General features: G+C 42.5%; 3 protein-coding genes across 7 annotated transcripts in view; 2 read left to right on the top strand and 1 right to left on the bottom strand.

Moving 5' to 3' along the window:
* MITF (melanocyte inducing transcription factor) overlaps positions 1-3776 on the top strand; it is an 85032-nt gene extending 81256 nt beyond the window's left edge. For all 5 annotated transcript variants that reach the window (XM_042823434.1, XM_042823433.1, XM_042823432.1 and 2 more), the window contains 3 exons: positions 228-303; positions 1497-1644; positions 3250-3776. In XM_042823434.1, the coding sequence (XP_042679368.1) occupies positions 228-303; positions 1497-1644; positions 3250-3651 (626 nt within the window). In that variant the 3' untranslated portion in view covers positions 3652-3776. The remainder of the gene's footprint in view (positions 1-227; positions 304-1496; positions 1645-3249) is intronic.
* A 6853-nt stretch (positions 3777-10629) lies between these two features.
* Positions 10630-15541, bottom strand: LOC122162968 (2-epi-5-epi-valiolone synthase-like). The gene is made up of 5 exons (XM_042823777.1): positions 15402-15541; positions 13553-14186; positions 12376-12609; positions 11451-11703; positions 10630-10730 (listed from the first exon to the last, which is right to left on the bottom strand). The coding sequence occupies exons 1-5, from the start codon at positions 15539-15541 to the stop codon at positions 10630-10632; spliced, it is 1362 nt and encodes a 453-aa protein (XP_042679711.1).
* Positions 15542-20178: 4637 nt separating this feature from the next.
* LOC122162967 lies at positions 20179-47460 on the top strand. Its single transcript, XM_042823776.1, has 11 exons — positions 20179-20227; positions 20681-20840; positions 21534-21610; positions 23600-23832; positions 29359-29595; positions 30731-30812; positions 32006-32215; positions 36461-36669; positions 37205-37277; positions 41402-41519; positions 47265-47460. The coding sequence occupies exons 1-11, from the start codon at positions 20179-20181 to the stop codon at positions 47458-47460; spliced, it is 1644 nt and encodes a 547-aa protein (XP_042679710.1).
* The last annotated feature ends 23614 nt before the right edge of the window (positions 47461-71074 follow it).

Here is a 71074-nt window from a genome sequence, read left to right as displayed (position 1 = left end):
GTCTCCTTTTAGATTTGCCACTTCAAAAGCCCCACACTTTTAAAGTACTGATAGAACTTCTGCTTCAGTGTGTCCATGCATAGGAGAGCAAAATAAATTACAACGCTACTGGATTTTAAGCTTCAGGCAACAGTTCCAAAGGAGTTTAAAGAACTCTTTAATGAAAAGCTTTCTACTTTGTATTTAAGTGAATATTGCTTGTAACATTTGTGCTGTTTTTCCTAAAGTTGAACGAAGAAGAAGATTTAACATTAATGATCGTATAAAAGAATTGGGCACCTTGATACCCAAGTCAAATGACCCGTAAGTATAATGTGCCCCAGGGGTCTGTGGGAGGGAGGTGTCGAAAGAAAAAAGAAATCTTAGGGGAGAGAGGAAGAAGTTTTAAAGCATGAGCATGAGAACCCAAATAAGTGTTTGCGGTAAGTTCCCAGACAGGCAGGTTGTAGTTCCTTTAGGTGATTTCAGTGTTACTGACTTGTCTTAACTTTTAGCTAATGCTGGTTCAAAAGCAAGGAGCCCTTCTCACTCCAGAGCTTGAAAATGCAGCACTTGAATCTGAATCACTGAGGCTTGGGGGGAGAACTTCCATTATTTTATAACTCATAGCTACTTCCTTAGAGGCTCTTTAGCTTCCTCTAAGGCAAGACAGTATTATGTATAATCAGCCTACAGAACAAAGATCCTACAAGTGGATCTTTGGTCTGATAATCAATACTAAACTTTATTTTAAAAAGTCAGTGTGGGGAAAAAAGGTGATGCAGTGATGCAGGCAACCTCTGTGTGAGGTGGGAATCTGTGGGAGAGGCAATATGGGAGCCATGTGCCCCTCACTGGAGGAGCTTCATACCTAGGTTGCAACCTGACATTTGTGTTTTTAGTTAAGTTTAAAACTCTCAAATTCTCTGCTGTGCTGGACTTCTTTCTTCCTGCTATAACACAGCTGTGATACAGTGCCACCAGAAGGATTGCTGCAAGCTCGAGGACCTCGTGCCTCTTTCTACAGGAGCACCAGCTCATAAATGGTTCTTTATGAATGCCAGAACCCTTGCAGTCTTTTAATTACCCAGCTGAAATCAGGCAATCACCCATAGAGCAAGCAGTATGATTTTCTTGAGTAGTATTATGGGTTTTTTTTGTTTGTTTGTTTTTGTTTTTTGGCTGTGATTGTGCAGAGAAAAGGGGAAGGAGCTCAGGACTTCATCCCCCTGTGCAGTGCTGTTCCCAGAGCACAGGGCATGGGCTGTGGGAAGCCCAAACCTCCTGCAGTGCTTGGGCTCTGCGTCCTTCACTTGGGACTGTGCTCCCTGCGATTTGCCTTGCAAGAGCTGTGCTCTGGCCCCCTCTAGCGCATTTCAAAAGCCTTCTGCATTCATCAGCTTGACAGGAATATTACATAAGGAGGGATGTAATCCTAGCTGCTATTGTGAAGGTACTGACTTCCACATGAAGTCTCCCTGAGTGTCTTAGCTTTTCCTTTTGTGTTGATTTCAAAGGGATATGCGATGGAATAAGGGAACTATTCTAAAAGCATCGGTGGACTACATCCGTAAGCTGCAGAGAGAACAGCAACGCACAAAGGAACTTGAGAACAGACAGAAGAAGTTGGAACATGCCAACAGGCACCTGCTGCTCAGAATACAGGTTTGCTGATAAATAATGTGCGAATTCTCTTGGTGTTGAAGTGTGTGGCTGCAAATAGTTGTGACTGAAGCTTGTTAATGGGAATTTGGGCTGGGGGAGCCATAATTCTAATTAATGGTAGCCAGTGCTGAGATGGTTGCAGGATTTTTATGCAGTAAAGCAGGATCCATTAGTTTTCAAAAGTAAAAAAATACAAATCATGCGCACAAAAACCAAACACCCAACAAAAGCTGAAGCCCTCTGCAGGCAGACTGCTGTATGCCAGGCTGGCTACAGGAGAGCCCTGAGCCACAGCTAATCCACAAAGCAGATAACGAAGCTAGAAATACCTGAGGGTCAAGTGTGGCAGCAAACAGCTTTAAAATAGAACAGCCTGGCATGAGCTTCAACACAGCTTTCGTACTTCACTGAGCAGTCTGTTTGCTCGAGTGAGAAGATAAAGAAACATGGCCCTTCTGCAGGGCAACATCAAGCAGTGGTATTTCAAAGCTAAGTCAGATCACTTTTTAAGCATCTTTCATCTTCTTTTCCTTTACCCATGTGCTCTGGTTCCCTCCTCAATCAAAATAACGTTTAAAACAACGACAACAACAACAACAACAACAAAGACAACTAACCCTTGAAAAATGGGAAATATATCTTCCAGCAAATAACCTGAAGTCTGTATTTTCCCTTTCTGTGTTGATTTTGATGGAGTGTGGAATAGGGAGCTCCTGTGTACTCTGATTTTGGCACATTATCCGGTGGAATTGCTGCTGCTTTTACCTTCTCTGTTCCTACAGCATGCCATTATGAGCTCGTTGTCTTAGTGTGGAAATGGAAAGGGCTGTTAATCAGCCTCGGTGATAAGAACAGGGCAATCACAACAGTGACTGTGACTGCTTAACGTAACGCATAAATAGAAGCAAAGCATCTCTCTTACTGCCATATTTGAAAAAGGGCACTTATTTCATTATCTGCCTTCAGTCAAATGCATTTGTGATGAAATGGGAGCCTATAAAGCTTTAAGCCTTATACAGCCGGGATTCTTTGAAACTTTGTGTGAACTCCAAAGCCTTTCTATGACTTTCCTGTATATTTTTAGTGCAGGAGTAATATTGCTCAGTTCTGGCTGACCTCTTCACTTTCCCCTTTATGAGAGCTTCAGCTTGAGAAGCGTACATTGCAGCGTTGCAGCAGGAAGTAGCCACCTCATATGGACAAACTCTGCTTTCCTATACAACTTTTAAAAAGCACGTAGCCTCTGTTTCTGCTATTTCAGGTTTTTTTTTTTTCAGCTCTTCCAGTGTCAAGCTTCTAAAGCATGACGCTGGTTTTAGAAGGGGCCTGAGGGGGGATGCATCTGTTCTGAAGGGCGTTGAGGTAGGTTCTGAGAACTGTGAAGGACCTGTATTTGGTAATATTCATCCACCTCTTCAGGAGAATATTATTTGGATGAAAATCTGCAGGGTAGGAGTACGCAATGTGCAAATGTTTGCTACTATCAGAAAAGGAGGCAGCAGTTTGTGTCCAACAAAAGAGAACTGCAGGTCACGTTACACAAGATCATCAGATGACAGATTTTGCTTTCAGATTGTTAACTTCTCCTTTTATCCTCTTTCCCAGGAACTTGAGATGCAAGCTCGGGCACATGGACTGTCCCTTGTTCCATCCACAGGCCTTTGCTCCCCTGATATGGTCAACAGGGTGATCAAACAAGAACCTGTGCTGGACAACTGCAACCAAGACCTCATGCCGCACCACACAGACCTGTCTTGCACTACCACCCTTGATCTCACTGATGGTACCATCACCTTCAGTGACAACCTCGGAAATGTGACTGAACCAACTGGCACTTACAGTGTTCCTCCAAAAATGGGATCCAAACTGGAAGATATCTTGATGGACGATACCCTCTCCCCTGTAGGAGTAACTGACCCACTGCTTTCTTCTGTGTCTCCTGGTGCATCAAAAACGAGTAGCAGGCGGAGCAGCGTGAGCATGGAGGACACTGATCATGCTTGTTAGCAAAAGCTTGGCACACCTTTCATAAACTGCTTTGGTTCTTGATCAGTAGATTAAATATTTTGCCTTTTGTAGAATTTTTTTGATTTTTTTTTTTCTTGTGCTTCATCAGTAGCCCAGTGTGTGCGTGTGTGTATATATTATATATATAGGATTTTTTTTAGAATTTTTGTGAAGAAACTTGTATATTCTATTTTAAAACTACCAATGCCTCCGATCATATTGTACAGCATATGTACAGTATCTGTGAACTGGATTCGACAAGAACTTTTGAACTGGTCAAATCTGCTTAAAGCAATAGAATTACAAATGATGAGTCTGCTTCTATTCGGGGGGGAAGGAGGAGTCATAGAATTGTAAATGCAACCTATTTACGTGGAGACAAAATGTAAAGTTACAGAATGTAAAGATACCAAAAAAGTCCACTTTGTAATTGTATCGATTTAATAGTGCTGCCTTAAAGATACAGTGTCTCTCAAACTTTGATCCTTATAGACAAGTGTTCAGAGAAGAAAAACAGCAAACCACTCCGTTCCATTCGGAATACAAGAAATAACAAAAGTGTTAAGAAATCCTCGTTGTGTCAATAGTGATATAAAAAGCTCTTGCTGAAAATGAAATAGAAATTGCAGGGAGATGTGAGACTCTTCCTCAGAGTGCTCCGAACTGATTTGGGTTTTCCTTTTGATCACGGTACGACTTTCTTTTAGATTTTAGTTCTGTTTTGTAACAGGCATTGATGACTTGCCACCAGTAAACCAAGGAAGGAGCACTATGGGTTGGTATGCACTCTTTGGACGATAATAATTGATAGGTTTTAACAGCTGGGCACATTACGTTGTACATATCTAATTGGCTTTATTTTTTTTAAATTGCGTTGTACAGTTTATTCTGATTTGCATGGGTTCCTCAGTTACCTTCAGCCTTTCGTTTTAAATATGTTTGTATTTCCTTTGTAAGAATTTGCCTCTTAATATTGCAACATTTCTTTTTTTGACATTTTAAAAACTCATTGGAAGTTTTCTGCGTTCTTTGTAAACACTTGAAAGGAAGCTTTTATGCAGGGTTCTGTGTTTTAAGAGAGATTTTGAGAATATTTTGTATATTACAGTCTCACTTTGAAAATGTTTTTAAACACGTTTAAGGTAGAGTTCAAATGTAGATTAGGTAATAAACAAAACTTGTAGAGAAACTGAACTTACGTATTTATTTTTAGTGATACAGAAGAAGTAGTAACATGCTTGGAAACATAACTATGTAGTAGATATACCCGTCATAGCAATTTGTGTTTTATTTCAGCACTGGCGCTGACAAAAAAGAAAAAAAAGAAAAAAAAAGAGTAAATTACTGTATCTGCAAATAACTGTTACTTGATAACAATGTTATTAATTTTTAACATGCAACAATGTTGTAAAAGTAGTTTGGTGCATTATCTACTCAAGTGTAGTCCTATGCAATAACAGTAGTTATACTTGTATTATATCAAGCCTAGATGTTTTACAGAGATGACATATGGTGTTAGGAGCTAGACTGGTTGAACGGATTTCTCAATAGCAGCCTACAAATGACTTGCAAGTGGCAGGCAAGCATATCTCATTCAGAATGAAGTGCCTTAAACTCTAGTTGTAGTCTTCCCCGACTAGCACTGACTGAAGTGTGACAGAGGAGAGAGCAAAGGGTGTTGTTTGTAGGAGGTTGAAGTACGGCGTGGTGCCTACGTGTAGAAAACAAGAGCTTCCCATTCTCCTTTGTGCTACACTGGAAATGGTAGAGAATAAAAAACAAAAAAAAACTAAAATAACATAGCAGAACAGTTAATGACTTGAGCGCCAGTTTGGCAGGCTCTGTAAGGAAACCATGGTCACAACGTGGTTGCGGTGTTCAGAACTTCAATGTGAATTGACAGGGATGGGGCAGCACTGTAGCTGGGGAGTTCTGTAGCTGTGCTGGGGCTCGCTGAGCTCTCAGGTGAGCATTTTTCCTACGAAGGCATCCTTGGAGTGCCGGGCCCCATGACCCCTGGTGCTGGCAGCAGTGGTTGCGGGGCTCGGCAGGGTTGCAGCTTTCTGTGGTAGTGCTTTGGGGGTTGCTCTGTCCCTGCGTTAGCCTGGATGCAGCTGCTGGGTTGTAGCTTTTTTGAAGGAGGATCTGGAGTTATGTGATAACGATGCCTCACCCCAGATAGATTTTTGGAACTGTGTCTTTCCTTTGGTGGGTGAAGCTCTGACCCCTGGAGGATGTGCTACATTCATCTGGGTACTCAGGGCAGGAGGTGCTCTGTTTTTGCTGCTCCAGGCTGAGTGTACAGGTATGAGCTTCTGGTGTTGCTGTTTTCTAATGGTGGCAGGTGAAGATCAGGGCTGTGACATGACACGATTGTGGCTGTAACACAGGGCTGCTTTGCCTTTCCTGATGGTAAACGGTACCTTAAAATGGAGCAGTTCTGTAGCGTTATGCAGTGAAATCAGGGTGTGCTCCCATGGGGGTAGAAACTGAAAACCACTGAGTATATTAAGGCTTTTGGTTTGATGTCTATGCTGGTCATTCAGAAACTGAAGTCTAAACTGTGATATATAAATACCCTTCATGCTTACATGAAGCCACTGGTACTCAGTGGCAGCCCTGACTTCTGAATTTTCGGCTCTGTGCTGTGTGGAGGTGAGTTAGGACTCCACGCTGTTGTATCGAGAGCTGTGTTTCTTGCTAAAAGTGAGTGACAGCAGCAGTGGGACCATGTGTTCTGTGTGCTGTGTTGCTCTGGGGTAACACACAACTCAGCTGTGACAGTTTGTTGTTCCCCCACCCGTTCCTGTAGGCCACAGCCCTCTGAGTTTTCTCATTTTTGAGTGGAGACGACGTTCCTTGTGCAGTGGGGACATCTCCAGGAGATGCAGACCTCTCGGGTACTTGGTGATGTTATTCCCCTTTTGTGCATTGTGGGATGTGTGTGACTGTGATATTTTACAGGGGATCCCGAACAGAGGGCAGAGACAGCAATTAGAGGCAGAGATGGAGCAAGATGGACAGTTGTTGCCCCTCTGCCTCTCTGATGCCATTGTTGTGTGTGACACTGGGCCCCAGGGGCTGGGGTGCTGACCAGTTCTCACTTTGCCAAAGCTATGCTACCACCAGGAATGTGCAGAGCACCGTGGAGTTCTTCCTTTCTGCTTTTGGCCTAGAAAGCAATATTTAACTCTTACGACCTGTAAAAGCAAAAAAGGTACGCAAGGAAAGCACAAAGCACAAAATAATGCACTTACGTTTATATTTGTTTGACATAAAATGCACTGGGGGGGAAGCTGATGTTGATAATAGTATAAATACCTATATTTCTTGAAGAAGTGACATTAATTACTGCCTCTTGCTATAATGCTTGGTACTGTAATGTTGATATTCATCTGCTGTTGACTGCAGCAATAATTTGTGTATGGTCCATAGCACTGTAAATTATGGATCAATATTAATGTATCCAATGAAATAATTTGAACTGTTGTTCTTGATAGATGGATTAAAGCATTTGGTTTTTCACATACGTGTGTGTAAGCCACTCGTTTTCTGTGTAAGTGAACCTTGTTGATTTCTTCGTGCGTCCCAGCCGTGCTCCTGTGTCCATGGCCTGGCAGTGAGAGTCTCCATGTGCCTGGTGTCACCCTGCAGATCTGGGTGCACCAGGGCTGTCCAGTTGTGTGTGTATTGCTGTAGCACCAGGGGCTGGAGCCATGGAAAAGATCCTGCTTGGGAAATACATGCTAAAAGCAATGTTTAACTCTAAAACCTGTCTACCAGGTTGACCCAAAATTGTGGCCCAGTGTAAAGAACAAAATGTGGACGTGTGTCATTTTGTCTGTCCCCTTCACTGGGCTCATTGGCCTCCTACCCCAAGGGGCCATCTGCCCAGACCACCACCAGCTCCCACATGCCAGGCATGGGGCTTGGCAATGCCTTGGGACACCCACATCTGTCCCACTGTCACTGCTGCTGGGCCACATCCCCTGCTCAGCCTGCCTGCTGCTCACCCTCAAAACCTCCTGGGTCACGCCTGGAGCTACAGCCAGCGCTGATGAGGAGACAATATTTGTTTTGTCTTCCACCCTCGTGGCTTTCCTGTCGCAGATGTTGCTCTCATCCATCCCAGTCCTGTTCCTCCACAGGCTGTGCTCACACCGTGCAGTCCTCGCCTTCTCTGTGGACGTTGCTGTAGCAGCAGGTGTAGTTAATGTGTCTTCTCAGGGCTTTCGAGCCTGAAATAATTACAACAGAATGAACAGAACTTTTGAAATTGGCCCCCTGAAAATCTGTTGTCTATTGAGGTATGCAAAATGCTTGTTAATTCAAGTTAATTTAATCTGCAAACAAATCGATCCACCTGACTTTGCTAGGAAGAAGCAGAAAAGTGCTGCACACTCTTTGCAGAGGACATTTGAGTTAGATGATGCGAGTGCTTCCAACAGGCTTTGTAGGGCTGCCCCTTTAGAAGTTCAGTTCGCTGTTAGGATGTGGTGGTGTAGTTCTGCAGTGGTCAGTTTGGGTGTCAAACACAGGATGGCTTTTTTTGAGTTAAGTTGGAGTGGTTTGGTGTATTTTGGCTTGCATGGAATCAACTCCGTCAGTATTTTGGGAGTTCATTTCTTGCTGGTGGTGGTGGGACCAGCTCTGCTATCTTCATGCATTGTGGCTGGATTGCAGAACCGCGAGAGGAATAGGAAGAAAACTTGGCTGGGTTAATAGCTGTAAGAAGTTGGTCAGTTTATTCCAGTGGAAGATGGCATCAGTGCTCCTTAGGAGCCTTTTATTTCCTTTGGACAAGCCTGAAAAATTCTGTACAGGAGATGACGATGGATGAAGTTGCCAGCACAGGTAGGTTCTGGCTAGCAAGGAAGCCCAACTGTGTGGGCATTGGGATTCTGAACTGCAGGGCTGGACCATGCAGTGCTGCATCCCCATGTCATGCTTTCCTCCCAAGGGACTGCCTGGTGTCCCCCTGTCCTATTTGGGTGGAACGTTGGACATTGATTAAAGCAGAGGGAACAGTGGGTGTGCAGTTTCAGTAGGGGCAGCTTCCTTCAGTGGGCTCAGAGCTCAGTAACGATGCTGGCTGCACCTCAGTGCCTGCAGACCCACAGCTGCTGTGCTCGGAGATGTTTGCTCAGCCAATTTAAATACTTTTAGCCAGATTCTTTCTGCATCTGTTCCAGATCCCCGGCCTGAACCCTGTTCTACATAAGGTACGTGGAATACTGCTATTGATAGTTACAATAACTGTTGTACAGTTGGTCATTAACATGTACCAGAGCCCGGAGAACAGCTGAGAAGCAGTTTGCAGAGCAAACAGAAGGGGCAGAAGTGGCTTCAGAACATGCAGGTAGTAAAGGATCCCCAAAGGCTCTCTCACCACCGATGCAATGTTGTGCAAACAGCTCTATGAAGAACTTGCGTTGGGCAGAGTGCAGCTGGGTCCCGCATGACTTTCTGTATCTTGGAGCAATGCACCATGGAAGGTAATGGGAAAATAAGACGTTTCTAGGCATAATGATGATAGTTCAAATTGAAAAGCAGGAATTAAAGCTGAATAAATGAAAATAAATAAATTCATACTAGACGTGCGCGCACACAAATGCATTCCATGCAATGAGGTGTATTTTAAAAAGCTCCTGCTTTATTAATAGTATTTTCTGCCTCCTTCCCCTGATCTTTCAGTGACAAGCCTGGCAGAGGCACTCTTTATCAGATGCTGAAGCAATTTAGTTGCTGTCACATGCCTTTCTTGATATACACATATTAGTCACACAGCCTTTTTATGTTTCTTAGCATATTTTAGTATGTAATTAAAAACATGGCTGTCTGCTGCTAAGCAACCAAGCGTGTCAGAGGTTGATTGTATTCTGTCACCTGCAGGAGGAGGATGATAAAATAATAATTGGTGTTGTTTTTTTCAGTCTTAATTGAGCTCTGGCTCCTGTGATGTGTTGTTACAGCTGTGTACGGGGACAGCTGGCAGTGACCCACAGCTGTGTCCCCATCACCAGCATCAAATGGCTCTTAGATGTTGGCCTTCTGGTAGTTATGTAAGTTGTGGCTCTTTGGATTCCTTCCTGTTGGGCTGTGCAGAGTTGGCCTCCCATGGGGCCGAAGTGCCTTCAGGTCTCTAAGTGTTCACAATGAGTGATGAAGTGGATGTTCATCAATCTGTCTCTTGAGCATGTGCACATATACAACAAGTGTTGCATGCAGCAATGGAATCATTATTCTAAAAGTTGTCCAGTATTAATAGCTTTTATTGCTTCAGCAAAACAGAATCCAGTACATCAGCACAAACTGATAAGATAGAAAGAAAGAAACAAACAATAATGCTGTAAATAATTTAGAGGCTGTTTGTAGATTGTGATTCTTTTGATTCAACCTCCAGAGAGAAGGATGACATTGCCTTTACATTTTCCACAATCAGCATGTGATACATTGCTTGCCCAGTGCCTGCCAGGACCCTTGATGTGGTACTGAGGCTGTGACAAAGACGGAAGTGACAAACTTACTGGGTGTCCCCTGACTTCTCTTGGCTGCCCCAGGTGATCCTTCCCACCTGCAGTGGGAAAAGCCCACTGCTACACCTATTGACTGTAGGGCCCTAACGGGCAGCAGTGTGACAGCACTGGACAAGGCCATGGATCAACCAATGGAGGGACCAAGTTCCACTTCCTACCAAAGGAGACACAAAGCTACTAAGAACTACAGAATGGGCATTGTTTTGACTGTGAGAGATCCCTTTGGGAGCACAACACAACTCTAACAAGTTCCTTTCCAACTACAGCAATCACAGTAGGCAATCTAGGCTGATACTTGCTTCAGAGAGCTCAGAGACTTTCATAATTCTGCACAAATTCATGCTGCTGTATTCATTCTGCCTTAAATTCAGCCCTGCCCACCCACCCGTGAAGCTGAGCAGCTCCAGGAGCAGGCAGGATGCTGGGCAAAACTGTGCAGCACTCACAGGGTGGCTGTCTCCTCCTCCAGCACCGTCCTGCAGTCCTTAACCCACAGCTTGTAGGCACCTTTCAGTGTCTCCTCGCTGGTGTCATTGAATATCTCTGTAAAACAAAGCTTGGAGTTAGCTGGGTAACCAGGGAAGATTCTCCTGCTTGTTCATGATTGTTTGCTAGGAGGAGGGCAGCTCCTCTGAGCAGTTTATAAAAGCCTGGGTTCTTGTGAGTGCACAGATTGGTGGAAATATTCTGGGTACGGGTGTAAGGCTGCAGCCTGGTCCTATGCATTGCTTCTGCATTAAGATTTTTTAATGTCTTATAGGCAAGAATATCTCACCTGAGATGCTGAACAGATGTTTTTCTTTCCAGAATTAGTTATAGACATTAAATTCCTTTCAGCAAGGACAACTTAACAACTATTTTCAAATGTAATGAAGGGTCTTTTTCCTTGTATGACTGATGGTTTGTCTGTCCTAGCACTGTGTTTAGGCTGTTGGTTTGCAAAGCAAAACCGGTCAGTATGCATCCAATTCCTGGTTCCATACTCAAACCCTAGGGCTGAGAGAGATGTCCCAGCACTCCCAGAGCTCCAGCAGCTTGGGGCCATGCCCACCTTTCCATAACACCCAACTAGAGAGAGCAGAGATCAGTGCCTGCCTTTATGAGGCTGCTGCGATGCCTCCCCTCAGATGTGACCCACTGGGTCTTGGTCCATTCTTAGGACTCAAGCAGGAGGGCTCAGCCTCCCAGCAGGATTGCTGGGATGCCAAGGAAGCATCACAGACGCCTCCATCGCGCTCTTCAGCACATCCCCATGCTTCGTACCTGCCACGCCGAGGCCGGTGGGCAGAGGCATGCGGGGCTGCCCCCCTCCATGCCGCAGGCGCTCCCTCAGCGCCGTCTGGATGAGGGCCCAGCTGCAGGCGCCGTGCCACACAGGCAGCTCCAGGCCCTTCATGCACTGGATGATCTGCTCCTTCTCATCCGCCGTGATCAGCCCCCGCACGTGGGCCACGTACGTCATGAAGGCCATATCAATGGTCACGGCTTCTCCGTGCATCAGCGATGGCAAAACCCTCTGGAAATGGAGCAAAGGGGAGGTGGGAGAAAAGGGTTGGGTTGCCAAGTATCTGAATAACTACTTATTTCCTAAAGAACCCATGAAAATTAACGTTCAGCTCCGAGCTGCAGTAGCACGTGTACGCTGAGGGTCAGTACTTTGTGATTTATGGTTTGCAAAGGATGGTCTCTTTTACATGTGATTAATGGCATGTTATATCTCCCACAGGGATCCAATTCTCCTCCTGTTCAAATTACTGATGAAGTGCACAGTAGGATGGAGGGAAGAGCTCTGAATTTTGCATAAGCTCTGGATCTCCCCACTCATTTCTCAGTGGCAATCTCCCCCCCAGCAATATGGGCTGTGGTCTCTGTGCCTTTGCACTCCTATAGTTAGTAGGTGGTTTCTAATGGATCCTCTGAAACCTGGTCACCTCTGTGCCTTGGTAAATGCTTGGCAAGAAAGCAATAGCAACTTCCTGAATAGAAAACACAGCTGGGCTGTGGGGGAAATGGGGCAGCAAAATGCATTCACTGAGCCAGCAGGACCAGGCTGGTTGCATTGGGTGCTCTTCCATTGTTTGTTCAGTTATTGTGTTTGGCTGAGCTACATTTACACCAAGTTTTCATGTTGCTGTTTGGATATGACTTTTTTTTAATGAAGTAATGCAGCATGAAGCCTGTCACTCACCATTTCCAGCTCTGGGCTTATAAGGTGACCAAAATCCACCAGTCTGTCCAGGTCATCTTCCCAAAGGTTGGGAGCCAGCTCCTCCAGCATGGTTTCAATGGCAATCCTGGTGGTCTGCAGTGCAGCGTCCCCACGGTTGGCAGAGCCACTGTAAGACTGGAACTTGGTGTCCAGCAGGTATTTGCCATGGCTCTTGAGCAGGTCAAACAGCCCTTTGTGCTTCATGAGTGCCATCTAGATTAAAGAACAGAAGAGGTAATCATAAAAAACTACGTGATCCTTGTATGTGTTGCTGACAACAGAGTGTTTCAATAGAGTGAAGTACAGTTGTATGTAACTACATGTTAGCAAAGAAATACCTGTACATTTGGTACAAGGGCAAATTCTACTCTTTAGGGAAGAAAAGTCGGGAAAGTACTGCAATGTACAGAATGTGGGGGGTTCAGAAAGGATTTTTTTCCTCCCTTTCTGACTCTGCCATTACAGCTCTCCCGCATTGGAAACTGGGTTTCCCAGTGCCTGCCAAAAGTTTCCAGACATGCTCAGGGAGTTCCCACGGTGCAAACAGAGAAAAATGCTACTGATGAGCTTTTATTCTAATACACTTGAACAGCTTGAACTCTGCTTTATCAAAAGTTTTCCAAGCTCTTCAGGCATAAAGTCATTTACAGTGCACTTCCCAGGTAATTTTAGAAGTAGAATTTGTCTCGTAGGAGATTGATTGACCCCAATCATCATACCCCTCGAGGTAGGTGTGAATGATCTTGCAGATTATTAATCCCCAGAATAATGAGCCTCAAATAATTTGCGAGCAGTTCATTTAAATGTGCTACTTAAATGTGCTAAATCAGTCTCCTTACCTGGTTGTGCCTTTTGTCTGTCGGGTTTTGAGTTTGGGAGTTTGTTTACATTGTGTATAAAGGAAAAACTTAGCAAATTTAGTGGCTGTAACTGTGTAGGCACATATAGCTATGTAGATATATGGCTATATAGATATATGGCTATATGTATATATAAATATACTATATGGATATATATAGAGAGAGAGTTACAAGCACCATTGCAGACTTGGTGGCCCACCTTGGAGTCCACGAGGCTGCCTAAACAATGCTGTAGATGCTGACAAATATCTTACCATTATTTCAGGTTTAAAAGCTGCAGTTGCAGGAGTTCATACCTTTAAGATTTCCCCAAGACCATTGGAGATGTGTCGCCGGGGAATGCTCTGAATGAAGGATCTATCCAGAAAGCTAGCTACTGGGGGGGTATAGCCCCCAAGCTTGTTCTTGCACTGGAGGAAGTTCACTCCATTCTTTGCTCCCACGCTGGCATCAACGTAGGAGAGGAGGGTGGTTGGGACGCGGATGTAAGGGGTCCGTCTTCTATAGAGGGAAGCAGCTAACCCCACAATGTCCAGGCAAACACCTCCTCCGATGGCAATGATGGGCTCTGTTCGCCTGTCAATGCTGAAGTTCTGAACTTCTTGCAGGATGTTCAAGACCAGGTCCATGGATTTCGTCTCTTCTGTGGTAGGCAGGGCGAGGATTTTGTGCTGCACGTTGTTCTCTTCAAAGTAACGCCGGACTTTGGTGCCATAAAGTTCATCCACGACTTCATCTATGACGATAAAGCGCCTCAGCCTCCTTTTGCCACCAGTGGTTAGCTCGAGTTGCTGGGTGTCAGTGGTGTGACCCCAGAGAAGAGTAGTGTTAGAGGGATCCAGAATGTTGTTTGTTTCTACCACTTTGTAGCAGAAATAGATGGGAGCTTCAACTGTCCAGGAAATCCCACCTTCAGAGACACATTCACCTCTAGCAAGGATGAGAAAACATAGCTTGCAATCATTATATTTATCTTTTATACCCTGCATGTCTGAACTGGTTTAAGGAGGTAACCAAAGGTGGGGAACGCGTGGCATCTCTGCCTGTGCACTGCAGAATTGTGGGGCCGCAAGATGGATAAACCTCATCACATCTAAGTGAAAAGTCAGATGGATGAAATTCCATGTGACAATGACAGAAAGGAACCATAAGGGTTGAAGAAATAAGAAATTTCCCTTCCAGTTCTCGTCTGTCAGCAAAACAGCAGAAAACCCCAGACCAATAATTTCAGCTTCCCAAAAGGGAAAGGAGAAGTAATTTTCAACATTTTTCAAAGATTTTATCAAGGAAACCTTGTCTTCCTGGTAGATTTTGATGGTAAGAATTGACTTACTCCCATCTACCTTCACGCACCCACACACAAACCTCCACAGAAAGCTCTCTACCAAATATTGGTAAGAGTGAATTGATGCTTCTCAAAACAAACATGATAGAAAAAGGAAGCGCTGCTAGACAGGGAAAGAAAGCAGGGAAGATTTGAGAGTTACTTAATAATAGCAAGAAAGGACAAAATGAAACTGTGAAGTGTATTTTATGAGACTCTTCGTCTGCAGATGGAGAAAAATTGAAAGTTTCTGTGAAACTTCAGTTTGTTTTCTGAATGGATGGCTCATTGGATAATCAGGTTTCTCCACATGCCTGATTTCTTTCCACATGCCTGAGCATCCTCTTGGATGGTGTCTTGGGGGCACTTTGCTTTCTTTGATACCAAACTCCCTCTGAATCTGACTCTAACTCTTTCAAGTGTTAAAGAAAAGCAGTGTGGATTTATACCTTCCAAAAAATTCTTCTGACCTTTTAAAACACAATATTACTGAAAGTATTATTGTGCACATTTTAAGGCACAAACTTATGCCTTCAGTTTGTAATTTTGCTGCACCTGCATTCATCTCCAGCATGTGACCCTTAAGAGACATGGCAATTTTGGATGTTACTTGGTGGAATTGGCTTTGGATGGCACAACCAACACCAATCACAGCCCCTCAGCTGTATGAAAACAGCAGAGAATTTGCAGCTGACCATTCCCTTGTTGAAAGAGAGCTCAGCTGAGGTGCATCCCACTGGGGACACAGCACACTTTGCACAGCCAGAGCTGTCCAGCCCTATCGCCAACGTACTGGGAGCAACGTGAGCTCCTATACTTACATTTTTGCTTCGGAAAGAATGATCTTGTCCTCGAGATCAGAAAGGGTTTCTCCTTTCTTGACCCGGCACCACGTGCTCTTGACTCGCACCAGTTGGAAGTCTGTCTGCTGGGGCTCCTCGGGCGCTGCAGCCGCTGCCATCGGCGCAAAACCCTCTTCTGACACTGGCATGTTTCTAGGAAAGTCAAACCTCTGCTAGGAGATCTCACGTAGCTTGGTGACTTTGAGGTGCTTTTTAAAGTCTCCAGGTGACCAGATGTTGGAAGGGGAGGTGGCACGGAGAGCAATTACAAAACGAAGATTATCTAATCTGAGACGTGGGTTAGGAGTGTGAGGAGCATCTGAAGACACGTGCAGGCTCTGGGATGGGGTTGTATAATCAGCTAGTTTTATAATGCCGGAGGAGTACAATGGGAGACCGTAGATTAACACCTAACATGATGCCCTACAGCAAATTTGATCTTATGAAAGCAAATTCTGTGATCTTCAGTGCTGTTAAGGAACTTCCTTCTTTTTGCATGGAGACTCTGGGGCTCTGACCTGCTCTTATGAGAGGGAGATGGGAGCGGGAGCGCAGGGATTGGTTTGACACTGGCTGCTTTGAGCTCCCATTCCCAGCTTTTAATTAAGCACTGAAAAGAGTTTTTTCATTGTTTCAGATATAACTATAGGTTCCAAAAAGCAATCAGAGGCTGTTTGATTCCTGAAGGGCTGTTTGGGGGATGAGCAGAGTTTTGATTCATTAGCCCAGCTTCCCTGGGACTCTAATGCACTGAACTTTCCCTACAAAGGGTTAAATTAGGTCTGAGTTACAGAACCTTCTCCTGATCTGCTGGGCTCATGCTGCAGTTTTGACTCAGCTGTGTTAAGAGAATGCCAGATCTCCTACACTGATGGGCAGAGCATACTGCCCCAACCCAAAGGCACAGGGGTGCTGTGGGGAGGGCTCCAGAAAATGGGTCCCTGGCGTGGTTTCAACAGCAAGGCCTGGAGGTACAGACTCAACTTTGCCTTCTCCTCAGCGATTTCTTAGAAATCTGTCCTCCAAAAGCAGGAAGAAAACCCAGGAAAATTGATAACAGGTGTAAAAGCAGAGGCTGGGAAATTGTTCTTCAAGAGCCTGCTGAGCAAGAGCTAGGTCTTGTTGCTTTGAAGGCTTAATGGCAGCCAAACTCATCAAGGAACTTAGATTTATATCAAATTTCAGTTTGGGAAAGAGATACAAGAACAAACTCCCCTGAAGTCGTGCACTGCTGCTCCATGGAGGGAGTACCACCTAACACAGAGCTTCTGCTGGCTTCATCTGCAGATGGCAAAGCACTTCACAGAAGGGATAAGATGTTATCCCCATTTTATGGAATAGGAGAACAGAGTCCACCAGAAGAGAAGCACCATGCTCAAAGTCACCTCCAAAGCTAGAGGAGGGAGGAATAGGTGGCATGTTAAAGCTCTTAGCCTGTTTATCAAATACTCATCTGAAATTTTAACTCCCAATACAAACACAATTTGCATCTCTTTCTACAGGGGCTGCAGGTTTAATGCAGTTTGTTGTTTACTGAATTATAAACTGGAATAATCTTAGGCATGCAAGGAGATCTGCCCTCTACATCTTGTTTATTTGTTTTGATTAATAGCAATCTACTGAGTGTTGGGACTTCTTTTATTTGCCTTTCTTCTACTCTTTTGTCCTGAGCATTCACATATTTTCCGTTTATATTTTTTTAATCTATTTAGGCGGCATCTAAATGACTTGTATTTCATTTCAGAAGGTGACAAACATATTTTCCAACGTTCATCTGTTTGTTGTGGCCAAAGGCCACCACCTCCTTGTGCCACCCCAGCTGTAGCAGCTGTGGCCCATAGGAAAAATTGGATGTGAGTTGTGTTTCTCCCAGGCAGGAGATGCACAGGTTGCTGTGTGGGGTAACCTCCTCTACAGGCCACTTGTAAATAAACAGGGGTTCAAAGTCCTGGGGCATTTGCAGCTCCACACCTGATGGCTTAGCTGGGACATGTCTATGCTATATTATGAAATTGCTGATTATCTCCTTGAGAACCAGCAGCTTCTCCAGGTCCGGATGTGAACAGTGCTGTTACATAAAGCACAGGCACTGGAAGTTGCCTTTTTTTCCCCTCTTCTCCAGCGTCAGACGTCGTTTGATCTCACAGCTGTCCGGGAGCAGCCCAACGTGGTGCAGTGCAGCATTGCAACAAGAAGCTCAAGAGCTCACCTGGTGAACCTCAACACTGCCACATCGAGGGACAAGAAGCAACATGCAGTGTCCTGCAGGTAACCTTCCTGCTTGGGGCTTGCAGCCTTCTATGCATGCTTTAGCCCTTAGCAGCTTGTGTTTGCAAACCGGTGACTAAGATGGTCCATGGGTGCTTTCTGATTTCTCCGGCAGAGAGCAGGGAGAGATTTTTACCTAACAAGCAAAACTGGCATGAGTGCCATAAGACAGCCAGGGTGACAGTTGGAGTGGGTGTACAAAAAGGTTTTGGTGCCTTGAGTGAGAAGAAGGGCTCAGGAGACTGGGTGGGTTCCTCCAAGAGAGGAGGTGTGCCAGGAGGGGACACCATGGGATGTGTCAGACCTGGCTCCTGGACTGCCTCTCAGGCTCTGTGGCTTGGCAGAAAGGAAGAGAGAAAGGTATGTGTGGGGAGAAGTGTTTGGAGCTGAACAGTGGAGGAAGGTCTGCGTGGATCTGAAGTGGGAGGAAAAGGTCTGAACTGGGAAAAAGGAATGAGGAAATAGGAGAATGGTGAATTGGAGATTCAATTACCTGAAGATCTGGCTGTAATTTTGGATGGATTGAGATGCTTGTTTTATACCAGTATGTTTTCTGCCACCTTAGCCTCTGTGCTAGCTCTGGTAACTGAGTACGCTGGGCATACTCCCAATTGCTTGGGAAGATAATATGAGGCTTCCATGTCCAAGGTTTTATCAGATTTGCAGGTGTTTGGTGCCAGGCAGCTCCTACCAAAGGCACCTGGGGTGCTTCAGTGCTCTGCATGGCCAGGAGCACTCTTCCCAATGGACACTGGGGCTGCGCAATCAATGTGAAGACTGGAAGGATGGCCCCAGATGGGAAATACTCAGTCTCATATCTCTGAATGCAGCATCTTTGCTTGGCTTTTATCAAATTCAGACTCGTTTTTTTGCATGTTTGTCACCACTCCATGCTTTTTACTGGGCAACTCCCTGCAAACACTATAACATCCTCCTCTTTCCTGGTTGAGCTCCCCCCATCCAAGTAAACACCATCTAAACCCATCCTGGAAAGGTTTGGTTTCACCTGTAGAGTAGATTTTATTCCCTATATTCATGAAGAAGATGATGCACAATTAGGTTGGGAAGATGTCTGTGCATAGATAGAACCACGCGTAAGAAACCAGGCGATACAATTTAGTGCTTATGATGGTCCAGCTGCAGAGCTGTGCACTAAAACAGAAGGACTTTCCCTGGAGTTACGCAGGAAAAAAGCAGTTGCAAAAATTTTCCTTCACCTTATTGCTCAGAACCCTGAGAGCAGTCAGCCCCAGGCTCTGCTTCAGCTTGTCAGGCCCTTGTATAAACGAAGGCAATTCTGACCTCTGCTGTTGGCCCTAAGCATCATCAGGGCTGTAAAAAAAAAAATATAAATAAATAAAATAAAAAAAGGCAGCACTTCTTGAAAAGATTGTATAATCCTTGGCGTGGAGGTGTGGAGTTGATTTTGGCATGTACTGCATGTTGCTGCTGTCTGGGAGCACTTCGTGATGCTTGCCGTTGGTGTTATAACACAGGTTACAAAACAGCTGGAGGTAAATCTTTTACCCCTCCCTGAGTGACAGTGCACCCTTGTCAGTTACTCATCCAGGAGTGAAACATGATGATTGCTGAAATCCGACATGGATTATAAACACGTGTTTTTTCCGCTAAATTAGCAGGAAGCCTCGGAGTGCTTGGCAGGGCTGATGGAGAAGGCAGCTCCTGACACCCAGCATCTTGCAGACACGTGGCAGGAGCCTGGAGGTGGTGAAAATGTAGCAGAAAGACACTGCGTTGTCACACAGCACATAGCTGGGCTGCGGGGGGTTTGCTGAAGTCAACAAGCTAGCAAGGTCTGGGAAAGCAGCCGTTACTTCTGTACTGACCATTAATTTAGATATTGCTGAAAGAGGAGCGAGCTGCCCCTGATGGTGAGACACCAACATGAGCTGTAAGTCAGGGGCTGCTCTATCTACTCAAAATCTGCTTTTCTTCTGTGTAAGGCTGGGCTGCTGCCAGGAGTATGGTGCTGTATAGGTGACCTGCAAGTCTTCTCCATTAGGGTAATTCCCGTGTAAAATGAACATGTGTTATTTATTTTCCTGGTCTGCATTCCTATTGTTTGTAACTTGGGTAATGAAAATAAGTTGAAGGTGTCCCAAAAGATGGTGTTGTTCTCTTAATATCTGCAGAAAGCTGAGATGCCTTGCTCTGAGAAGCAGCCCTTTGGGGAGGTTTAGACCTTTCCCCATTTCCAAAGATGTGAAGTAGGAGACGCTCAATGTTGTTCCATCCTTAATGAGAAGACCTGACTATCCCCATATCTCTGGTTGAGAACGTGGAGTTGCTCCTGTATCCACCTCAGATTTTTCCCCTGAACCCCTCAGACAGAGAAGATATTAAAAAAATAAAATGATATTCCTCTGTCCTGCTCCCATTTGGCTAGAAGTTAACACCAGATCGTCAGCAAGGCAATGACAGCAGGTAGGACACCAGTGAGACCCAATGTTTGATGAGTACATCCAGGATGGCATTTTGGATAGACAGAAAAGAAATGGAGAAGAGGGAAATCAGAGGTATGCGTCGTGGATGGCCCCACAGCTGCTGGGCTGGTTTGGGCCAGTCCTCCTGAGGAAACATGTCCTTGATGGTGGCTCTGGCCTGCATCACTTTGTTTTCAGCAGCTTTTCTGCCACAGAGAATAAAATCCTGCCAGGGGCAATTTCTCCACCCTGGGTGTGCATACAGCTTGTTTGCCATGTGCCTCAGAGCTGCTCTCACCGGTGCTTTCATAACCCCACACGTGCTCTGACACTTGAGGAATGGGGAATTTTTCAGATCTCACTCTGTGTTGTCACAGCTCACTGGGAGCCAAAGAGAAGTGAATTAGAAGTGTGTATTCTTTTCAGGTTGAGAAACTTTCCATGGCTGTTTCCATATTCGTTCAAAAACCTGTACTGTGTATGACTTCTGGTTTAAATGTCTGCTGATTTGAACTGTTATCATTGTTCTTTCTTTTTCCATTTCAGAAACCCCAATGGGAAGCATTGCAGAGAACCTTCTTAAAGCCCAAGAAATAGCCCTCAATGATCCTCGTGCACCTGAACAACTCAAGAATTACTTACAGAAAGCTCTTCTTGTTGCCCTTGGACTGGACCCTTATTTGGTTGCAATGGCAACTTCAAAGAGGTATGGATCCCCTTTTATAACTTTGTGCTTTTCTTCTCAGATTGTATGAATATGTTTCTAGATTCTCTGTTCAAAATGTGCCATAAATGTGGAGAGCAGAGGAGAGAAGGAGAGTGAGAGTTGACTGTGTCCAAATATATCATGACACTTGCACTGACACGTGTGTCTGAGTGCACCCATGGCCTTGAGGAGAGGAGGTGAGAACAAGAAGTCTAGCTGTAAGTTGTGTGAGCTGTTTTACCTGATTGCTGCTAACTATGGCAAAGTATTGCACCATATTCTTGGAAAAATAAGCAAGCCAGCTTCCAGAAAGGGCTGGCTGAAAAACCCAAGGAAACCCTGGATTGAACCGGTGCTGGGATAAATAAAATATGACAAAAAACTGCATCACAATCTCTGACTGCCCCTATAATAACAGCCTTTAAATGCAGCTTTTATCTCCAGCGCTCAACAAACACTAATTAATCTGCTAACTAAATAACTCTGCTAACTAAACTAATTAATTAAACTAATTTAAGGTATCGTTAATTCAGAAGTCCAACTGAAACCCTCATTATTCTTTTTTCTCCTTTTTTTTCAGTATATTACCCAGCCATGTGAGGTCTGCTGAACAATTCCCATTTATCAGTGTACATTCTGATATGTGGAAAAAGCCAGTTCTGTCTTAAATTGACAATGTGTAAACTGTTCCAGGCTGTGGATTATGGGAACACTGAGTGTTCGTTCTGTTGCTGAAATAATAGCTGATAGTTGTTTGACTTACGCTTGCTGTATGATAATAGCTATACATTATCTTATTAAAGTTGTTAAAGCATTTGTGAGGGGCAGAAAAGAGGTTATATGAAATGTTCTACTCTTTAAGACTTGGATTATCTGAGTGTGGCTGACACGGGTTATGAATTCTTTCTCATTTTACTGGTGAGTGGTGGGAGGAGAAGAGGGAGGGATAAAAAAGCTCAAACGACTCTAAATTCTGGCCTGCAGAAGTATCACCAGCCATTTCTGGTGGTTGCTTTCTTCAGATACGGTAATCTAATCTGTCTTCAGGCTATGGACTTTTTCCAGTCATCTTTTCATTTCCCACTGCAATAGGCAGTATCTCACTTTATCCAGACTTCTCTCAGACTTGGGTTCTGTGAAATAGTGTCTGGAGGTGCCCTGTTCTCTTTGCAGTTTGGGAAGAAAACATTCTTCTTTTCCCTTGCAGAAAATTTAAGGTTCTACTTCTCTTGCCCCATTCTGAGAAGAAATCTTTTTTTCAGCTGGAAAACAAACACACCACCAAACAAAAACTGGCCTTGGAAACTGGAGCAGTTTACTCTGAAACAGACAGTAGGCATTTGCTTGGTACCAATGGGAAAGATTTGGATTTGAATGCAGTGCTCCTCTTGGAGTATGTTCTTCCTTGGACACACAGCCCCTTCTTCCCAACCCAACACAGAAAGGCCAGGAGTCATGGCCAATCTGCTCTTGCTTATTACAGAGCCAGGCTCCCCTAGAAGTTTAATTCAGTGATATTTGTGATGTCTCTGTGCTGTTTTTGCATGCTTCTAAGCAGAGGTACTTTTTCTCCAGGAGTTCCCTTTTTTGTTTCTTTTATTCTCTGTGAGATATTCAGATTTTGGTTGCCACCATAACGCTGAAATTTCTTTTTCCAGAAAAGTGTCACCTGCCCATGGCTCAAGGGATGCTGGAGGAACCAAAGCCAGAGTTAAGCCACTCCAAGAGGACACTTCAGGCTGTTTGAATGGCAAGCTGATCAAACAAAATGATAAAATGACTCCCAATCAGTGTCAAAAAAGTTCCTCATATTCTAGTCCGTTTTGAGTGGGGATAGGATGAATGCCATGGAAAAGTTCAGAAAATGTGAAAAAATTCTTAAAAAGAGAAAGGGGATCTTCCTGCCGGTGCCAACCTTCCTGTTGTATGCATTTTGTCCCTCCCCCACCCCATACTTTTGTGGTCATTCATATATGCTCACACATGCGCTCATGAGTGCTTTCTGTCTTCTCTACTTCATCATGCTTCATGCTGCCCATCCCTTACAGAGCAGCAAGGAGATGGTTGTCCTCACTGCAGGGAGGGGGAAAGCCTTGGTTTTGTTTTGGTGGTGCCTGCTAGGGTGTTATGTGCTTTAGTGTTGAAGGTGGTTTGTGGCCAAGCACTTTTTCAAATAGCAATACTCAGGCTTGGATTCTCATATAAAGCTTATTACACTAAATCTATTCCTAGATTCATTCTTCCCAGATGTTCCCATCCTTTGAGTAATACATCATCACAGTGAAGTACTCTTATAATGTATTACACTAATACATTGTTCGAAGGACACCACTGATGATAAATTTCTTAAATGATGGTGCTGTCTAGGGATAATGACTCTAAGAGCAAACGCAAGGTAATGTAGTGATTTTTTTTAACCGGGTTCCAGAAAGAATATGGAGACATCTTAAAGCCATTTTCATATGGGGGGAATGTTAAAATATGCAATATTTCAAGCACTATTTAACAAGCGCTTGAACAATAGCAGCATTGATGATAAAGGCTCTACATTTCAAACTAGTCCCTCTATTCTGTTGTCTTCTTGCTGCATTTTAGATAAAATTTGGAACGATTCTGTTGTTAAACCCTTATCTGAAAGTGTTTTAAGATGTGATTTTATTTTAATAATGACTTAAAAGGTACATCTAATTTTCATCGTGAACAAAGAACTGTCTTTCTTAGAGCTTTATTTTTATATTTTCACTTTTGTCTTTCCGCAGGCCACATTTTTAGGATGTTTATTCATCTGATCAGAGCCAGGAAGATTTTATTAATTGGCAAGCTTAAAGGTTACAGTATCCTTGCTATCGCAGAAGAATTGCCAGATGATGGCAAAATCTTTGCATGTGCAGAAGTGCCGTATCTCGGAGTGAACAGCCAAGAAGCATTTGATTATTCTTCAGATGGTAAAAAGATAAGCATGCGAGTGGGACCGATAGCAGACACGTTGGAGGTAAAGTCTGTTGGAAGGGGAATTTGGGAGCTCTTGTTCAGAGCAGATTAAGGAGGTTTGGGCAGGGTCAGCTTGTCCTATTTCCTGCCCACAGGTTTCTGAGTGGTGACCCTATTTCACTCGCTAATATGTGAACACAACCTTGCACTGGAGTTATTTCTTATTCATGATAATGCATGGTGAGGCTCTGTCACACGAAATAGCTTGTTTTCTTTCTTAACCAAAATACTACAGATTTTTGACCACAGGAATCCTTTAAATTTAGGTATGTAGGCTTTGGTGGCAGAGTTTTATTTGACTTGGCTGCTCATTGGATTGGCGTCTCTAATTCCAAACATAACTGTGCACTGCTGGAGGTGCCCCAGTGCTCCCAACAATGGGAAAGTCCTGAAGAAGTCTGTAAATCACCCACAGCCCATCATTGTTTTCCTCCCAGTGATAACACCACGAGGAGTTGGACCCTGGGTTTTTCACTTCCAGAGCAATGTGATAAGCTTAAGATGTACAGACACATTAGATAAATGTGTTTCATTCTGAGTAGTGACTTTGTCCCAAGAACAAGAGAATCTTGTGGATCAAGCTGGAGGAGTTTCACATTTAATTCTATTTTATGGATCTCCATGGCATTGCTGCAGGTCCAGAGTACCAACATGAGAAGCCAATACCAGGTTCATTAAATACAAGGCATTTCTATCATCATTGCAAACCAATTTGAGATGATTCCATCTTCAATCTGGATGTGTCATTGTGAGCCTGATTGTAACTTTATTTCCATTAACAAGTATCTTAACTTTTTTTTTCTTCCAAAATGAGGTGGCCAGGAGCTCCCTAGCCTCTGGCTTTCATGACCTCCAAGTTTGATAAGAAAGAAACAAAGAGCTTTGCCAAGTATGTGAATAAATGAAATGTTACAGATCACCTGCAATGTGCAGCATTTAAAATCCCAGCTCCCTGCAGTGAGTGTGAAATTAATTGAATTGCTGTTGCTCTCTAGTGCCCATTCTGTGCAACTGACTTACTGTGACTGAATTGAAATATCTAGAGGCAGGCAGAGTACATGCTGTGTAGAGATTAAAAAAGGGAGCAAAGACATGAAAATTAAATCCTTAACACACGATGTTGCAATTGATTTTATAGCCTCTGATTGCAAAGCGCAGGCACGTCCTGACCCCAGTTCTACAGGTTCTTGGGGCTTCCAACATCTCTTTGAGATGCTCATGTTTGGCTGGTGAGATCTCTGCACTGGGATGTTTCTCTCTGAAAGGATTTCCACGTTGGACTCTGAACTTGCGTTGCTTAATCTGACAGATATTTTATTATTGGCACTACGATAATCAGAATTGCTTTACTTGGCCTCTAGGGCTCTGGTCACAATGACTGCAAATGATGAAGGGACACATTTGGTGGCCTCTCTGGGGCCTTTGTGTGCTGGGGTCATTGGGGTCTGTCTGGTGCAGGGCCGCCATTGTGGCAACACATGGAAGAGGCTCAGACTGTGAGTAGTGCTCTGCTTTCCCCCTAGAGAAGACCAGCTTAGATGGGAGAGAAAGTAGAAATAAAGCAGAAAAGGGTAATGCTGCCAAAAGTCATGGAGAGATTAAAGAGATTTGATCCCAACTGCAGGTAGTGGGGCCAGCATGTGCTGAACCAGAGTGTTTAAAATCTTTTCCCAACAAGCTGCTTAAATCTGAAGTGCTGTGCCTGAGCAACATGCCTTGCTTTGCATCAGCTGTTAGCAAAGGGTCTGATCCCTCCCAAACAGCTCCCTTTAATTCCCAGTAGATGTTTGGTGGAACAGTGAAAGCAGGATTAAGCCCGTGGGGAATGCAAACTACCAGCAAATTATTCCCATCCATGATTTCAATCCTTCCACTTTAAAATCGAAGCCACAACACAGAAAATAGCACTGTGTTTGCAGCAGATTCTGCTGATTGCAAGGCATTGTGTAAGCATGCCGGGGGTTTCTTTTTTCCTTTCTTCCCTCCTTTTACCAGACAGAATAGGTGAAGAGGTTGAGCTGCAGATCTCATTTCTCCTGTTTTGCTGCTTGTGAAGTCTGCCAACAGAATCCACCTTGACAAAGTCAAGGACTCTGCGTTTAATGTTGAACTGAGTGAATAAATTATGCATGAAATTGTGTCGGAGTCTCTAGTGTGCAGAATTGCTCCTTTTGATATGAAAGGTTAATTCAGAAAGGAGTCCAAAATAGCTGGAAATTGTGGGGATAAGTGGATAGTATTCACTGTTGTGAGCTGTTATTACTAGAAATTGCATTCCCTCTCTGGCTTCCCCAGAGATTTAGCTTTGCCGGTGAATATAAACTGTACTCAATAGAATAGCATTTAGGAGTAACAAGAGTGTATGTCCACATACAGTAAAATATTCTAATGGTGTTTTAAAAGGAAGCTGTACTTCTTCATGTATTCTGTGTACTCTAAGGATGGATTGCTATTGCATTTAGGTCAAGAACACAGCGTAGGGAAGGTAATAAGTTTTGAGTACGTCTTTATTACAAATATGCTGACTGTGATCCATTTCAAAGGAACTGGACAGTCGTTTGTGTCTGATTGAGTTTGTATGTGCCTTATGAGAGCACGTTGTCTCTGATCTGAGCTGCAATCAGGTTTTCTTTCAGTCTGCCAGAAGATTCATTCATGTTTTTATTCAGGATGTCCTCTCCCTGATCTTTTGCTGTATCTGTCAACAGTGTTGCTGTGCCCTTCTCGTGCTGGCTTTTGGTGTGTCTCTTCTGTGCAATGCAGTGCTACAAGTTCTTTTTTTTTTCCCTTCTTTTCCAATCCAAGAGGAAGTTAATGATTCACTGTAAGTAAAAGCATTAATTTTAGCCAACTTTGCTCTGAATTAAGACATTTCTTGTTGCCATCTGTTACCATCTATGATGCCTCTGTAGCAAGGAGCAAGGATTGCACTGTAAACATTCAGGAAATTAGTTTCAGCAGGATATTTTGCAGGCAGATTATTTCCTTCTGGATCTCAGTTTTCCTCACAGTTGGAGATGTTTGGGCTCTGCCTCTCCCTTAGCAAAGGACAAAGGGACCTCTGAAGTGCTGTGAGGTCCCAGGCAGGAGCAGGCACGATCTGCTCAGTCCCACAGAGAAGAAAAAGATGGTCAATCCCATTTTGAGAGGAGTAGCAGTGAGCTCTCCTGCTCTCTCCATCACTGCATTGCTGCTTCAAGCTTGAAGCTCTGCACTTGGACCTGCTGGGAGGTCCCAGTGTGAACTCGAAGGGAGTGTTTCAGGCATTCATATGTAAGTGTCTAGTTCTGCTTCAGCTGCCTTAGACATCTGACTTTTCCATACATGTTTGGGGTATATGAAACAGGATACTTGGGGCTGCACGTGGAAGCTGTGTGGTATAACTTAGGCTAAACAAAATGGACCTATTTGCCTAAATCTTGGCATCTAAAATCCACCCCCAAGTTGTCACAACACATTCTAGTGTCTTGCAAAGCTCTGCAACACACAAAGAATGTAATTAGAGTAGGAGACTGCAGAGGGCTTGATTTGGAGGAAATGGAAGGTGACAAGTGAAATTTGAGGCTGTTTTTTCAGGACTCAAAGCGGCTGAAGTGAAACACCTTCCAGCAGTGCAAGGATAACACAGGCTTGTGCTAGATGCACACTGAGCACAGGGGTCCTCCTGGGCTGAGAAATGTGATGCTGAAGGATGGTTTGGCTGCATGAGAAGGTAGATAAGAAAGGGATAAGCTGTCAGCAGGTAGACAGTGCAGAAAGAGGGTTGAAACAAGATGTCCAACAAATATCCTAGGAGCTACACAACTCCATATGGACCTAATGAAGCCATTGCATAAAAGTGAGATTCTTTTTCATTAGGGAGCCATAGCACAAAGCAGTAGTAGCATATGATTAGAGATTGCCACATCTGCTTCTGAAAACCTGCCCCCCACCTCCTCCACCCAGGAAGGTTACAAGTCAGAAAGTAGTGATAAGTCATGGTAATTGCTTGAATTGGCTTTGGCTCTTCTCTCTGGAGAATGAGACCTCTAATCTTTCTTTCCTCCTCCCAGCTTCCATCCTCTGACCCCTCCTGAAGCAGTGACATAGAGCAGACTGGCTGAGCTGTGGTTTGATATAAGATGTTCTTCCCCATATCAAAAGTGTCTCTGCTGCTTTCCACCAGTATCGCCCAAGAGGGAAAGGAGCTTCATTTCTTACCCACTAACAAGCTCATAATGATACCAGTTTGCAAAATAGAATAATTCAGAGCTTCGGTGATCCACTCCCTGCTATTTTCTCATCAGAACAGTGTGCACTCTGTTTCTGAAAGGTTCCTGAAATCTCTGTTTGGAACTATCAATCTCACTCCTGAAAACAAATTAGTTTTTCAAATATTCCATAGCCATTTGTTCTTGATGCTTTCTCTCGTACACCTCAGGGGATCGCTCATCACTCATTGTACACAATGTCTCCAAACACAAAAGGGAAATCTGGACTCAAGAACTGCTGTTAAAAGTTGTGGTAGAAACAGTGAGTTCTGGAAAACATAATTGTTTCTCTTTTCACTTGAAATGCCAAGACTTGAAAGCATTTATGCTTGCCTGAGATAGGTGGATGAGCCGTTGTTTCATTGCAACGCACACAGATGCAGTTAAATAGTCCCAGATGGAATCTGAAATATTCCATAGCAGCCTCTTGGGCAGCGAGTGCATTAACTGCCACAGGAGAAGGCTGTAAAGGCTCCCATCTGATCATCCATCAACACTTTTATACATTATCATCAGCAGCCTGCTTGGAGAGAAGGTGTGCCACATTTCTGAAAATCCAATTAGATGATAGAAGCCAGTTCTCTTTTATCCTCTGTTGCTGAGCCACCCAAAGCATTTTTTTAGATTAAAGAAACATCATTTTCCTTCACAGGAGCTATGCTGCTTTATCTCTGCCATGACCTGTTCTTTTATGTGCTTTGTAATTCTATTATTAATTGGGATTTCAACCATTTGCCTGTTACTGAAGTGGGACTCACTAGTTTGCAATTCCCAGGATCAGCCTGATGTCTTTTTCCCAAAGACTGTTACAATTGCCACTCTTTGGTTTGTGGATAGTTACTCTTTGGAGAAGAGAGAGCTTATTGCAGCAGCTCAGCTGCCACATGGTTTGATGTGAGTCTTCTCCCTTACCCTGATGGCTCAGTCCCCTTTGACTCAACGTGCAGGTGTTTCTGCTGTGATTCTCCACAAGACAAGCTGGGATGAGCAATCATCTGTTATATCCTGATTGTCTGTGAGAGGTTCAGAGATCTGGGCACCGGGGCTGCTGAAGAATTCTTTGTGAAGCATGGGAAACTCCCAAGATCTCCAGAAATAATTTCAACAAAAAAAAAAAAAAAAAAAAAAAAAAAAAGTATATATATAAAAAATAAAGACGTCCAGAGTTCTTCATATTTGAGTTTTTTATATAAAGGACTTTTAAATGGTAAGTTGAAACTGGTATTCAGACAGCAGGTAAATAATTAGTGTTTTCTCCATCCTCATTTTTTTTCCAGGCATTACATGCTGAGGATGAGCACTTTGATATAGTCTTTATTGATGCTGATCAAAGGAACGCTGTTAACTACTACAGCTTTGTCATGGATAACCACTTGCTGAGAATGGATGGAGTGATCTGTGTAGAGAATACACTCATGAAAGGACAAGTCTACCTGGAGAACATATCTGAGGAAAATGTACTAGCTGTCAGAAAATTAAATACAGTGATTAATTCAGATCCTCGTGTTGAGCAGGTTGGTGCAATGCAATTGGTTAGGCTGCCTGTGGTACTGTATCCATGGATTTTGCAAAGTACTCGTCAGAATCTTTCTTTCGTCGGTGTCATTTTTCAAGGAACCTAAAATGGACCCAAGTTTTATTATAGTTTACCTTTCCTGAGTTTCTATATACAGCAAAAGTCCCTATTCTCTGTCTACATCATCTCCAGTGTTAAAGGCAAGTTAAATTTGAGCACTTGGATATGAATAATCAGCTCTAAACATAACCAAGGAACCACCACTTGCTTAAGGCCTCTGGAGGCTACAAGGCATTTCCAGCACAACAGAAGTCAGTGAGGCTTTCAATGCACTTGTTACCAATGCTACCCCAACACAGTGGCACCAGCATACAAGGCTCACACTCATGTACCCACTCTTCTAAGAGCCTCCTTTTGGTTGCCATAATACAGGATTTGGGCTTTGTGCCTCATAAGCTCATCTTTGTCTATCTGCAGGACAGAGAGCCTCTAGAGGTGCCTCCTGTCATACCCCATTATTCTGTCATCAACTCAACCGTGAAACACCAAGAGCAATGACTTTTCTTTGTAGAAAAGGGAAAGACTCACAGTGGATTTCCATGCCCTGTATATTACCATTAGCCATTTAATGAGTGTAAACAGCATGTTGTTTCTGTATTTAATTTTGTAATAGTTTGATCCTGGCGTTGAACCTCCAGCACTGAGAGCCTCTTTCACTGAAGTGTTATAACAGTATCAGAGGCAGTTGTCAAAACCCACTGAAATTTACCTATGGGTTCCTGTGAATAGTGATGAACACTGAAGTGTTCATTGAAGTGAAGCTATTATGGTTTGCTAAGTTCTGAGAATGATTCTGGAATGTCTTCATAACGGCATTAGCCAAGCAGTGGAAACCCAGAGATCTCAGCAGCTGACACTCATTTAGGAAATGGAGAGGCAAAATTGCTTTTTTTTTTTTTTTTTTCCTGGCATTTGTGGAAGTTGGGAGTTTGGGAGAAGAATGTGAGCAAATATAGATGCCTGACATATTTGGGTTGGAAGGAATTTTAGCTAAAGAATAACAGTAGGAGAAAAACTGCTCTGGCCTAATGAAGGAAGGACTTTCCTTAACTGTTTATGCATTATGTCTGCAGATAATTTTACCTGTGCAAAGCGGGCTGAGCGTCATTCGAAGGAGCCCTGTACCACCAGATGCAGTGATTGAATCAAAGGTGTGTATTTTCTCTTCTGTGAACATTTCTGGGAAAGTTTTGACTTTGCTGAGAACAGTGATAAGAGCAGGGATTTGCTGTTGAGGGCCCAGACTTATGCTCTGCTGTGCTGTTAGTGCCATACAGATTTAGCTTGTCCTATGGAAAAGATGGTGGGTTTTTTGGGTATTTTTTTTTGGTAGGAACTCCATTTTATGTAATGGGTATCATCCAGCTATAATGAAATTCCCATCTGGAATTGTAATCGCCCAATTCTGTAAATCCAGACCCAAATGTCTTGATTATTTGGGGGTTTCTGACTGCTCCCAAAGCTATATCCACTAGTAATTCCTGGCATTTCAAAACCAATATTTTAAACATCTTGTATTTTCCATTGTGATTCCAGCCAGGGGAAAATGATGTATGGCAGCTGATCAGATGACAGCTTGGTTAAAGTTATTGGCTGATATCTTTATTTGCGCACCAGCCCTGTGAAGATATTTTGACTGCACAGCATTTGAGCCAAATCCTGCTTTTGGAAACAGGTTCTCAGCCTCCTTCTTCCTGGAGGCAGCTGAACTGGAGGGCAGGACTTGGTCCAGGGAGTGAAATAGATGGAAGACTTAATCAGTTCTTTTCTGAGAGGTCATACCTGCTCATGTCCTTGTTCTTCACAGCAGAGGTAGTGAGGTGCTGGAACAGGCTGCCCAGAGAAAGCTGTGGTTGCTCCACCCCTGAAGGTGTTCTAGACCAGGTTGGATGGGGTCCTGGGCATCCTGGTCCAGTACCAGGCCTTGAGGTTGGTGGCCTTGCCTGTGGCAGGAGAGTTGGAAGTGGATGATCCTTAAGGTTTCTTCCAAACCAAGCTGTTCTATGATTCTATAATCTCCCATGGGAAGCTGGGAAGGACTGCACCCTACTCTCATGTATTTGGAGTGCTCAGTGCATCTTCCCAAACATAGCCCTTCTGCTACATCACCTTGCACCTTGGTGTTCCCGTTGAGAATAATATCAGTAGGGGTAAGGATTTTTTGTTTTTTGTTTTTTTTTTTTTGCTTTAATTAATCACATCTTTGCATTAACTAATGGGTCAAGAAGACACGGATCCCTGTACACGTTCTCACTTCATCCTCACAGGCAGAGCCCATCGCAGCAGTTCTGGTACTGAGCTTTGCCCCGGATTGTGTTATATGTATCTGTCTTCATTTTAGAAAGAAGTGATAAAGGATGATGTTTTCTGGGGTTATAACAAGAACCGCATCCTTGACCGGCTGCGTTTGGATGACAAGGTGGCCTACGTCACCGGCGGTGGGCAGGGAATCGGGAGGGCCTTTGCTCACGCGCTGGGAGAAGCTGGTGCTAAAGTGGCTGTGGTGGACCTGGTCCTCGCAAAGGCAGAAGCAGTGGCGTGTGAGCTCAACCTCAAAGGTAAGCATGACACTGCCCTCAAACTGGGGCAGTCATTGTTGAAAACTTCCGCCTATAGTTCTTTCAAACATGAATATGAGGTCAGACAAGGAACAGAATATTAGTAGACATAATAACTGAAGTCCAAAATAAGAGGTAAAATCCTCTACAAGGCACTTCTATTTTAGCAGTAAAAACACAAAATGTAACATAAAATTGAATTTCCCCCTAGAGTCATGCTAACCTGCAAAGGGGAAAAAGAAAACTGGAAATATAATTTTAATGAGAAAAGAAAGGAAGTGTTACTCATTTTATAATTCCATTTGTGGGATTACAACCAAGCTTTCTTCAAAGTTCACTACTTCATCGCCTCTGAAGATGGAACGTTGCCGAGGAAATTTTCACAGTCCCAGTTGGACACAGACAACAGAATTTGTGTCCACTCTGGTTTCAGAAAGGGTTTGATTACCAGTGGATGATCTGCGCATTAAAATCTGGAGTCTCCACTCTGTCTTAAGAACTGTAAAGCTTTTTTTGCCAAATGGAAAATATTCATGAAAACTGTGTTTGTGCAACTGGAAACTGTATTATCCAGCAAAACAAGCCCTTGCAGATACATTTCTATTACTCATCATTCTGCATCTATCAGCTTTTTCCTAGGGAAGGGGCAAGGGATGGTTCGTTTCTGGTTTTGACACCGTCCTGAGCCTCTGCAGAGAATGCTTGAAACAACAGATCCCAGACTGTATGATGCCAGCTTTAGTAAGGATAGGACACTTCACAATGAGGATTGGTGCAATGGTTAAAGCTTTGATTGCTGGTCTGATCCCTAACAATGACACAGACTAGAGTGTCTCCAGTTCCTATTACAAATTCTTAAATTTAAAAAATCATCTAGTCCCTCTTTCCCTGAAGCTTTTCATTTTCTTATGCTCTGAAGCCATATGGTCTTGGCACACAATAGCTGTGCCCTACAAGTTAACTTGCCTTTTGGATATTTTTTTTACAGTGAGATCCTGCATATCAAACAGAGCTGTTCAGAAATAAATGAGATAGTTGATAGAGCTGTGAGACTTGGGATGCCAGTGGTCCATTTGAAAATGAACTTAACTTTTCTCCAGGGCACTTTCAGTAGGAGTTTGATCATCGGTCCTTCAATGGCTGTCCTATCTCTGCTCTTTTGCTGGTGGGTTGCAAGCCCAAAGAAGGTGGATGTGGTGGAGGGGTTATGCAATGCAGTTGGAGGGGTCATGAGGCACTGCAAATATTATTGCAGCCTAAAAGAAAGAAAGTCTCACTTTTCAGTCTTCACATATCTTTATCTTTCAAGGTCAAATACTCTCTGTCAACTTGACCAGTGCAGCTGGTCAGGGCACATCTATTCCATCTCACGCGGGTTTTTAAGGTTTCAAATTTATTGTCATTCCTTGTTGGAACAAAACCCAAACTTTGTAATGCTTTTGTGAAAGAGAATTATATCCAAATGCCCATTCTTGGAAAGGATCTGGAAAGGTCAGATTTTCAATCTCTTTCTCCCCAGACGTAACTAGAGTGCCTAGCCTGGACCTCAGAAGCTTTTCCTTGAAAACTTTTGTTGAAATCAATATGTTTCCATGAAACACTTTGGCTTCAAAGAAGCAACGTATTCTGTTGGAAATAAATTTTGACAAAAAGGTTCAGCTAGCTTTACTCTCACAATATTCACATGTGTAAATTAAAGCAATACTTGTAGTACTAATACATATTTTTCCTGCTATAATAGACACAAAGGAGCTGTGATTTTTTCCCCCCCACACTCTTTGTGGATCTCTTTCTCAAAGTTGGAAACAGCGCACCCCAAGTCATCCCCGTACTGAATACTTATTCAAAACATTTTACTTAGCTTTCTTAAATCCACTTTGCTTCTTATACCAAGGAGCCCTTTGCTGTCTTCCAGGATGGTGCCATCATTTCATGATGGATTTTAAACATCAGAAACTCTGTGATCTCAGTTTTAGCTTTGGTAGACATCTCGGGTGTATCTCCCTTGGCTACAGGGGTCTTTGTTTTTACATCCTGAGTGAATACCTTTTTCAACTGTTGCTAATGGATCCTGACAGAAGAACCAAAAATGATGAAACAGAACCAAAAACTCCTAAGGGTTACCTTCCTATACATACTCCTCTGTCTTCAGGGGGAACCCTTTCTTCTACCTTAAGGGAAGAATTAATCTGATGGGATTTTTAAAATGTGCATTTTCACTGTAAACTATGCAAATGCCTTCCCCACAATGTCACCTCTGATCTTCTTGTCTGTATGCAAGGTATTACTTCCATTTATGCTGAGAGCCAAGAGATGGAGCCCCGTGGCAAAGGGGCTCCCCTTCAGAAGGGCAGATTGGGCACGCTGGGGCTCCTCTTCTGCTCCTTTCATCACAAAACTGCCCCCACCAGCTTCACAGAGACAAACTGAAGACTAAAGAGGTGCTTTTGTACTATCATGCGTGTAGCTGCAGGGCCGTGTGTTTCTTGCTTCTGGTTGATACTACAGATTTAAGCTATTGTTCCACTGTTTGTTTTGTTTACTTATTTAATCAGAAGGTTTGGGGTAACAGTGGAGAGAAAGAAGCTGTTTATTTTCTTCTGACAGAGTGCAGAGATATCAGCTGATTAAGGTCAAGCGTGGGATTGTTTGAAATGAGCATGCCTTCACTAATTCTTCTCTAGACACTCAATGCACCTTTTGTCTTGTTTTTGTGAACTATCATGTAGGATGAAGCTGTAAATGGGGTGAGAGTTGGAGGACAGGTGAAGAGCCTCGTTCTGTTGCCCTTAGTTACACCCATTTTGCCTGTTGAATAAGAATGACCACGATGGTTTCCTCTAAGTCTCAATAACAATTAGGAGGAGCGAAGTGGGCTGTCCAGATATTCTTATTCTTCCAACATGTTTATCATATAAATTGTGATTAACTAAGAGGGCTTGTTCATTTTCTGTAGGTGGCTCCCTGCATGGGGAGATTATCACAGGGCTGTTATTGCTTTGCCTCCATCTTAAGACTTTGTCTGGGGGAGCCTTCTCTTCTGCTCAGAAATATTTTTTTTGAGGAGAGATCTGAACTCCATACATGTTCAAGAGGGGACAGTACAGCAGTGCCCATAGCCCTTTGGAGACTGGTTTCTGAGCATTCTCGTGAGGTCTGAAGCATCATCTGGGAGTTTAGATACATCTTGAATGCTGAAGAATGCATATGGTATTGATCAAATGGTCTCAAATGTCCATGAAAAATGGGTAAGGTACCAGTCAAATGGTCTCAAACATAGACAATCAGCACTGCAAGTAATGAGCCAGCCCTTCCTGTCTGCAGTAGGAATCACCTTTTCCTCTTGCTTCCTAGGAGAACTGCTTATAACACACAATCTTTCCCCAGTCCAGTGGTTTGCAATAACCTTGTTACAGTGGCTTAATAATAAGGATATTTAAAACAGAATTTGGTATTAAATTAAATGAAGCTAATTGCAAATCAGCACTGGAGCAATAGTCAACATCTGGATTGTTTTTCTAGGAAAGGAAAGCACAATTTTTACATAATTTCATATCCAGCAAATCTTTTCCCTTAAGAATGTTTGTGCTGCTTACACTGACAGTGTGATTTGTAGCAAGTAAGGCTTGGCACCACGACCACCACACCTGTGAGCCTGCAGGTATTTCCAGTTAGCTCTCACCTAAAACTGGGTTAGTTTTCTCTGAAGCTCCAGGCTGACCTCGCACTGCAGTTCAACAAGAAAACACTTTTTTGGACAAATTGGTTGAATTTCTGTAGCATCTGGAGCTCTGTTGTATAATATATGTGTATGTATTTGCATTTGAGCAAATGAAGGAACCCATTGCTTTGCCTTGTTCCGGAATTGCACTTTCTGGTCCCCAGCACCCAGGAAGTGCTGGAGTTGCTCCCCTGCTGGGAAGCTGCAGTTGAGTGTTTGGACAGAAGATGGTGCAGTGTTCACAGCTTCGTCCTGCTGGAACGCCGAGCTCTGCTTTCAATCTCAGTTTTATGTTGTCTACCAGCAGGCAAACCAACTCCAGTTAGCAACTTAAATTTCATTGCAGTAACAAATGCACAACTGGCTATGGTTTGTTAGCAGCAAATTAAAGTGGCAAATATATATGTAATACATACATACATAGAAAATACAGATATATAGTGCATGCAGATAAATTAATAAACAATCATAAGACCAATTTCTTTTTTCTCTCTGAATTCCCATTCACCTCTGTTTCAATTCAGGGATTAAAAGCATTGCCCTTGCAGCAGATGTGAGCAAACCTGAGGATGTACAAAGGATTGTTGATACCATTGTAGCTCGATGGGGTACGATTGACATTGCATGCAACAATGCTGGAATCAATATGAATTCTGCAAGTGAAGATACTTCACTAGAAGAATGGGACAAAACTTTCAATGTCAATTTACGAGGACTATTTTTGTGCTGCCAAGTGAGTGTGAAATGCTGTACAGGTTTGATATGCGAATGGGCAGCAATGTTCTTAGTTTTATTTACCAAGATTTTATTGGTTTTTGGTATTATTTATTAAACACCATTTTATTGTTAATGTCATCATAATGGGGTTGACTTCATGGGATTAATCAACTTACAGATTTTGGTCAACATTTTCAGAACAGCTGGTCATTACTGGCTGTCCCAGCTCAGGTGCTTAAGAATGGCCTGATTCTGGGAGGGTGATTATCTGACACTTCCTGAAGAGCAGAGAGCTTTGGGGAGCCATTGCCAGCATCAGTGATTTAAAAAAAAAAAAAAGAAAAAAAAATTGCCAAAAGCAAAGTTGGTCCAAAATGGCAATGGAATTTTTCCTGCATCAGCCATTTTTATACCAAGTTTTTATATTGAGTGCTTAAAAAAATGTGTGAGAGCATACACTCTTCTGAAAAGTGAAGACTAATTTATTATCATGTCATTATTAGCACAATCACAAAAAGGGTCACTGGTCTTTCCTTTAATTTCTGTCACAGGCTGCAGGCCGCATTATGCTGAATCAAGGATATGGGAAGATAATTAACACAGCATCTATGGCAAGTTTAATAGGTGAGTGATGAGAGCTAACAGTTGTGCTTCAGAATCCATATTTTAATTACTACCGATGCTATTTGAATCAATTAAACCTGTATTGGGAAGGAGTAAATCACTGACATTTTGTATTAGAGGAAATGTACTACAAAATTTTTATTGATATCATTTTTCAACATTCATCTGTCCTCTATGTTTTAGAGCACTTACTGCTTTTTATAGAAGAGGCGGAGTCACCTCTGTGCCTGATGCAGGGATGGCATGGGAGAAGTGCTGGTGCATTCCCCACTAATTTCAGGAAAATGTGTTTCAGTGCAGGAAGTGGTGCCCTGCTGATGTTTACAAGACACCCAAAAGCCATTGTGCCACTCCTTGCCACGGTACCATGGTTATATTTCATTGCCGTTGCCAACAGGTGTCTCCACCGACGCTGCTGATTCAGCAGCGTCGTCAAATGCACCAATAAACCATTGTAACATATGGAACGAAATCCCTACTGCTGAGCTAATCTGGAAGGCAGTTACATGCTGGTGAACTGAGGCCCATGTAACAAAAATTGATCAATTACACAAATTAAGCATAGCCCTTTAGGAATTTATTTTATTGGTCTGGACATCTGTTGCAGTATTGTCCAAATCCAAAAATCAAATGGTGCCTTGGGTTGCCAAGTTAGGCAAGAAAATCTAGTAGCTATAAAAGTACAACTGAAAACCCCTGTATTAATATCATGTCCATCTGCTGAACGTTACATAAATATGCAGTCTTTTTATTTTCCTTGGGAATAACATTTATTTTTACAGTGCCCAGTTTGACTTTCTGTGACATTCTGTTCAGTTTATTGCGTAGTAACTTTAAATGTTTCTTCAAAAGTGCATTCATAATATTGTTGTTAATTGTTGTCAAGTGTCTTTACCAGCTGTTTCACTTATGCTCAAGCGCAGGCACCATACTCCTGCCCCAGCTTTGTGTAACAAAATCTCCTGAAACAAAAGTAGATTTGAAAAGACTGCAAAGCTGTCGACTTCAGGTGCCCTCATGAAGTGCAGCTCTGAGTGCGGCCCAAAAGGAGCATTGTGCATCCTGTTTAAATGGCACTGAAAGTTAATGCATGTGGGCATGGGTAGGCCAGAAGTTAGGAGACAAAGGGATGTGTTTACCTTCTGAACCTGTTTGGATCTTGGCATGAGAAAAATCTAGTAGTTATAAAACTACAACTGAAAACCACGATGTTCATATCATGTCCATCTGCTGAATGTTAAATAAATATGTTGGTTGGTTGGTTATTTAAGTATGTTGGCCAACTGGCATAGTATGAAATGTTTCTAGAAATAGTTAGGGGATATATATATATTTTTTTTGTAGGTTGAGTCCTTCCTGAGAGATAGAGGAAAATGAGGAGACTCTTTGTAGGATAGAAAGGTTTTTGTTTGTGATTTTTTATTTTCCAGATACTTTGCTCAGAATCAATTTTAATTAACTGAAGATAGGCTGCATACATTTTGCATATGTGCATGTTGATTCTGGTGTTTGACTGGAATTATTCCAGACGTATGCTTCAGCAGCAGAGAGGAGGCTGCTGCAGCTCTGTCATTTGTACAGGTGGAACTCCGCTCTAATTTTTACAGCAAATATCTTTAGTGGGAAGTGATCTGTTCTTCTCTCTGTGTGTGCTTCTCATTAACATTACGTGGCTGCTTCAAGGTCAGGCGAGAAGCCTTACGAACAAGGTAGCAAAAACATGTGTCAGATGTTTAAAATGTAATGCAGCTGATCTTGGCAGCATTTTTATCTGTTCGCCTCCTGCCTTCTCCATGCGAAACAGGAGCGAGTGTTCTCCCTTCATGCAGGCCTTATGAACTCAGAAATCCTGATGACACCGCTTGAGGCATGGCTTCCTTCACAGGCTCTGGTTTGGAGCGCTGAAGATTTGTGGGTCTATGAAGCATTACCCAAACATGTGGCTCGGGGAATGGAGGAAGTGGTACAGATGCTCAGCAAAGTTTTTGTGTGTCTCAGGAGAAGAATATCCTGTCTTGGTTACCTTCTTTAGCCATTCCTATGAAGACAAAAGCACTGACATGTGGAGAGCCTTGTAAATCCTAACACTCCTGCCCCAAATCAGAGTGCTGACTGCTGGCAACCACTAGCTGCTCTCACCCGTGTGGGCAAGAGGTGCAGAGACAGTGCCAAAACTCTTATCCTCTGAGCAAACTTCCAGTGATTTATCACAGACAGACGTGTTTGGAAAGTTTAGCAATGAGATGCTTTGGGGAGGTTGTGAGGTTAACTACCCAAGTTGTACATAACTTGAAGCTGATGTGCAGCCATTAATCAGGAAATTAGGTGCCACTCCTGCTCGAGAGCCCACACAGAGCACTGTGTTTGTGGGGTGATGGGGACATGGATAGCAGCAGGTTTCTGCAGGTTGGAATGGGAGTCATTTGGTACAGAACAAAAAATTAGGGCAGAAGAAATGCTAGCAAAGGGGACAGTGTCAAATAGTTTTAATTCTAAAAAGGCCCAGTTTTCAGCATACCCTCAGCAAAAGGAAGCACTAATTCTTGCCACAATTTTTTATGTTCTTCAAATCCATTCGTAGATATCGATCTCCATTCGTAGATACTGCAGATATCTCTGTTTGTAGATACTCTGTGTTCGGTGAGGCATTGGCACAGGCTGCCCACAGAGGTGGTTGAGGTCACTGTCCCTGGAGGTGTTCAAGAAAAGGGAATATGTGGCACTGAGGGCCATGGTTACTGGGAAGGGGTTGATGGTTGGACTAGACGATCTTTTCAACTATAATGATTTCATGGTTCTGTGACTCAAGGCAAAGGTGCTTACTGTCTTGCTCAGCACTTTGCAGCAGGGGTCTTCACTGTTTCAGAGCTTGGTTAACTCTGTCACTGTCTTCTTTTCACACTTGAAATCAACACACTTGGAAATAATTGTTTTAGACAAAAAGTAGTTGTGAAGGTGTTGGGGTACCCTAGACAGCGGTGGTTTGGAACTTATTCACCAACTTCATAAATTCGACAAAGCTTCATGAGTTAGGCCAGTGTAATGTCAACTGCCAGTGACTCCACGTGCTTCTATCCATGTATTGTGAGTTTCACCAGAGGCTCCCAGGGTGCAGAGCTGCCTAACCGTACAAGTCACCAATGCTTGTTGCATATTTACTGACATTCAGACTGATTTTCCCCGCTTTCACAAAGTTCCCTTTGATGTCCCGTGACATCAGTGCCTTGCACCAAATTTATTTAAGGAGATCACGATAGCCAGCAGGTCCTCAGAGAGACAATGTACAGGTGGAAATCCCAACAGCCACACTGACTCAGGTTGGTTCTGATGGGTTTAAGGCACTTTAAACCCACTGTGGATTTGTCCTTAAGCAGCTTTCTGGGAACACTGCAAGCATGAGAGCTGGCAGAGGGGCAGAGCCACCAAGCACACCACACTAACGAGCTTGAACATTGTAATTAGCAAGCCGATCATCTTCCCTCCGTGACTGACATGTGACATCCCTGAAACATCTTCAGAAGCTTTAGACTCTGAAAGTGGTGGGTGTTCAGGATTTTTGGGACGCACCTGTGCTCACATCCATACAAACACTGATTAGATAATGTGTTTGCTTCAGACTGTGGGTAATTTAAAAATTAAAGTGAATAATTTGTTCCAGGGAGATATATAATATGGTATGTTATATACAAATCTGTAATGCATGTGTATTATATCATGTGGTGTGGTTTTATATCAGTATTGCACTGTATGCATATTTTCCATAAAATATACATGTGTATAAAACGTAAACGTGCAAACATCAATGTGATTATTTATCCTTCTTGGAAAAAGTCAAGCACTTGCATATATGCTTAGCACACTGCTTTTGGCTTTGCCAAAACACAAAATGTTTTGAGTTCATTTCTTTTATTTTTTTTTTGCATTTCTCCCAGATGCTGAAGCAAAAATGTGAGGTGACCAGAGATTCAGTTTTGCTGTGTGATGGCTAAACTCTTGTTGCTCCCTGCCTGGTACCAGGGAAAACGCCAAAGAATTCATTTCAAGGCAGGGAACGGCGCTGGAACTTCCCCACACGCCTTAATTTGAGGAGAATAAATATTTTCCTATTTCTGAATCTCTTCCAGTTCCACACCCACAGAAGCAGTTGGCGTATAATGCCTCCAAAGCCGGGGTCGTAAAATTAACACAGACGTTAGGAACGGAATGGATTGACAGAGGAGTAAAAGTCAACTGCATTTCCCCGTAAGTAAAATGTAGTCTCGTTCTGAAGGTACAAAGGGAATGAAATGTTCTAAAAAGCTCAAATGAGCAGTATCTTGGAAAATAAAGTTTCTAATTAGTAGGTGGATTGCATCCCTTTTTATGTTGTCTTTTCCTTAACAAAGGTTTAAATACTTATAACCGAGCCTGCTCTGTTGCTGTGTATACTCAGGGATTTAAGAAGAGGTTTTAGCATTTGATAATAGGTTTTCCAATAATGTGAAGGGTAGTTTTTAGCATTTCTCTTCCAGATGAAATATTTCCTTAGTCTGTCCAAGCCTTCCGCGGTTAAAGAAAAGGCTTTTGACACTTAATAGACAATACTTCTTTCCCCTTTTTGCTTGAGACAAATATATAGGCACTTAAAACGCCACATTGCAGCGCTGTAATTGAGATAGTGTTCAGCTCTGACAGTTGCAGGAGGCCAGGTGTAATTTTGTAAATATATATCTATATTTATTACAAATTACATTTTCCTTATTTTTGGAGGCTTAAAGCTGCATGTTGTATTTTACGGTGTTTATTCACAGAGCAAAGTTTTCTTGCCATCTTTTCTCTCCCTGTTTCTCGCAGTCATGACCAACACAGTCGTTTTATTAAACAATTAACAGTGCATGATAGTGCTAAGCAGAAACCCAAGTGGATAGCACTAATTGGAAGCGGTCAAATTCCGTAGACCGTTGAAGTCAATCAGAGTAAGTAAGAAGGGCAGGATTTTAACCCAGGAGTTAAATTGTAATAATGAAGTTATAATGTATGTCAAATTAGGAAAAACAAATTACATATTTTAATCCACAAAGTGGAAGAGAAAAAAAACCACGGAGCTCAATGGCAAGTGCCCGTGTTTTTACTGTCAGTTCGACTCTCCACTTCCTTGTGCTAGCTGTCTTCCTTATGATTATTTATTACTAATTATAGCAGTGACTCCAGCCTTTGCTTGATGTGATCCATGGATTCTTTAAACAGCATCTCACTTGCTAGTAGGATTTTCCCCATGCCAGTACTAGCAGCTCTGCTGTAGCATTCTCACAGCTAGGTCTGCTGAATTTACACAGGCTTTTGCGAGCCAGGGGAGATGAAGGGAATTAGGGAAGCCCAGCAGGACCTGGCAGGAACTGTGCCTGCAAATGCACAGGTAATCGTTACCAACAGAGATGGGATAGTATGCCACATTTACAGTGATCACAGGTGAGAAGGCTCTTAGAGGAGGAATTACCTATTCTTAAGGGGTTTACATAAATTTTAAAAGTCTCCACTGAATGATCAAAACTCATTGTTTTGTGTAAGTTGGAAACTTACACTCTTATTTGAAGAAGTTATGCTTTTAAAGGCAGTTGTCAAAGCATTGGGAAAAGAGAGTCATGCTTCTCTTTTTCTACTTTATAAGCCAAAATAGGTTGCAGTTTTATCATCATGTCTTTAACTCTAACTCTAGCTCAAAATCCTATGATAGCAAGTGGGATTTTTCTTTGCAAAGTAATAGCCAGGAAGGGCACAGAAAGGACAAAGGTTTTGGCTGTACTGAATGTCTCCAGCTCTTTCTCTCCAATGCAGTCCAATGCATGGACTGAAAGGCTCCCAAATCCTGGCAGAGTTTTACTTCAAAGCTTTGGTTGAGCCTCTCCTGTCCAGACACATGTGGAGCTCTGGGTCAGTGTTTAGTGAGATTTGGTCAGATCCCCCTCACTAAAAGCAAACTCTGCTTATGCTTCTGCCTGTATGAGAGATATGAAGCTTGTTTCTGTGATGCCATCAGAGCACTTTGCTGGGTTGGAAGAAGTTCCAAATGCACAAGTCTATCTGAGTGTGGATGTCCAGTGTAATGTGCAACATTTTGAGATATTTTGAGGGCTATGAGAAACACAAGAGCTGGATATAAGCTGTGATGGAAGACTCACTCTGGATAATCTATGGAGAAGTAAAATATGTAGGTGTGCCCTTAAGTCCTTTGCTCTCCCCACACTTGATTTCTTTAATGCTTTAAGGCATTCACAGCACACATCTGCCTGAAGCTCCATACACTCCAGTCTGGCCTTGAACATTATTTCACCATGCAAATCTTTTGGCCTTTTTTCCTCTTCCTATCTGGTCACTTTTTATCAACTTAATTTCTTAACGAGTGCATAAAACTTATGCAGACCGATGCATAAAAGTTATCAATGCATAAAATGTTATGGCAGAGTCCTTAGCATAATTTATTGCATTTATAAAACCGAAGATCCTTTTCTCACTGGCCAAGCAAGTCTCAAGCCCATGGGGAGAAAGTGACTGAGGTTCCTTGTATCGCATGGGATCCAAGGAACCTGATGGATGCTCTATCCCTGGAGGCATTCAAGGCAAAGCTGCCTCTGGGCAGCCTGGTCTGGTGGTTGGCAACCATGCACACAGCAGGGGGTTGGAGCTGGATGGTCACTGTGATCCTTCTCAAGCCAGGTCATTCTATGATTCCATGACTTTGCCTCTTGTTTCATGCAAAGCAAGCATCTCTGTGCTTAGTCCTTTTGCCATTGTCTATTCTGTTGCTTCCTAGCTTGTTCCACAGCTGGTGCCAGGCAAAATAAAAGTGCTGGACTTCATCAAAAGAGGCGTGCAGTTTGGGCCACAGAGGGGATTATGTGTAAATGGGGAGCTGCTCATGGTGCATGTGTTTGTCTCTTTCCTGGTCCCAGCAGATATTTCAAGTTAGGTGGGTGTGATGAAGCAGGGAACTTTGAGGACCTCGGTTCTCAGCTTGCATGGTGTTGGGATGCCTCATTTTGCAGCCAGCATGCTTGACCAATGGGCACTGTGTGAACAGGATGCTTTCAGCCCAGTGGGAACAAGGTGTGAGAAAGCAGGTAGGGATCTCCCCCAAATTTGGGGTCACCAAATTTGGGGGAAGGAATGGCAGGAGAATGAGCAACCCGGAATCATCTCAAGGCATCCCAATTAAGAGGCATTACCATCCCCATTAAGCAGCAGTCATTGCTGGTAAGTATCTTTGGACTTAAATCTAATTCCTTGGGAGATGTCCCAATTAAGTGGATCTCTTGATTAAACACTTCCTGATTAAGTGGAGTGTACTTAACTCATTCAAATTAATAACTCATCTGAAAGAAATCAAGTTACACACAGATGGAATCTCTTTTTGCTCTCATTTGGGGATTGAACGCACGTAACAATTCCAGTTAAGTATCTGGTAAGTGATATTTTTCCTAATGTGTCTCTCGAAGTGGAAATGTTTTAGGCAATTGTTTTTGGTTTTTGTTTTTTTTTTTTTTCTTTCTTCTTCTAATGTCTCAAATTGTCCTGTGTATCAATAATTAAATATTGATGCTCATGTCTAATGTTAAGGAACTAGCAGTTTGATATTACATTGACATGCAACAGAAAGTACTGATAGGCTCAGCACTGCATACGAGATGAGGTAAGGAATTAATGCATTGGCAGTTGTCTTTGCTGGAACTGGTTAGAAGCCAACTAAAATCTGCCTAAAAGGGTTCAACAACATTAAATTGCCCAACTTGGCACCAAAGCTTTCCCAGAAAATGTGTAGTATCAATGACATGCCTAATATTTATAGTGCCATCAGTATGTGTGTTTGCAACTTTAAGTTTTGTGCTACGTTTTTTTCTCATTTATAGAACAAAAAAATTTGTAACGAAGTTTTGTCACACATCAAAATTTTTACTACTCGATGTGAGCTTAGGGAAAGGTCAACCAAGAGGTGCAGCCCCTGGCTGAAATCAGATCAAGGATGGTTTTTCCAAACATTGAAAAACATCCTCTTTAAGTGAAATCTGCTGTATTGGAGGAATGTATGCTGTATTTCCTAATCTGCATTCCCTTTGGGTTAAAACTTAAAAAAAAAATAAAATAAAAAATAAAAAAAAAAGCAAAAGAATTATAAGGATTTAAATTTGATGTCTGATAGTGTAAAGCCAGAAATGATTATGCGGGTGGTTTTGTGAGCGCAGTGAGAGGCACGTGGGGGGACGGAGTGCGATGTGTTCTGCTGCTCATAGTATGGTTCTCTCTGAAGAAAACCAGCTCTTGAGGAGCTTGGGTGAGCAAGGGGAGAGACTAGGAGCTGCACTTAGGGGAAAGAAGTAAAATCTGCAGCCCTATGCTGGAATGCATTTGATATTATTACACCGCCAGAGCCTAACCAAGCTGCGTTGCTCAGTGCTGTGAACTGCTGTAGTGTTTATTGTCAATTACAATAAAAAATAAAGCTGATCTTTAAATCCTGCCTGATTAATGAAAGCAGAAATGTTTGGAGGAAAGTCTGAATTAGTTCCACTTTGTAACAGAGTAAATAGAAGATTTCAGCCTTCAGTTAAAACAAAAGGTAAATCTCGTACCCAGAATCCAGCATGTCTCAAAAAATAATTTCCTTGGAAGTATAAATTGGGATGCCGATGAAGTTTCAGAACAAAACGGGTATTTTTATACTTTGTTCATTTCATATTTATCACTAGCTTGTTTGCTAATTTTCATTTGCAAGAGGCAATTCTTCCAGCTAACTGGCTGCCTCAATGGGCCACTGATTTCTTTGAAGTGACAGTCTGTAAATATGCATAAAAAAGAGATGCAATTAGCGTGTGTGTGGTTCAGTGCAGCCTGATTTCATTGGCAAGTTTACCCACAGTGTTGATAAGCTACATTATCTAGAAAATTGGCCGCTGAAAAACAGCACCTCTGATTGCCAGCAAAGGTTCCAGATAACAGGGTGCTGAAGAGAAATATAATTGAGGTTGAATATGTTAACCAAGGTGTCACATGCTCCTTAGAAGCGCTAATTTATCAGCATGTTGGAATTTTTATTAACATTTGGAATGCATTTCTACCACACTAATGAAGTGGAATTGGCAGTTCAGGTTTTAGTTATTGTCATTTCTGAGAAGTTAAATGTAATTTCTCGTTAGACACAGTTATGTAAATATATTTGTTCAGGGGCTGAAAAAATTATACATTTCACAAAATACAAATATGTTGTTAAGGAGGAGTATGACAAATCAGTCGTAGTTAAAGTCATAAAAGCCAGCCAAACATTCACCATGCATTGTGCTTTCCGGAGCATCACTCATTTTTAGGGCACCCAGAGAAAATGAACTTAGCAGAGTTTTAATAAAATGGGTTGTCTCTCATTAATGTAAAGCAGGCAAGACAGGTACGTGCTTTGCTGGGGCATTTGTTTGATGGGATTCCACTGTGATGTGTCTCTCCTTTTTTGTGAGGAAAGAGTTCAGGGCTGAGAAAGGTGCTGGCATTTGCTTTCCTTGTATTTAATGTGTGGGAAGTTGGGCTGTTTTCAGTTTCTGGGCAGGATATGAACATACTGTGTAACATCATGCTGCAAAAAGAGAAATCAGAATAAGGACAGCAGTTCCCAAGTGTAGCGACAGACCTGGTTGGAGGCACTTTTGATTTGAATGCCATGTTGTCTTCTATAAGAAAATGTAAATTGGAGTTGATGATGAGTAACCCGAAAGTTAGGGGGTCTTGCTGTTAGCTAAGATGACAGTGTGCGTGTGTTCTCCTTTTAAAATAAATTCTCTAAGCCTGCCCAGTGGTAGTGCAAGGCAGTCGGAAAACAGCGCTGCTGAAGTTTGCATTATGAGCTTCGTCCAATGCCAAGGCTCTCCGTGCTGCTGCCCACGGCTTTCCTTCTGAATTAACACCTTGCACTGCCTTTCCACTTGGGCCAACAAATCCCTAAACCCACATCGTGTGTGCTCTTCACAGAGGCATCGTGGACACGCCGCTCATCCACTCCCCGGAGCTGCAGCCATTGGTGCAGCGCTGGCTGGCAGACATCCCCGCTGCCAGGCTGGCACGGGTCACCGACCTGCAGGCCGCTGTTGTCTACTTGGCCTCCGAAGCTTCAGACTACATGACGGGTCACAACCTGGTCATTGAGGGTGGCCAGAGCCTGTGGTGAGAGCCCACCAGCCTCCCTTCTTGGAAAAGTGTTCACTTAGAGTGGTAGAGTTAAGTGCAATCACAGTTTTGGCCTCTGGATGAATGACTGGCTAATGGGTGTTTTCCTCTTCTGGGTGTTTCTTTGGAGATTCATATTCTGGGGGGGGGGGAAGCCTTCATTTTCAACATTTTCATGTTTTCTACTATGCAATCATATTTCTGTTATATTATACTTAATCATATAAGGCTGCATTTACTGTAGTGAGATTTGGCTATTATTTAGCTTAATAGAGGGCATTTTTAAAGCAATTAATATTAACTGCTCTGTGCAGGATATTGTTCTTAGGCTGTTGGTTTTTTGTTTTTTTGTTTTTTTTTTTAATTCAATTTGTTCCAGTGACATCTGCGAGTGGTGAAAAACAGTTGGATGTACTGTTGAAAAGAATAAATTAGTTCATTGCATTTGAACCTGAATGTTGCCATTTTATATTTACTGGTGTTCTTAGTTTTTGACAGTGTTTTTATACAAACACCCACATAAATGCCCCTAAAAGAAAAGTATTGCATTTAATAGAGAATCATGGTTGGCAATTACAATGGCTGCGATCCAAAGCCCTTTGAGGTAAGTGGGGGCTGCTCTTGTACTTTAAATACACATATAAGTGTTGATCTAACTAGCTCTGCGTTCTCCTTGATAAGCAGAAGTAAGCAAAGGTCTTTTACATTTCTTTTTCCTCCGTAAAATTCTTCAGACATTTCCTGATTATATATCAGGGCCATTTCCAATGGTCTCATGACAGCTCTGCTGGCTGAGGAGCCCATCCCTGCTAGACCACTGGGTTCACGACTTACAGGCAGTAAAATGTGGCACAATAACAACACCGGTGATAACGCTCTGAATTTATACAGATTCCTGAGGGCCTTTAAGCATAACCTTAGCAGAATTTACGGGAAGGAATTCACTTGCAAGTCCTCATGTCATTTGTTTTGCATTTGGCAGCTCTTTGTTACCATAACATAAATAATTGTGGATGAATGTCATTACTTTGATTAAGTGCTACAAGTCCATACATTGGCTAGCCATTATTGTGGTGAATTGCTATAATGGCCTCAGACTTGACATTTCACCGCCACACTGTAAGGTATGCATTTCGCTGACGTGCTATCATAGTTATCATGGATAAAGTGCAAGAAGATACTTGTCTTCATTAAATTTCCTATTAGACCATTGATAATTAATACATATCTTGTGCTTCATCTCCAGTCGTTTTTCTGGGGAGTGTTGCTATTAAGCGACTCACGGCTGGAGCTTTTTGGCTTGAAATCCCTGCCTTGTGTGCATGATCTAATTTATTGACAATGCTCTGCAAACTCACAAGCTTAAGGAGAGCTCAATTTTGGATAAATCTTCAAGAAAAACAATTAAGGATTTAAATGTTTTATTATTTTTCTGGGCTCGCACAACATTTTCTCTCTTAGCTCCCACACTTGCATCATTTTGTGTCATGCTCTGGAGGGCTCGGAGCAGTTCTCACATCCCTCTGGCTGGCTTTTCACCCAGAGGTTAATGTATAAACATTGGTGAACTCATCAGGAGCTCTTCCAAGGGATCCTAGAGGGGCTTGTATACTATCGCTGGGACTGCTGGTGAGCAGTTTGTTGCAGCTCCTACTTAAAGTGTAAAATAACAAACTTTAGCTAATTTGAACCATGAACTGGAGTTGGCACTGTGACTATAACCAATGTTCTTGCTTTTCTAGCAGGAAGACAAAGGGCTGAGCTCCCTCTGGCTGCCTGGTGATGGCTGCAGGTTAGCTCCGACAGGCGTGGGCAGGGTGATGCAGGAAGCCAAAGTTCATTGCCCTGGTGCTGGGTGTTTTTGGAAGGTTTGCAGTTGGCGAGGGTGATGCTGTGACTTCGTAAGCTCCAAAGTAACTTTAAAAACAAAACTCAGACAAGAAAAAAAAAAAAAAGACCCAGACTTAAAAAAAGGAAATAATTATATCAAAGTGATCTCTTAACTGAGCAACCTTCAGTGTTTGGACTAGAATCCGTCTTGTTTCAATCTGTTTACCCCCGGGCTCTGCCTTTGAAGGGTGAGTGGAGTAAGTTTATCTGCACACAGGCTGATGTGGGGCTTGGCCCCTGTTTGGGGGCACAGACATGCACCCACATGGGCCTGGCTCAGAAGGGTTGATGCAAGAGACTGCGCTCATTGGCAGTGGCCCCATGGAACAGGATGGGGTCTGGTCAGCCAGCCCAAGGTACCAGGTCCCCACTGCTACTGGCAACTGCACGTGATGTTTTCAGCTTGAATGGCAACCTTATGTTGGCCAAAGAAATGAATCCTGGAGGTGTCAGAAGACTTGCTCAGCCCCATGCACACGCTGAACTGCCCTGCATGCTGCTGAGGATCAGCTCTCTCCTTAATTCTGCGCACCTCCACCCTAGAATTCACGGGTTGAAATAGCATCGTGGCTCTTCAAGGTCTCATATGTAATTTTTAGAGGGGTTGGGGGGATGGGTTTACTGGTTTCCATTCAAAGATGGTGGTGATTTCTGCTACACAGGGCTCCTCTGGCAACACGACCCTACAGCAAGCGGAAACCACAATTTCCCCTAATAAGGGAAAAGTGCAGCTCCAGAGGGATGGCGGAAAAAAAGCCGTTTTGAATTGAAGACCTGGAGAAAAAAAAAAAAAAAAAAAAAAAAAAAAAAAGGAAAAAGGAAAAAAGAAACATGTTTTAGGAAGAAGGCACCTCTCTGGGCTGCGCAGGCGGCAGCGAAGCCATTCCCGGCGGCACCTCTAGGAGGAAACCTCAACCTGTGCTGTGCCTGCAGGAGCTGCGTTTCCCCGGAGCTGCTGCTCGACTTCCACACTGCTGCTAAGTTGGTACTTTTGATATTTCTAAGTTTTTCTTTCTTTTTTTTTTTTTTTTTAACATTTATGTAGAACACCACATAATTGCAGAAAAGATAATAGTCACATACCCTAGGGCTTGGTGTACACTTATGTTAAAAGTACAGCTTTTATTGGCAACTAAAGTAATAACCTTTCCATGTCAAATTGCTTTAAATTAAACTTAAAAAAAAAAAAAAAATGCTGGCTGATACCCACACTTAGTAATTGTCAAACATTAGCATAATGTGGAATACTAAAGCTGCCTAAATCTTGGGTTTAAAAATAATTATTTACTTAGGTAAATTCTCTATTCTAAAACATAATACTAGGGTGTTTTTTTTAAGGCAGTCTCCTTGATGCAGACTTAGGCTTGACACTGGAAGTGGGTCTGACTTTTATTGTGGTCTCTGCAAGGAAAAGGATGGACGTTATTCCTTTAGCTCACCCTTCCATCACTGGTCACCGCAATGGAAAGGTGTGAAGGTGACATCTCCAAAGGATCAGGTGTTGCAGACGACTGGTGATGATGCAAGACTGACAACCTGGCATAGCTGCTGGTCGAAGCCCCCCTCCCACCCACTCACACGTGTCATGTGCTGGAGGACATCTGGGAGACAGGTGTCTCAGGTATGTCTGTGCTCGAAGCCAAGGGCAGCAGGTCAGGAAGTGTTTCATACAGGTGAGTTTTGCTTATCTGTTTCAGTGCATTGCAAATACAGAGGGCACCATGCAAATTTCTGGCGTAGAAGAGGAGATGAACTTAGGAGATGTCAGAGGTAGTTTTCAGGGTTCTCTGCTGCATGTGATGGAAACCAGACCTTCCAGGTGCCACGAAGATGCAAGTCCTCATGGTTTTATGAGGCCCAGAACCTGAGTGCTCAGCTGAGGACATCAACCCGTCTTCCACCCAGCCCCTCTCCAGCTTGCTGCCTATTTGTCAGTGGGAGTCCACCAGTGCTTCCCAGAAACACATCAACATTTTGCTGGAAGTTCAGCAAAGCCCCCTTTGGAACACTGTTTTAGAGAAATCAGCAATTTCCACAGAATTTAACGTTTGCAGTAAATTCCTGGTCATCTTCAACTAGCAAGGTTGAAAGGTATTGCAATTCCCAGTCCTTTAGCAAGCAAGAAATTTTGTGAGGCTCTTGTTGCTTTTCCTGCCAGAAAAAGTAAGAGCAGAAGAGGTTTGTGACCTTCATTGAAAGAGCATTGGGCAGCATTCGGGAAGGGAAGTGCAAAGAACTGGGACTGAAAACCAGATACCTTCCCCAGCCTTGCCTAATACCATTTGTGTTCTGTACCGTGCTTGTAAATCTGAGCATGTATTAATTTCCACACTGTTTTAACTCTTTAAAGCAGTGAAAGAGAATTTGTGTCCTTCCTTGAAGAGCCTTGCTGCCAGACTTCTGCCTATCTAGTCTCCTTTCTGCTTTCTCCCTTTCTCCATCCTCTTTGCTTTTGCCCCAGAGCTCTCCCTTCCCCTGCTGCCTGCCCTTGCTGCTGTAGTCACTCCATTGCACAGAGGCAAGTGATAAGAGTGGAGAGAGTCCAAGCAGAGTCTATTGGCAGTACATGTGGGCTGCCCAGAAATATCTCAATGCTAAGGCCTAGACATAACCTTCATTTACTTGCCCTCCAGTAACAGAGACATGAGAACCACTTGGGGATGCCTGTCGTGTGCTGTATCACCACCCACGAAGCTTGTGGTACCAGGAATGAATGTGGGAAGACTCCTGTTCCTTAGTGAGTACAAGTAACTCCCACCTCAATGCCTTTCTCATCTGAGTATGTGAATATGTTCTTGAATGCAGGGAAGTATATAGCTCCCATTCCCACTTTTGCCAATGTCCTTTCTCTAACTTAGGCTCATTGAGGACTACTTCAGCCCATGCTGGCTTGGTGCTGGGGACAATGAACCCTCCTCTGGGGGTTCTTCAGGGCAGAACCCTGCACTGGCAGCTGCAAGCTCTTTTTGCCGTGCTCTGCTTGCTCTCCCTTCACCATCACCGCATGCTGTGTACAGACACAGTTTGTATCTTTAGGAAGCCTCATTAATTCACAAGATACATATTTTTTGTTTGACAGTTTGTAACAGCTTCTTAAATGTGTAAACTAGCATTTTCAGATCTGTATTAAAATAGCGACATGTAGATGCGTATTTCAATAGGCTGCTTCCTATGTCCAGACAGACTACTGACACCATCTTACGTGTACATTTGGTGCATGAATGATATGTTAACGCATGAAAGGAACCATTCATTTGAAACTGTTCAGAATGATTAAGGGCTTTAATTACAGCCCTGATTAAAACAAGGCTTTTGGTAAACAGCAAAATGGCAAATACAATGCTATTTCATTACAAACCTCTTTTGATGATAGCCTGGTTTGTCTCCGTTGCTTCTCTTATTGTCATATCACTCATCCAGTTCCAATGTTCAAACCCCACCTAAGAAATGGTAGCAGGCTTTGTTTCAGCGCTGCATTCGGTGCTGAAAACACCGAGAAACTTTTGTCACACTGCACAGCACCTATGCTGTAGTAGATGGCTCAGTTGTGGGGCTGAGTTCACTGCCACATATAACTTTTTCCAGATTTCAGGTAGTTGTACTCACCGTCTTGCTTGAAACCAGACTAACACTCCTCGGCAAGGTTTTTCAGGGCAGTGCAATAGCCTGGGAGATCAGTTTTCCCCCTTTTTGTGGGGCATTATTGCCCCTGGTGGTAGAAATGTTGGTGATATTTAGAGCCTCGAAGCAGGACCAAGCAGAACACAAGCTTCAATGAACTTCAGCATCTTTCTGTCCAAACATTTTGCATGCTCCTTGATCTTCTACATAAACTTTATCGTTACTTCTGATTTTAAATGGATCTTTCACTGCAGAAATGTTGGGAAGTTTCTTCTGAGCGGTAGAATGGCTTGAGTGGGTCACCAGTGTTGGGAAGTCATCCTCTCTCCTTCTCTCCCCTGGTATTTTTCAGAGTTTCCAGTGGTCCTGAATGAAGAAGCAAATCTTCTCTCTCCCAGAGCTCCTCATAAATGTGCCTGCAGTTAATATGAGTCCTTTTATATTCTCTCCTTTCAAATTCTTTGGATTAAAACAAATACCGTCTGGTTCTTCTAGCTCTTTTGATTATATATTCAGTACTATTGTGTATCCTGGAAAATGAGTTCTTTTCAGTTTTCACTTTTCTTGACAACAAGCTGAAAAATTTCCCCAAATGAAAATTTTCTGCAAAAGTCTTGGTTTGTTCCAAGACCCATTTTTCAAATAAGTAACGTTTTGATGAAAAAATGCCAACCTGTTCTACTTAACAACTGTTCGTAGAACTGACGAGAGAAAAACAAGGAATTGGAGAAAAAAATTACTGAGTCTTTTATGTAGAGTTAATCTTTGAATATTCCTGTTGTTTCAGTAACAGACAAGATGTTGGTACAAGTAGATGAATATTTAAACATTAGAGTTGACACTGACTTATCTTCTCGATAACATATTGATCGCATTCTTTCTGTAGACATTATTATGGACTTCCCATAGAGTCTCTGAGCATCTAAATGAAGTCACTGGCTGGATTTTTATGCAGATATTTCCTTAGAGGTCGGTTATACAATGTGTGCAGTGAATAGCCTCCTCCTCTGTTTCCCCCCATACATTTCCAATGTAAATCTGGTCTGTGCTTCCATCTTTTTATTGCCACTACTATGTATGATAAGGCAGAAAGGTTGGCACTGTGATGCAGTTTTATCTTGATACCTGTTATTAGCTGCTTTTTAAATAACCACTAGGTGTTCTCTTTACTAAAGCTGGTTTAGATTGTTGTTTGTTTGGTTGTACTGAAACAAATGTTTTTCAGACATTTAAATTACGCCTGGGAAGTGGGAATTTCTTTCCCATGGATTCCTGCAAGCCTATGCCTGTACTCTCATTAGCTTTTTGTTCACAGTGTCCCAGCCCATCCCTGGCACTGTGGCCAGGGAGGTGACTGCTGCTGCTGCCATAAGATGAGAGGATGACTGACAGGCAGCTGTCCCTGCTCTGAAACCTATCAGTGTTGCAAGTATGCTGCATGGATTAATGTAGGGTCTGTGTGATGTTAGTGGTACCGAATAAATTCTGCAGTAGATGGAGATGTATGGAAAGGGAGGTTTTAAAATGGAAAACATCTTTAGCACAGTAGAATATATGTTAGTGTCTTTCAAGAAAACATTAAAAAAAAAAAAAAGAGCAGCACGAGGAAGGAAAAACATAAGTACATAATAAATTTATGACTCAGAGCAAAATTCTCATCTACTTTAAAGGGAAGACAGTATTTAATTTTCACTGGAGTTATTAAGAAATGCCTCTCATTGACATGAGGAGGGGAGGTGAACAACGTTGTTCTGTGGGAGAGTGAACACTTATTAATTCCTTTAAGATTTAAACTGGACAATAGGTTTGGAGCAATTCTTGTTAGTAGGTGCTTTCTACAAGCCTTGCAAAGCTGTACAAATGCTCCAACCTTTCAAAGATTTCCAAAGAAGAATGTTTGGGCCTCAGAGTTCTCAGCTTGCAACTCTGCACACCGGGAGGAAGAAGTGTGTCGTACAGATAAAAAGACTCCTGCAGGTGCTCAGAACTGCAGCAGTTTTGGGCAGCTGATGCTGGTTTTGCAGGGAAGGAGCACCCCTGTAGGTGGGCATCCTTTCTCCTTATCGGTGCTATGATGCACAAGTGTGTGGGGGGGGTTAAGCTAGGTAGCATAGACTCATATGGTTCTCCCAAATCTCACCTTGCTGGTATCTCATGCTGAACACTGCCATAAAGTGATCTTGGAAATGATCCATTCCCCAGGGCATGTGCTCACATCTCTGAGAGTGAGTTTCAGGCAACAGCAGAGACTTTGTGTCATGGTCCTGCTCTAAATATAGTTAGCCAAACTGTCTTGCTTGGCTGGGTTCCGTACAGACTTTTTAGGTTTCAATCCATGTAGGTTTGTCCCTAATTTGGACTCCAGCCGTGAATGAACCCTAGATTTGGAGTCGAGCTGGAGATGTATGATACCATTTTTGACAGTGTGAGGACCTGAGATTTGGACGATGCCAGAATAAATGCATATATTGATCCAGGGTTGTTTTAAATTAAACTGGGCTCTCTTAAAATATTCATGATCTGGAAGAGGTCAGTTAAAATCTTCAAGCTGTGAGATTTATAACAGGCTTATCAAAGCAGATGCGTTTTGCATCATTTCTAACTTATGACTGGTGAGAAGTTTGGAATTTTTTATAAATACACATACATTTCCCCTAGCAAATGTGTGTGTATATTTATATATATATAATTTTTTTTTCAAATGCATCCCCATATGCACCCTCACTCTCAGAACATTTTGCTTTTACTCTCCCTGCGATTCAGTAACTTGCCTCAGCTGTGCACCGTGTTGCCTTCCAAACGCAGTGCATCATAAATTCACCATGGCTTGCCAAGCAAAAGAGGGCATTGAGCTTCTTTATGAAGAGGGTATTTTTGCAAACCGGACCTCATACGTATCCCAGCGGAATTTTCTGATGCTTCCATACTACTCTTGCACAAAACTTTTAGGCAGTTATAGATCAGACATCAAAAACAGTAATTAAAGTCCAACTTACTCTTCTTCAATATCTGTCTATCCTTTTCATTAGGGAGCAGAAACATACATTTCCTCTCCTATAATGGCCAGATACAGGCAGTCAATCTGATGATCAGCCTGGATATGTGCTTCTGCATTTCCAAGCCCTCCTGGCTGGATGCTATTACTTATAACTGTTGTGTGTTCCTTTAGGTGCCCATCGCACAAGTCCCATGTACAGAGCTGGGTGCTCATAAGTATTTATAAGTAAGTTCACAATGCTGAAATAAGTCTTTTTCTTTTTGAGTACTGGTAGAGCATCACTTTGATGAATGCCACCATCTACCCAGATGCTTTGTCTGGTTTGGAGTCTGCACTGGCTTCTGAAATGCCTGGACAGAGATGTGCCCAGAACCAAGAGGCAAGCCTTACCCCTGGTACCACTGCAGTGCCTTGAGGAGGAAAAACCACTCTGTAATGCAGGTTTGATAGATCTGACCTTTCTCACGGAAAGAAAGGTTTGGATTTGTAAAGATCTTACAAACTTCTAACAGCTGCCTTTAACTTTGGGGATAGGTCTGGGAAATGCATTGCTATGGCATTATCTGTACTGGCTCCAGAAGGAAGCATATGAAGCTCTCCAAGCCTGGGTCTCCCTGCTTCAGGAGCCACATGAATCTTTATCATCAGCACATAACAGCTCATGGGGAATATAGCTGAGGACACTTCAGTAGGCTGTGGCCTCTACTTTAATGTCCTCAGGCGCATAGAATCTCCTGGAGCTCTTCTGGAACAGTGGGCCTTTGCAGAGGTCTTCCTCTTTGCTGCTATTCAAGCCTCAGAGGGGTAATTATGCTACAGCTGACTCATAAGCAAGAGAAAGCTTGTAGGCTTTCAGCTATCTTTAATTTTGCATTAGACAAAAAGTGATAAAGAATTTGTTTTCTGTAATCTATGGATTTAACTTTGAATAGCAGGTGGTAAATGTTCCAACAAATATGTACATATCTCTCAAATCTGTGAGTGCCCAAATATTTACATCTTCAGCCAAACAAAGGCTGGAGACTCTACATTGCCTAAGGGGAAGATTGTTTTAGAGAAACAGGTTGAAAGGAAATCAAGAACGAGAATTACAAATTTTCTTCCAGAGATGGGTGGTTGTGTTAGGGAGGAATCACGTTCCTGATAGATCGCTGGCTTAGAGATTGAAGCCGGCTTGCAAAAAGGCGTGTCCTGTTGTCTACTGCAACGTGGTCTTGTTTCTTTGAGTACTGCACACATTTGAAGTCTGCACAAGGAACACGCCAACAGTAGTCATAGTTTGTACTGGCTTTCCCAGCATGGGCTGTCAATCTTGGTATATGGCAAGGATGCATGATCTCTAGCTGATGTATGTATCCATATTGGATGGCAGCAACAGTGAGTTTATCAGTTCTCCATTGCTAGGGCAGGAATATCAGTAGATTGATGGTAATCAAGAACGTTAGCAGTCTGGGAACACCATTTGTGTTGTAAAATGCAACAACAGAACCCAACTGGTTCTAATATTCACCAGGTTTCGTTGTTTTTTCTCCTAAAGACTGCTTGAACTGCAAATGCTGAACTTCAGTTGGATTTACAGGACCCAGCAGTGTAAGGCAGCTGTGTATTTCTCTGCTGGGAAACTCCATTTTTCAGGCAGTATTGCACATTTTTGTCACTAGACTATTGCTAGTACATAACAAAGATTCATCAGTGAAGAAGTGGGAAGTCTTAGACTGAGAGGGCAATCTTCAGGAAAATTTTCAAGAGTCTGGAGAAAAACATCTCTTGCATGAGATGCAAAGAACGGAGGTTGCCTTTGACTTTTACTTGTGGGTTATTTACAGCAGAGCCATACAGACTCTATAAGCTGTGCCAGAGCCAGGGTGAGTGCTGGAGAAGTGCCAGGGCAAGCAGGTATATTTTGCTAAGCTTTTGGTATGTTCAGTGGCAGATAATGAAACCTGGAGTTTTGTATGGGTATGTAGCACTTATCATGAGCTGCAGTAGGTTGTGATGCGTATTTTTTGTCAGCTTATTATGATGGTATAGAAGCTTCCCCATACTTGGGTCAAACTTTCCATAACAAATAGGCAAAATCCATTTTCATCCTCCAGATTCATCCCTTGCACAAATAGAGATGGCTACAGTTCCATGTTACCTACCCTCATCCCAGGCATGAATAACTGACACAACACTTACAGAATTGATAACTGGTCCTTCTTGACTGGTACAGTTGAGGCAATGATGAACATGTTAGAGGTCCAGATATAAAAATAGCAGTTGGAAATGCAAAAAAAAAAACCTAGGGTATCTGCTATTTACCATGTCACATGGAGAGAATTCTGAGTAGCTTGCTAGAAGAGAAAAGAGTAGATGGAAAAAATGAAATGATTAACTGAACGAACCTGAGATACAAGTAGAACTTAATGGTGAAGTTAAAGGGACTTTTTTTTTTTTTTAATTAGATTCCAATGTGTTCATCTTATGAAAAGAAAGATAAAAACATTCTGGAATTCAGCTTTTCAGTTTGCTGCATTTTACCATATGATTGAGTTTAAATGTATTGGTGTATTGGATATGTTTTTCCATTTAAAAAGCTCTTGTAATGGAATTATTTATTTACATGGAAGAAAAGGATTCCCAGAGCAGCCCATGGTACTTCTCCGTTCAAGCTTGCCTTGAAAGAAAGTTGCCCTTTCTTATTTGGATCCAGGTTTCAATGTTCTCCAAATTAAAAAATGTATTCTTAGAACTAAATAAAACATAGATATCAGTATTTCTGGCTGAATGAATGAGCACACTTCCTCTGAATAGGCCTATTTGAATAGCTCTCGATGTTTTGTTAGGAAAGTATATTAAAAAGTCGAAACAACCTGCTGAATGGAGGTGAGGGACAGAAACAAAATGTAAAATATGTCATCTGAGAAAGGAGTCCCTTATCCAAGAAGATCTTGGTGAAACTTTAAATGGAAAAGTGACACTCATCAAACGATTTCTATATCATCTGCACTGAATAATTTACTTTTGGGTGAGATTCACTAACATCACTGCAGAGGAAGTGTAATTGAAAATTATGAAAGCTATATCTTTATTGTGTATTACAGCACATGCCTTTGATACGGCGTTATGTCTGCCACAGCGGGAAGTGTTTTTCAGGAAAAGTAGAATCTTTGGGGCTGATTCTGTGTGGTGCAAACCAGTTCCTCCACTGACAGCATCCTGTGTGAGCAAGTGTGCCTGCACACCCAGAGCCCTGTATCTCTAATCAATGAGACAAATTAATGACCCATCTCAGGGGAAGTTTACCCGGGCAGAGCTAGGCAAAGGCTCTGCTATTTTGTTTCTAGTAGACATCTCCAAACTGATTTTAAATTTTCAGGGTCTTCTGATAAAGAAAGTATATAAATACATGTTTTCTCTAAGGGCAATTTAAGTAAGTTTTGTTAACGTTGGCTGCCTAATGTCACGGGTCCCCGTGGCCATGTGTACATCCTCCATCTAAGCAGCCTACTGTTTGAGGTCTTGACCAGGTGCTTCCTTTGATAGAATAAACCCTTCACCTTCAAAATGTGCTTCAGAAGCAGGAGTCAGTAAGAGCTGGTCTGAATACAGAGCTGTTGTTGCAATCAATGAAGCTGTTCTAGCTGAAGACTTACTAAATGTCTCTCACAGCGTACACTGCAAGTCCTAACTGCTTACTAAATTTGTCCACGAGTATCTGAACAGCTAAGGTTCCTGCCCCAAATGATTTATCCATCCCTTGCCAAGGGCTGGCACATGGGCAATACTGTTACATGCTGCTTACATGAGCTCTGAGTAAAGGGTTTTTGTGTGCCCAAATGCATCAGGGTGAGCTCCAGTTGGGCAGAGCCTGGTGCCCAGGAGAATGACCACCAGCTCCTCTGAGCTCAGACATTTCCCTGATGACTTGTGCTGGTGGAGAAATTCTGCCCAAAGTAGAACACCATGAGTGACATTAGCATTCAGAGAGCATCTGTTCAGCCATCCCCAGTTAGCATGTGACTGTCAAACTGAGACACACATCTATTCCCCATCCAACTCCTTAACCCCTGCTTTGCCTAACCTGCTGCCATGTCTCCCATGGCCATTTCTATGGGAGAGACAGTGTGCTCTGACCATTGGTAGGTATGTGAATTAATTATGAAGTCTTGACTACTTTATTAGCAAGCATTTTTCTTGCCATTGCAAAGACAGTGTGTGTGAACCCTCTCTGGACAGGTCTTTGATGTACCGCATATATGTCCTCTTGGCCATATGCCCTACTGGAAATATTGGTAGCCTTGATAACAAGGAGGTGTTGACCATCATATGTGAAAATGTGTCGTTGTGGTTTAAAGGACCTTCAGATTTCTTCCTGATCTCTTCAGATGAGTCTTGGTTAAAGGAAAGGCAAGCAACCACTCTTGTAGACATTGTGAAGTACTGCTTGAAATGGACAAGGATGTAGAATAGAGCACCTGAATTTCCAGGTTTTACCTGCATTTTTCCAAAAAGGGAAATTATACAAAATGCTTTTTAATGTGGGCTTCCACGTCTCCTCAGTGCAACTCCATTTCCATTGCTGAAATCTGTTCTCCCCTCCTTGTGTATCTATGTGTATGTGTAGATGTGGTGCAGAATTTAAATATTAATCAGTGTTTGTATAGTGCTTTGGGGCTTTTTGCACAGCAACTGCCTGTTTAGAAGAAAGGATGGGAATTTTGTTTCTTTGAGAGACTGATGGAGAAGACTTCTCTTGTTGGCTTTGTGTCAGAAAAATCTCCAGAGTCTTCACCATTAAATTGTCAGCACTTGCCAAGAGACACCACACAGTAACCACAAGTTTTGCTGTGCTACCCTCTAGGGAGTGCTGGTTCCCTCACTGAGCACCATGCAGAAATAGGATCTGTGATATTAACCCAGAGAAACTCTTGGCCTTCAATCTCCTTTTGATGGCAGTCATCGCCAGACCTGTGAGATGTTAACACCCTGGTTCCCATCATCACATCGTGAGTTTTGTCACTAGGCCAGTAATGATGTTCAATTAGCAGCAAACCTTGCGGTAGCAGTATTGAATGGAAACTCCTGGGCCTGCAGATTTGACTATCCTTGTGTGACCGTGGGCAACAGCTTAATATCTCTGCTCATATGGCCATCAGCACCCCAGCCAGATGTGTGAGGAGGTCCTGGCACTTCTTCCCTGATCTTCTTCTAAGCTCCTGCAGTACAACTGCAATATGAATGTCCAGGGTGCACTGCATGCTTTGCTTCCCTTTGAAAGGCAAAGAAATTTTGAACTTTCTGTGAATTCATGTATTTATTTGCACAAAATGATTTTAAATCAAGTTTGCTACTTAAAACTTTGCAAGCAATTATGTGAGTTTGCTCAACAATGACAAATTGTTGTTTTCCAAGAGGTGAAAAATGAGTTTGCTTACGTTCCAGTCCCCGGGCTGTTAAAAAACATTCTCATAGGTGTTTAAAATGTAATTAATTTACAGATACCATTTATAAATGTCCAGTGGAGGGAATTTTTTTTTTCTTTAATTTCCTTCATCTGATCTAGGTCTTTGATAAATACTACAGACAAACTGAGTGCTGTAGGATCAATCTTGACAGTTCTTCAATAAAAGGCTGTGTGGTTCTTCGTCAGTGTCTTCCTTTCAGTGACAGCTGCTTTGTTCTTTTTCAGTCAGATTTTCTAGTTAACACATCAAAAGTGTATCTGTGTACACGCAGTACTGAGAAAACAGTTCAAAGAGGCAGGAGATTCACTTTTAACTCTTCACTGCATCTCCCTGCACTTGTCACAGAAGATAGCTTATACAGAAAGATTCTGAACAAGGTGAGGAGTTCACCGAAGAGCACTGTGAAGTACAGCACATGTGGATTATTCTTAAAACACAGATTGGTCAGTCAATCCACTTACTGTCCCAAATTAGACTGCTTTCGAGCCAAGCCATTAAGCGATAAGAAATTTTCAGGTTTAGGCAGCAAAAGCTTCACACTGGACACAGATAAAGGTATGTGTTTGATCGAGCACTGAAGTTCCATCTGATGGTCCTTGCTGCCGTGTCAATACCTTATAACTAATTAAATTGAGTTCAGTGTTCAGCTTAAACTCATTTCTTTGGAGGGCTGCCACCGTCTTCTCAACCAAGGTAAATAGTAAGGACAAGAAACTGCTTTGCATATCTCTAATCTATTGTAGCTGAGAACTTATTTCTGACTACATTTTTAATGCCCTATGTTTCGCCCACCAGCTCGACAACACAACACACATCTTGAAACGTTTTCTGATAACTTACTCCTATTAAGCATTGTTCAGGTAAGGAGCCAGATCAGCAGAATAAAGTGCTAAATAGTGAGAATATATTCTACACGTCGTATCCTAGTCTGAGCAAGGTGTTAAACTGTGCTAAAATTCAGTAATGTTACTCCTTACAGGAAGGCCTATTTCTGAAAAAAGGGGAAAATGTAATGATTAGTAATGATGAACGCATATCCATGATTTCTGTCAGCCTTAAACTCCAGCAGCCTGTTGCAAACTGTTGTATCCCCAGGTAGCACTGTCCACCTGGAGAGGCATCACCTGGTGTCACTTGGTGGGTGTTGCTGCCTGTTGAGGGGCACTGTGTCCCCTTCAAGCTTCTCACACGTTGATGGGAAGCAAGCAGAGATCTCCTTGTTCCCAGCAGTGAAAGCAGTGAGCAGTGAGACCTTCCTCACTCACCCTCCACGTGCGATCTGTGCTGACAAGTAGGGGCTACAGCATCTGGCAGTGACATTCCCTGTGTTACCAGACCCTGCCTGTTAAGCTGGAATGGCCCACAGGGCTGCATGTGTTCTCCTTAGCTCAGCAAAACCCATCAGCCCTCACTGACATGTCCTCTGTGTGACTCTTGCAGATAATAGAGATCAGAAACACTCATCTTCCAGAACAGTCCCACCAGACAAACCCTCCCCAGGCTGCCTTTGCTGAACCCATCTGTGGTATGTGCAGTCCCAGACATGAGGCAACAAAGCATGTGGGAAGCCGACATCAAAGCCAGTGCTTGTTACAAACCCTTACTTCTGCCTGTCATCTCAGGAGTGGGCTGGGATAGCCTGGTGCCAAAATCACTGCATTTACTACATGGATTTGTACAGTCTGGAGATGTGGTGCAGCAGTCTTGGTAGAGATCATCAAAAGGAGTCGCAGCTGGTTACATGAACAGATATAGAGGTATGTGCCACAGAACACAAACTGGCAAACAGGGATGGGCTGGAGATTTATGTGTACTGAAAACGAGCCATCATTAAAGCAGATGGGTTGGAGGAATGAGAAGGGAAGCTCAGTCCCAGGATGGACTCCTAGGAGGAAGTGTGCAAGTCCAGCAGATGCATCTTCCAGGAGAATCACAAAGCTGTGTCGGGTTTCTCTTGGGTAGAAATTAATTACATGAAATTTGTTGGTTATACAACAAAATAAAAAGTACTGCGAAAATGATTTAGGGTGGAATACTAGGCACCAGGCAGTTATATTTAAAAACACCCACTGAATAGATGGGGGAACTGGATATATGTGTATTTGCTTTGTAGAAAGACGACTTTGCAACAAGCTGGTGGTGAAGCTTCATGTACTACAGCTTGCACCTCCACCCCTGCTTCTGATCCCTGCTCTGGCTGAAATATGAAATATTCTGCATTGGATTCGATTTTTGGAATCTGTTTTCCACACTGGAAAGCAGCAAGAATAGTTCTGCTAAGCTCAGTGGTCCTCTGACAACAGCTGACATTAGCAGTAGCAAATGGGAGACCTAGAAAAATGTTTCTATATACTGTCCACCAGGTAGAAAGGTGGGAAAAGGAGTGCATTAAATATTCCGCATTTATTTGTCAATATCAGAGTGTGCACTGTCAGTAACCTCTGGCTTACATTGTTTTATCATGTCAATATTTCATAGCATCATAATGCTATTATACAGCTGACTAATGGGAATGGCTATTAACAGTGTTGATGTAGTTTGAAAATAGCAATCCATATTTTATGGACCAGAAAGAGACCAAGCCTTTACCTTAGACCTTAGCAAGCGTAAAAAGGGAGATAATGTAAATGAAATTTACCTTCTCATTTCCATCTTCCCCCAATTAGTTCATAATTCACACATTGTCCGTCTGCTTTCATGCCTTGAATGCACTTACACAAATTAAAATATCCTGAGGAGGTATGTTGAAAAGTCATCCTTTTGTAGCCTGAGGTACCACAGATAGCTCTGCTCTGCCCAACCGGGGAGCGTTACTAAATCGTATCTGTCCTTTTTGTTGTAAGGTACACAGCTCTTTGAGTGATTTACCAATGTAAGCTGCTAAGTATATGGACTATTGGTGATGAGTGTCTTGGCAGGGAAGAATAGGGGATGGTGGCTTCGCAATATCTCAGATGCTGACCATAGTATCTGTAGCTACAGGCAGGGTTGGTATGAATGGAAGAGTTTAATTGTGAGAGCAAGCAGCCCAGATCTTACTTAAATTCAAGGTTGTGTGGATGGGACTTTGTTATTTCCATGGACACTGGGCTAATGGCACAAGCATGTTTCCCTGCCTGAATATCCAATCTATTAAGCATTTCTGTAGAACATGCAGCTCTGCCTGACGCGCCAGTTACTCTTATTTTCCATCTTCCTTTACCTTGGAGGACAGCAGGAGACAGATGCACTGCTGAGCACTGCTGCTCTGAATCCGTGCAGGTTTTTAACACAAGCAGTAGAGAGGCAAAGGAAAGTATTATTAGGTTGTAATCATCAATCTTCTGCACTAACCTGCTCTAGACCTTCATGGATTTAAGTCTACGACATTAAAGAGAAGAGGAATGAAAATTGCAAATGGCCTGTGAATAGCCTGACTCTGAGAAGCTGCCATAATGCATGGTTTTACACAGGCTGACTAAATAGACTTTAATAGTAACCTAATGGCGGAGATAGAAATTAAATAGATTGGGTGTTAATTAGGTATTGGTTAATGCTATTATTTCACTTCATTATTCCATATTCCACCCTCAAAAAGTGGAATCTACCCTTGTGCTGAGAGGCTGAAGCTTTCACAGGCAGAGCAAAACTTGGGAAGCCCCTACATATGTATCACTTAAACCCTATTGCACTCAAAGTTGGGGTATAAATTCTTTTATTCTGCAAGAACAGCTGGAATAACACATCTGAACTTTCCTATGTTAATAATTAGCAGCATATTATTCGCGCATTATGAACTTGTTTCTATGAAAACTATATTAAACGTCTCCGCAAACTAGAAGATCATTAATTCATTAAGTATTCCAATAAGGTGATGGGAAGATTTCATCAAGGCATCCCGCTAAAATATTTTATGTTTCTTATCTTGGCCCTTACTGTCCTTATTACCACTGCACTCTATTTATAAAAAATGCTGTCTGCACAGCGGTGGGCAGCATACTGCCCTTAAACTAAGTATCAGTGAACAAGTATAAAAGCTCACCAAAAAGTGGAGAATTTGGAAACCCAGTGGATTTTGCAAAAAACATATCTTTTCAATTTTTCCCCTGGAAATGCTGACCCCTTCCCTTAAAAAAGGTCAGGGTTGTAGCATGGGTGGGCATGTTCAGTGTTGTGAGTTTTCATCCCTCTGGGATTTTATCCAGTCTGAACAATTGTGGGTGTAGACTGACAGGATAGGAAAACCAGATTATTTTCTTGACTTTTTTATTAGTAGCCCCACACAAGCATTTTGTTCCATGTAATTTATGTGACTAGAGTCTATTTTCCTTCTAAACTTAATCAAAATATCCTTGGCGTACTTTAAACTTTTAATACTGTGGTACTTGCCAAGTTAATTTTCAGTCTTTTCGTTGATACCATGGGTTCATCATTTCCAGACTCCTGCCATGACATAACCATAAATCCTCTGCGCCATCAGAGCCCAATGGCATCTTACTCAAACAAGAAGGGAAGAACCTAGTTTTCTGTAGTTAATGTATGAACCAGGAGATTGTAAGAGATGCCAGGCTATGGGGGCCTGAATGGGGGTGTGAAAATGACCAGTAAGAGCTGCACTGAAGAAACTTTTACATTCGGAGAAAATGGAAGAGCAAGGCAAACAAAATGCCTCTTCCTTGCTGATGCTCTTAGCAAGCTTGAACATATCTTTAAATGTATGTCAAGTGATTTCTGCTCTAATTAAGCAAAAAGTCATTGTCTTCCCCCACACCTTTAAAAAACCTTTTTGCTAAGGTTCTCCTTTCCAGATGTGCCATGGCAATGGGTTTGGTCAGCACACACCAGCATTTCTCTATTAGCACAACTCCATTGCTTTTTTTTCCTCTTGACTACCTGGGTTGGAGCGCTGCAGGAAAACTGCCTTGATCATTGAGTGAGTTTTAAAAGCATATGATTTAATCTACAGAATTTGAATGGAAATATTTTAGTGCTATGTTCTCACTTTTCTAGTGGTTAAATGGAAATGGAAAATGTTAGCTTAGAGAACAGAGTGCAAATTGAGCATTTGTACAACAGAGACAAATTGCTACCACCTCAGTTCAGTGAAACAAGAAATCATAAAGTATTTTTCTTTCTTAAAAGAAATTGTAAATATGAATTTGTAATCCAATATGTATTGGCCTTGGTTTCTTCAAAATACATAGTTTCCAAATCTGAATTTAAATATTTATGCAGTAGCGCACGTTCCTTTTATAGCTAATATAGGTAATATATTTATCTTTCGAGACAGCAATATTTTTTCACTCATCTTTGACTTTTAAGTTTATATATGCGGATAGGAAATGGTGCTATCTGGGGGTTGTCGATGCTCATTTCTATGTACAAATCAAGATAATTCAGAATGCTCTTTCAGGAGGGAGCGTTTTTATTTCTGCGTTCCAGCTGATCAAGCATATTGTGATAGTTTACTGTCACTTTTCATTTTTCTTTTATGGCTTAGACACTTTTCTGTACACACCTTCCAGAGTAAGAAGGCGAATTTCCACAGCCAGTGGAACTGCTGGGAAAAAAAATCTAATGATAAATTGCACTTTTTTTCTGTAAAAACCCAGGATAAGATTTTGATGCATGTGAAGTCTGCCTTGCATCATTCTCACACTTTAAAGGGCTTGTGATGAGTGTATATTTAGAAGAGCGCAAGAGGGATTTAGGGTAACTAAAGCTCTTGTCCATATCTCTGAGTAGCTGGAAACATCTATTTCTGTAGGACATTTCTGGTAGATCTCTGACATATTTTTCTCTGGTATCGAATCCATGGCATTTATAGTCACTGACTCCTGCTGAAGAAGAGGTGCTGAGACCCTGCTAGTTGTTGCTCTCTGGGTTTCCAATCCTCAGTTTTGCTTTGGTGCTGGACTTTCTTTTTATCAGACAGAATCCCTAGAGAAAGTTTTGATTTCTCCTCCAAATGCTTGAGGAATAACCTTTCCCCTAGACAGCCCCTTCCTCTCTCGGTTTTTCTTCCTTTTCTTTGTCTTTCACCCCATTGTAAAGCAAAAGTAGGTAACAATGGAGTAATTTTTTCCCCCTAGTTTTCAGAGGCACTGTTTTTCACAGAAATGTTGAGTAGGCAACCCACCAGTTATTCCAGAGAGAATTTCACAGGCTAAAGACTGCAGCTACACAGGATGTCTGAATGTCCTTTTTCACAAGACTCCTCATTCTCTGTATCCTGAGCTCTCCATCCAGCAGGACAGCTGTGGAAGAGTCCTCCCTTCCCCCTCCCCTAAAGGTAAGTCTCTCATGCACCAGCTCTGCAACAGAAGGATTATTCTGTCAATACAATGGCCCTTGGGATGTCAAAAGTTAAAAAATCTGAAGCGGAGAGAAAAGCCTGATACAGTTGCACTGACTTTGCATACACTTTGAATGAGCCATCACCGTGTCAATCAAGTGTCTAAGACTGAGTGATTTCACAATGTCAGTGCAAGCTCTGTGCTAAAATCAATGGCAGAGTTCCTATTAATATTTGGAATTTCTATTTTCTTAGGCTCTTAAAGCTATTTTCACTTCTTTTGAATATTTAGCAATGCATGTGAGAAATATTGCTGCTCTACAGCAGTCTTCTTGTTTTCTGCATTAGGGGTGGTGTGACAGTAAAGTGTTTTTCATGAACCTCCCTGCTGGCTCCTGCTTGAACAAGGATGCCTGGGAAAGATCTCTGGTAAGCTCTGTGTATCTACCCTAAATGAATGAAATATTCCTATGGTTTCTGGATCTGCTGCTGCTGATCCTATAGTAGGCGGAGAGTCCACACAGCCTTAGTGGAAAGTTAAGTTGCAAAGGGGTAAGTTGGTACAGCCAGACACCTGTCTGCTCCTGTACAGACAGGCCTGACCCAAATGCCTGTAAGAACCCACCACATAAACTCAACCACCAAGCCAAAATTATCTGACATCCCCCGTAATTTTGTAAACTACACAGGGGCTTATCGATGGTTTTAAAATCATTATGCAATGCCCCATTAAATCCCACTGCAGCTGAGTTATAAGAAGGGAAATAAGAGATGGCATGCACAGAATATTGTTCCTCGACATGGGTTGCCTGTCGACTGTACCAGGAGAGCAGAAAGCGAAGCAGCACTGGGTTGCTGGAGATAATGCCAGCACATCAGCATTAGGCAATAATGGGGAATGTATTCCTCATCCTTCTTCTCTCCCAGACAGATAGAGGTGATATATCTTTTGGCACTGTCAGCCTAATCTAGGTCAGTCCTATTGTCAGGCTCCTCAAATAGTACCTGTCCACAGTTAAAATTTATGTTGGAAAAGCATTAATGCAAGCTTTTAATAAGATGAAGAATTTAACAGTATGCTGTTATCTGGAGATGATATATTTTATATACAGGAGACATATTTAATTAGCTTTGCAATAGTCAAACTGGCTCGTGCCGAGGCAGGCACTACTGTACCTCCACTCCTTCCTCCTGTAATTAGAGGCAGCAAATGCAAGGCACATATTAACTTTTCTGGTGGCTGAGCTGCCTTGCATAGACCTCCGCACAGGCTGCTGCTCACATCTAAATTAGCTTTTGCAAAGCATGCTTGGTGGATAAATAAAAAGGAGGGAAGATCTTCCTTGAAGTTTTGTTCTTAGGTACCAATACCAAGGGAGGAGTCCATGGACATTCACATGGCATTGCACAGCACACGTGGAAAAGAAGGCAAATATCACTCTTGTGGAGGTAGCAGGGCTGCAGGGAGCCAAGTTGTCCCCATCACTGGGAACCCCCGTCTCCCTTACCAATCCAGCATCAAGATAACAGTGGTCAGGCACCCACCAGCAGTTTATGAGCCACATCCCTCCTTCCTGGAGTCAGCAACATGGCTGCAGCCAACGATGCTTAAATGAAAGGCGCAGTTAGGAGTTACTGATGATGATCTTGTGCAGGTTGTTACAGGAAAAAACCCTCCAGGTACTCCCATTTCTCCCTCAGTCCTCATCATTTCCTCTCTGCTTGTGCTAGATCCTGCCAGGAAAGCAGACATCTCACTACTGTGTGCTTCTGGAGGCCCTATGCAGTGCAGTGGCCAAAGACATCCTGGAAACCCTGCAGCATTTCTTCTCTTGATTACAGCTCACCTGTGCCCCAGAATAGAAGCCCACCATGGGCAGAGTCGGGTCTGGCAGCTGAGGACAGAGGAAGGCTGTTATGTTGGGACCCCATGGCAGCATGACAGTGAAGGTAAGAACAGCCCTGCCATCACATGTGCCTTTAGGGACAGCGTACTGAGAAGGACCATAAATGCTCCGAGGGGGAGAACTTTGTTGTTTTAATGCCAAAACAATTTCTAAGGAGTGGTAATAAAAGGCAAGCCTGTTTCAAAGGGGTCACATTTGTTAGTGCTTAAAAATGAAACAGCTGTGAAAAGATAAGTCAAGAGAATGCTTCCGTTCTCCCATAACAATGATACATCTGAGGCTAAATAGACAAACATGTTTTATAAATACAGTCTTCTAGGCTATTAAGACTCTTCTCCTGGATGAAAAGATGCAACAAATCACCATAAACTAACTAAATTTAAATAGTTTCTATTTAAAAAAACTTCACAATAGCTCACTATTAATAAGCTGTTGAATAACAGGCATTTAAAGAAAGACATAACTACAATATTAAATAGATAAATGTAAAGTACTCCGTGTGCATTTAAATGTGAATATCACATTAGGAGTTGAAAATTACAAAATTTTAAATACTGTAGGAGGTTGTTATGTAGGTAGTCTATAAAAAACAGACAATTTGGAATTCCTCTAAAGAACATAAACCCTAGATAGAGCTGCTAGCTCCTTTGATAAAGACAGGTCTCAAGCTGAAGGTTTGATGTTTAAACCCCCGAAAGGTGTCTGAGCTATCTTTTTCTAAGGGATTATATAAGATAAAAGCTTGCACTGTAGGTCCCTATTTTAAGAAACAGAGATGCTAGGAAGTTGCTAATATGAAGGGCTAATTGTGCATGCAAGAAAAGCATTGCTCCATTCACAAAATGAAGTGCTAATGGTTTGACACGGGCTGAACATTTTCTGCTCAGAAGCTGCTGCAGGATGTGCTTCACCCAGGGCTGCTCCTGACCTGGAGCATGGGACAGTGCCAGAACCAGGCCAGCAACGGCCATAGACGCAGTGAAAGAGTTGTTGCCTCTTAGACAAGTTTTGAGTGAGTAGAAGTGCGACACATATAGGTTTTGTTCAGTCTTCCCAGGCTGTTTGCATCTCTTTTACTTATTAATTTTATTCCGTTCAGCACATTTTCTTACTCTCCAGCCTCTCCCTCTGACATTCACATCTGTCTGCATTGTTGGCCATTTGTTAGTTTTCTCTGGGATATTTTCATCTTTGGGACCCAGGTTTCCAACCTACAATGCAAGTGCTCCCTTTGCTGTCACTAAAACAACCTTTGCACCCTATAGAGAATGTCTTATATCTTAAGAGGGCTGCATTCCCTGCTGGTGGCACCTAATACTTTCCGCAGACTAGGAGTACAAACCAGCCCTGCTAATTTAGTTCAATTTCTACTTTTGAACTTGATCTAGGCTTCAGGGGCTGAATCGAACTCTAGTTTGCAGTATCACTCCTCAATCAGATCTGCTGATTTATGTGAGTTAGGTGCAGGAGAAGAT

This window comes from Centrocercus urophasianus, unplaced genomic scaffold (assembly GCF_019232065.1).
Source record: "Centrocercus urophasianus isolate 14NV4802_14NV808 unplaced genomic scaffold, USGS_Curo_1.0 seq_22, whole genome shotgun sequence".
NCBI classification, from domain to species: domain Eukaryota; kingdom Metazoa; phylum Chordata; class Aves; order Galliformes; family Phasianidae; genus Centrocercus; species Centrocercus urophasianus.
Note: the sequence above shows the minus strand (reverse complement) of the source record. Positions and strands in the feature narration are given on the sequence as shown.

What these genes read in the sequence shown, in the direction of transcription:
- LOC122162967 (XM_042823776.1), top strand. Translation starts at nt 20,179, where the DNA reads ATGGCATTTTGGATAGACAGAAAAGAAATGGAGAAGAGGGAAATCAGA. An exon ending in GCAATGGCAACTTCAAAGAG is followed by an intron (nt 20,841 to 21,533) that starts GTATGGATCCCC and finishes AAACTGTTCCAG; the next exon opens with GCTGTGGATTATGGGAACAC. An exon ending in ATCTATGGCAAGTTTAATAG is followed by an intron (nt 37,278 to 41,401) that starts GTGAGTGATGAG and finishes AATCTCTTCCAG; the next exon opens with TTCCACACCCACAGAAGCAG.
- LOC122162968 (XM_042823777.1), bottom strand. Translation starts at nt 15,541, where the DNA reads ATGGCAGCGGCTGCAGCGCCCGAGGAGCCCCAGCAGACAGACTTCCAA. An exon ending in GTCTTGGGGAAATCTTAAAG is followed by an intron (nt 12,610 to 13,552) that starts GTATGAACTCCT and finishes TCTTTAATCTAG; the next exon opens with ATGGCACTCATGAAGCACAA. An exon ending in CACCGGCCTCGGCGTGGCAG is followed by an intron (nt 10,731 to 11,450) that starts GTACGAAGCATG and finishes TTTGTTTTACAG; the next exon opens with AGATATTCAATGACACCAGC.